Consider the following 72,089-nt stretch of genomic DNA (forward strand, 5'->3'; position numbering starts at 1 on the left):
ATGCATTAAGTAAAGATTTCAACAGTTTGCACCCCCATAGAAACACAAAGTGAAATATATTGTTAGAGTACTCGTTATAGCATTAAATCTAAATGCACAGCACATTAAGGACAGAGATCCTACATGAGGAAGGAGTAAGTGCACAGTGACTCCTGTTGTTGACTTAACAAATTGACACTCCTGTGTATGGCATCAGTAATCTCCCTATGCTCCAGTCATGAGTTTCCAAGGCTATGGAAGCCCTCTGAGTTCTCCGATTCTTATCTTGTTTAGAGAAGGTCATATTCAAAGTGGAGGTTCTCTCCTCCCTTCAGAGAAAGGTACCTCCTTCTTTGAAGACCTGTTCTTTCCACTGGGATCTCACTCACAGTGATCTTTTGCCAGAGTGTTTTCGCTTTCCATGCCTGAAATACTCTCATGGGCTTTTCAGCCAGATCCGAGTGCCTTTAGGGCTGATTCTGAGGCCAGAGTGCTATTTAGGACATCAGCCATTCTGAGTCTGCTGAGTATCTCACTTCCCATGTTGGATCACTCTCCCCTTTATTTATTCTATCGGTTAGTATTAGCAGGTACTAGACTTGTTTATGTGCTCCCTTTGACTCTTAGTCCTTTCATTATGATCAATTGTGAACTGAAATTGATCACTTGGAATAGTGAGATGGCATTGGTACATGCCACCTTGATGGGATTGAATTGGAATCCCCTGGTATGTTTTTAACTCTACCATTTGGGGCAAGTCAGCTTGAGCATGTCCCAAATTATACATCTCTTCCTTCTCTTATTCCAACTCTTATGTTTAACAGGGATCACATTTCAGTTAATTTTCAACACTTAAGAATAACTGTGTGATAATTACAGAATTAAACCAGTCATATTAAGTAGAACAGACAAAAAAAACTACTAAGAGGGATAATGTATTAAGTTGTCCATTAACAGTCAGGGCTATGCTGATCAAGTCACCGTTTCCCATAGTGTCCATTTCACTTCAGGAGGTTTCCTTTTTGGTGTTCAGTCAGTTGTCACCGAACAGGGAGAACATATGGTATTTGTCCCTTTGGGACTGGCTTATTTCGCTCAGCATGATGTGTTCCAGATTCCTCCATGTTGTTGCAAATCACTGAATTTCGTTGTTTCTTACTGCGGTATAGTATTTTAAAGAGTACATATCCCATAATTTCGTTATCCAGTCTACCGTTGATGGGCATTTAGGTTGGTTCCATGTCTTGGCTATTGTGAATTGAGCTGCAATAAACATTAGGGTGCAGACCGCTTTTTTGTTTGCCAATTTCAATTCCTTTGGGTAAATTCTAAGGAGTGGGATGGCTGGGTCGAATGGTAGGGTTATCTTCAGGTTTCTGAGGAATCTCCAGACTGACTTCCATAGTGGCTTGACCAGTTTGCATTCCCACCAACAGTGGGTTAGTGTCCCTTTTTCCCCACATCCTCGCCAGCATCTGTTGTTGGTAGATTTCTGCATGTGAGCCATTCTAACCGGGGTGAGGTGAAACCTCATTGTGGTTTTGATTTGCATTTGCCTGATTGCTAATGACCTTGAACATTTTTTCATGTGCCTGTTGGCCATTTGGATTTCCTCTTTTGAAAAATGTCTATTGAGGTCCTTGGCCCATCTCTTAAGTGGGTTGTTGGTTTTGTTTTGGTGGAGTTTCTTGATCTCTTTGTAGATTCTGGTTATTAATCCTTTATCTGTTGCATAGTTTGCAAATATTGTTTCCCATTCTGTCGGTTGTCTCTTCACTCTCCTGACTGATTCTTTTGCAGTACAGAAACTTCTCAATTTGATGCAATCCCAATAGTTGATTTTGGCTTTGACTGCCTGTGCCTCCTGGGTCTTTTCCAGAAACTCTTTGCCTGTGCCAATATCTTGAAAGGTTTCTCCAATGTTCTCTAAAAATTTGATGGTGTCAGGTCATAAATTTAGGTCTTTAATCCATGTTGAGTGTATTTTTGTGTAAGGTGTAAGGTAGTGGTCTTGCTTCATGCTTCTGCACGTGGAAATACAGTTTTCCCAGCACCATTTATTGAATAGACTGTCCTTGCTCCAGGAATTGGTTTTAGATCCTTGATCACATATAAGTTGGCTGTAGATGTTTGGGTTAATTTCTGGTGTTTCTATTCTGTTCCTTTGGTCTATCCATCTGTTTCTGTACCAGTACCATGCTGTTTTGATTACAACTGCCCTGTAGTATGTCCTGAAATCTGGTATTGTGATGCCTCCGGCTTTGTTTTGTTGTACAAGATTGCTTTAGCTATTCGAGGTCTCTTGTGCCTCCATATAAATTTAAGCATCATTTTTTTCCAGATCTGAGAAGAAGGTCTTCGGTATCTTGATTGGTATTGCATTGAATTTATAAATTGCTTTTGGGAGAATGGACATTTTGATGATATTGATTCTTCCAATCCATGAGCATGAAAGATTTTTCCAGTTCTTGGTATCCTCTTCTAATTCTTTCCTTAAGGTTTTGTAATTTTCATCATAGAGATCTTTAACGTCCTCGGTTAAGTTTATTCCAAGGTATTTGATTGTTTTTTTTAGCTATTGTGAATGGGATTGATCTTAGAAGTTCTTCCTCAGCCATGGCATTGCCTGTGTATACAAAGGCTGTTGATTTTTGTGCATTGATTTTATACCCTGCTACTTTGCCAAAATCTTCTATGAGTTCCAATAGTCTCTTAGTAGAGTTCTTTGGGTCCCCTAAATAAAGAATCATGTTATCTGCAAAGAGGGATAGTTTGAGTTCTTCCTTCCCAATTTGTATCCCTTTAATTTCTTTGTCTTGCCTAATAGCTCTGGCTAGAACCTCCAGAACAATATTGAATAGCAGTGGTGAGAGTGGACATCCCTGTCTGGTACCAGATCTCAGTGGAAATGCTTCCAACTTTTCCCCATTCAATAGGATGTTGGCTGTGGGTTTTTCATAGATTGCTTTGATTGTATTGAGGAATGTTCCTTCCAAACCCAGTTTGCTTAGAGTTTGCATCATGAACGGGTGTTGTATTTTATCAAATGCTTTCTCGGCATCTATTGAGATAATCATATGGTTTTTCTTCTGCAGTCTGTTAATGTGGTGTATCACATTGATTGTCTTGTGCACATTAAACCATCCCTGCATACCAGGGATAAATCCCACTTGGTCTGGGTGGATGATCTTTCTGATGTGTTGCTGCATTCTATTGGCGAGAATTTTATTGAGGATTTTTGCATCTATGTTCATCAGGGATAGTGGTCTGTAATTCTCGTTCAGTGCTGCATCTTTTTCCGGCTTAGGAATTAAGGTGATGCTGGCTTCATAGAAAGAATCTGGGAGGATTCCCTCTTCTTTGATTGTTCTGAATAGTTTGAGAAGAATTGGAGTTAGTTCTTCTTTAAATGTCTGGTAGAATTCAGCAGTGAATCCGTCTGGTCCTGGGCTTTTCTTTGTTGGGAGGGCCTTTATTACTGTTTCAATTTCTGTCTCAGTTATGGGTCTGTTTAGGTTTTCGATGTCTTCCTGGTTCAATTTAGGTAGGTTGCATGTGTCCAGGAATCTATCCATTTCTGATAGGTTTCCCTGTTTGCTGGCATACAAGTCCTTGTAGTAATTTCTGATGATTCTTTTTATTTCTGTGGTGTCTGCTGTTACATTTCCTTTTTCATCTCTGATTTTATTGATTTGGGTCTTTTCTCTTCTTTTTTTAGTTAGTTGGGCCAATGGGGTGTCAATTTTGTTTATTTTTTTCAAAAAACCAGCTCCTCTTTTGGCTGATTTTTTGGAATGTTTTTTTTTGATTCAATCCTGTTGATTTCTTCTCTAATTTTAATTATTTCTCTTCTCCTACTAGATTTGGGTCTGGTTTGCTGTAGGTTTTCTAGATCCTTGAGGTGAATTGAAAGCTCATCTATTTGGTGCCTTTCCAATTTCTTGATGTAGGCACCTATTGATATAAACTTTCCTCTTAACACTGCTTTTGCTGCGTCCCATAAGTTTTGGTATGTTGTGCTGTTATCCTCATTTACTTCCAGAAAGTTTTTGATTTCTCTTTTGATTTCTTCCATGACCCATTGCTCATTCAGGAGCATGTTGTTCAATCTCCATGTGTTTGCGTATGCTCTAGGGATTCCTGAGTTGCTAATTTCCAACTTCATTCCTTTATGGTCTGAGAAGCTGCATGGTATGATTCTAATTCTTCTGAATTTGCTGAGACTTGCTTTATGTCCTAGTATGTGGTCAATCCTAGAGAAGGTTCCATGTACTGCTGAGAAGAATGTAAAATCTTTAGCTGTAGGATTGAAAGTTCTGTATATATCAGTTAGATCCATTTGGGCTACAGTGTCATTTAAATCTACTGTCTCCTTGTTGATCTTCTGTCCTGTTGATCTATCTATCTCTGAGAGTGGAGTATTGAAGTCCCCCAGTACTAGTGTATTGGGGTCTAAGTCTCCCTTTAAGTCCGTTAACAAATCTTTTAGATAAACCAGTGCCCTGTAGTTAGGTGCATATACATTGATAATTGTTATATCTTCCTGTTGAATAAATCCCTTCATCATTATATTGTGCCCCTCTTTGTCTCTCTTAACAGTTTTTGTGGTAAAGTTTATGTTGTCCGATATTAAGATGGCTACACCCGCTCTTTTTTCATTTCTGTTGGCATGCTATATCTTTTTCCAGCCTTTCACTTTCAGTCTGTATGGATCTTTGTTGGAAAGATGTGTTTCTTGTAAGCAGCAAATAGATGGGTTTTGTTCCTTAACCCAATCAGCCAATCGGTGTCTTTTCACTGGACAGTTCAGGCCATTCACGTTCAATGTGACTAATGATAAGTGGTAACTTTGCCCTGCCATTTGCCAAAGATAAGTTCTAATATATGCTTTGAATTCCCTGTGATCTTTTGCTGTGAGCTTTCCTTCCTTGGTTTCCTTCCTTTACCTTCTTTCATATTGATGACCGTGTTTCTGTGTTTCTGTGTGTAACACAATTTTTAAGCATCTTTTGCAGGGCTGGACGAGTGGCAACAAATTCTTTCAATTTCTGTTTGCTATGAAAAGTCTTTATTTCACCTTCATTCACAAATGATAGCTTTGCAGGATATAATATTCTGGGCTGGCAGTTGTTCTCTCTTAGTACCTGGGCTATATCTCGCCATTCCCTCCTAGCTTGTAGGGTTCCTGATGAGAAGTCAGCTGTGAGTCTGATTGGAGACCCTCTGAGAGTAATCTGATGTTTCTCTCTTGCACATTTTAGGATCTTTTCTTTATGTTTCACTGTGGAGAGTTTAATTACAACGTGTTGTGGTGAGGATCTCTTTTGGTCGTGTTTATTAGGGGTTCTGTGAGCTTCCTATACTAGGATTTCTCTGTCCTTCTCCAAACTTGGGAACTTTTCTGCTAATATCTCACTAAAAAGGCCTTCTAATCCTTTCTCCCTCTCCATGCCTACAGGAACTCCTAGAACCCGAATGTTGGGTTTTTTAATAGTATCCTGAAGATTCCTGATAATATGTTTTAGATTTCTAATTTCCTCTTCTTTTCTTTGGTCTGACTGTATCCTTTCCTGTTCTCTGTCTTCTAAGTCCGTTATTCTCTCTTCTGCTTCACCCATTAAGTTTGTAAGGCTCTCTATTGTGTTTTTCATTTGATCTATTGAATTCTTCACTTCAGTCACTATCCCAGTTTCCTGTTGTACTAGTTGTTGCGTTTCATTTTGATTCCTCCTTAATATTTCATTTTCATGAGAGAGAGTTTCTATCTTGTCCATTAAGGATTTCTGTAGTTCCAGAATTTTTTTTTGAGAACTTCTTAATGTTCTTATCAATTTTTTGAGATCTGCTTCTGCATTTCTTCTATGTCATCATCTTCATAATCTTGAATTGGGGTGTCTTTTTCATTTGAGGGCGTCATGGTGACTTCCTTGTTTTCATTACCTCGGTTTTTGCGTTTGTTATTTGGCATATTGGAGATATTTGGTTTCTTCATGTGGTGCTTTTTCTTGTTATACTATGACTCTAGATTAAGTGGACTATCTGTTTTTGATGGAGCCTTAGGGCTTGAGATGTTTGTGGCCTGAGAGCTCTATTGGTTGCCAAAGGTGACACTCCCAGGTTAGGCGGGGTAAACCTCTCTCTCTCTCTTTCTTTTTTTTTGATTCAAAAGGGAAGTAATTCTGCACAGCTGAACGAAGTTGGAGGTAGTTAGCAGGCAAATGATATACCCACAGGAGCCAGAGATCAGAAGCTCTTTCCCAAGGACCACACAGGGAATCTGTTCAGCCCTCAGAGTGGGCTCAAATTCTCCTTCAGTCTCCCACTGGGTTGCCAGAGTTACGGAATTGTAGCATCTCTGGAGAGTGCTCACGTGAATTCCGTGAGTTCTCTCCCCCACCATCTCTTTTTTCACAGTCTCAGTTCAGTAGCACCACAAATTTACTATGTCCTAATCTCCTGTTAATTCGCCCTGTCCAGAGTCAGGTTTTTCTGCTAGGCTCAGGGCCGGTGCAGACCTGAGGTCGCTCTGCTTATGACGTATGTCCAAGATGGCGCCTGCTCTTTGTCTTGCTCGCCCTTGAGAGGTGAGCGGAGAGAGAACCCCTTGTCCGTACCAGTCACCTTTTTTTTTTCTCTCTCTGTCTTCCAGTTAGCCTGGTGAAATTTCCCTCCCCCGGGGGTCGTTCCCTCTAGTCTCCTGTCTCCGCTTGCCTGCCGGTTTCTCGGGCTATTGAGGTTCGGCTCACCTCGCGTTCCAGCGCTGGTGTGTTGAGTCTGCTGCTGGTGTCCCAAACTGTGGGCTCCCACGCTCTCCACGCACGTCTGCTGTGAATCACGCATTCTGGAAGAGTTTCTTCTGCTGTTTCTTCCCCTATTCTTCCTTGAACCTGCAGTATCTCCACTTTTATTAAACTATCTCTCCCCAGATTATCAGTGTGCTCCCTTCCTATTCCGCCATCTTGCCTCCTCCCCCCTGTTTCTCAATCGACATTTTTTAAAAGAGGAAATCCAAATGGCCAACAGGCACATGAAAACATGTTCAAGATCACTAGCAATCAGGGAAATGCAAATCAAAACCACAATGAGGTTTCACCTCACCCAGGTTAGAATGACTCACATTCAGAAATCTACCAACAATAGTTGTTGGCAAGGATATGTGGAGAAAGGCACACTAACCCACTGTTGGTTGGAAAGCAAACTGGTCAAGCCACTATGGAAGTCAGTCTGGAGATTCCTCAGAAACCTTAAAATAACACTGCCATTCAACCCAGCCATCCCACTCCTTGGAATTTACCCAAAGGAAATGAAATTGGAAAACAAACAAGCTGTCTGCACATTAATGTTTATTGCAGCTCAATTCACAATAGCTAAGACCTTTAACCAACCTAAATGCCCATCAACAGTAGACTGGATAAAGAAATTATGGGACATGTACTCTATCGAATACTATACAGCAGTCAAAAACAATGAAACCTGGTCATTTGTAACAAGATGGAGGAAATTGGAAAACATCATGCTGAGTGAATTAAGCCAGTCCCAAAGGGACAAATACCATATGTTCTCCCTGATGGGTGGCAACTAACTGAGCAACAAAGGGGAAACTTGTTGAAGTGAAATTGACACTATGAGAAACAGTGACCTGATCAGCTCTTGTCCTGACTGTTGATGTGCAATGTAATACTTTATCCATTTTAGTATTTTTTTGTTCTAGTACCATTGGTTGAACTCTGTAATTAACACACAATTATTCTTAGGTGTTTAAATTTTAAATGAAAATTGATCCCTGTTAGGAATCTGGAAAGCATTATGCTGAGTGAAATAAGCCAGTCCCAAAGGGACAAATACCATATGTTCTCCCTGATCGGTGACAACTGAGCACCAAAAAGGAAACCTGTTAAAGTGAGATGAACACTATGAAAAACGGTGACTTGATCAGCCCTTGCCCTGACTGTTGATGAACAACTTAATATGTTATCCCTCTTAGTATTTTTTTGTTTGTTCTACTTAATACTTTTGGTTGAATAATGTAATCAATACACAGCAGATGTCCTAAACAGCACTCTGGCCTCATAATCAGCCCTTAAGGCATGCGGATCTGACTGAAAAGCCCATGAGAGTATTTCAGGCATGGAAAGCCAAGGCACTCTGGCAAAAAAAAACAAAACAAAACAAAACAAACAAAAAAAAACCCTACATGAAAGATCTCCGCGAGTGAGATCCCAGTGAAAAGAACAGGTCATCAAAGAAGGAGGTACCTTTCTGTGAAGGGAGAACTTCCACTTTGACTACGACCTTGTCCAAATATGATCAGAGTTGGTGAACTCAAAAGGCTTCCATAGCCTTGGCAACTCATGACAAGAGCCTAGGGTCATTACTGATGCCATAAACAAGAGTGTCAATTTGTTAAGTCAACAATAGGAGTCACTGTGCACTTACTCCTCATGTAGGATCTCTGTCCTTAATGTGCTGTACATTGTGATTTAATGCTATAACTAGTACTCAAACAGTATTTTTCACTTTGTGTTTGTATGTGGGTGCAAACTGTTGAAATCTTTACTTAATATAAGCTACACTGATCTTCTGTATATAAAGAGAATCAAAAATGAATCTTGATGTTAATGGAAGGGGGGAGGGAGAGGGAAAGGTTGCGGGTTTGAGGGAAGTTATGGGGGGGAAGCCATTGTAATCCATAAGCAGTACTTTGGAAATTTATATTCATTAAATAAAAGTTAAAAAAAAGGAAATCCAAATGGCCAACAGACACATGAAAAAATTCTCAGGATCTCTAGCCATCAGGGAACTATAAATCTAAACTACAATGAGGTTTCACCTCACCCCAGTTAGAGTGGCCCTCATACATTAATCAACAAACAACAAATGCTGGTAGGATGTGGCGAAATGGGCACCATAACCCACTGCTGGTGGGAATGTAAACTGGTAAAGCCACTGTGGAAAACAGTATGGAGATACCTCAAAAATATGAATATATATCTACCATATGACCCAGCCATTTCACTAATGGTAGTTTACCCAAGGAAAATTAGATCTGTAAACAAAAGAACTATGTGCACCTCCATGTTTATCGCAGCTCAATTCACAGTAGCTAAGATGTAGAAGCAACCTAAATGTCCATCAACCGAAGACTGGAAAAAGAATTTGGGGGATATGTACACTATGGAATACTACACAGCAGTAAAAAAGGATGGAATCTGGTTCTTTGCAACAAAATGGAGCAAGCTGGAAAACCTTATTCTTAGTGAAATAACCCATCCCTAAGAGACAAACACCATTTGTTCTCACTGATATGGGAGAATTAACAGTACAGCTAAAATGAAAGCTATAGAAGCAAAATAGTCACTTTTACAGATAATGTTCTCAAGAACGCTTTACCTGGTTGTCGAGAGACAGTTAACTATTGTTACTTTTACTGTGTATATCCTTTTGGTTTCGTTTTGTCAGTTGTTTTTTTTTTTTCTTTCTTTTTTCTCTTTTTTTCTCTCTCTCATCTCTTTACCTCACACTATATGCTGAACTCTCCATGAAACATAGAGTTAATTATATGTACTTTAAAGCAATTGGAAAAAGATCCCAGTTAAAAACAAGGGAGGGAATAAGAGATGGAGAAGGTGTCTAAAACTGTAAAACAGTCTAGTTCTGCATACAAGCATATGGACTTAGCTCTCAGGGTACAGCCTAAGAACTAATCACAGGGATCCAAACCCATAAGAATCAGTGATATAAACACCATCTTCACTGTTACAATGATCATATTAAATATTAAAGGCAACAAATAGACTGGTCTAAGTTTCAAAGGGATGACATAAATAACATCAAGTATCCAGTAAAAATAATAGAATTAAAAAAAGGAAGCAAGGACCAACATGGGAAGCAGTCCACTCAGCAGACTCCTATAATGACTTTCACAGTAAATAGCACTCTGACCTCAGAATCTACCCATAAGGCTTCCTGGTCTGCCTGAAAGGCCTTCAGGAGCATCTAAGACATGGAAAGAAAAGACTCTGTGGGAAAAAAATCCTATATGTAGAATCTCTGTGAGACCTCAGAAGAAAGGAAGGGTAATTAAAGGAGACACTCTTATCTGCAGGGAGAGGAGAACATCCTCTTTACTTATGGCTGTGTCCAAATACCGACGAAGTCTATGGTCACAAAAGGCCTCCATAGCCCTGGAATCCCATGACAAGAACCTCGGATGAATGCATTAAATTAAAAAAGAAAATAATAAGAGTGTTAATTGTTAAATCATGAGTCATTGTATACATGCTCCACTTGCAGGACCTCAGTCCTTAATAGTTGTAGTATGAGAATTAACAATAAAACTAGTCTTCAAACAGTACTTTATACTTTGGGTGTCTGTATGGGTGCAAACTGTTGAAATCTTTACTTAGTATAGAGTTGATCTTCTTTATATAAAGATAATTAAAATGAATCTTTATGAAGAATGGGATGGGAGATGGAGCAGGAGGTGGGATGGGAGTGAGGGTGGGAGGGTTGGTATGGGGGAACTGCTATATTCTAAAAACTGTATCTATGAAATTTATATTTATTAAATAAAAGCTTTCAACAAAAAGAAACCTGAAAATAGATCTACCCTAAGACCAAGCCATACCACTCTTTGGAATCTTACCAAATGAAATGAAATCAGCATATGAAAGAATAATATGTAACCCCATGTTTATTGCATCCCAATTCAAAATAGCCAAGATACAGAATCAACCCAGGTGTCCATCAACTCATGACTTGATAAAGAAATTGTGATGCATATACACAATTGTATAGTACTCAGCCACAAAAAAAAATGAAATCCTGTCTTTTGCAGCAAAGTAGATACAAGTAGAAACCAGTATGCTTATTGAAATAAGCCAGTTCCAAAAGGACAAATATTATATATATATATAATCTGATGTGTGGTAATTAATAATGTATACAAAACAAAAAAAGAAAGAAAAACAAAAAATATAGTATACAAAAATGTACAGGAACAAAAGGGACATTTCCTGATTTAATTGTTGTTTCTAGCTCTTGCTTATAGTCCTGTAGAACTGTGGCTTTCTACTTCTCACTTATTGAATACCATGCTCAGTTTGCATTATACCAGTGATTATTGACTGGAATTGTGTATTTGAAAAAATTAAATAAAAGGAAAGGAAGAAAGAAAATAAAGGGATTCAAGCAGAGTGAAGGGAAGGGAGGGCATTATGGTTAGAGTCTCAGATTTGTACTGAGGAAATACATGAGGTCTGTTCTCTTTTTGTTAATATAATTTTTTTAAAAAAAGAAAAGATATTCCCTAAAAAGAAATTGAAGAAAGCAGAAGTAGTCATAACTCTATCAGATAAAATAGATTTTAAATCAAAACTTTTTCTCTCTATGATCTGAAGTTAAGGATATCAACTGTCACAATTTTTTTCAACATGTTATAGGAAGTCCTAGCTAGAGCAATTGTGCAAGAGAAAGAAACAAAGGATGTGGGAAAAGAGGAAGTCAAATTGTCATTTTTTACAGATGACAAGATCTTATACAGACAGAAAACAAATGGCTCTTGAGATTATTAAAATTATTAAAATTAATAAGCAATTTCAGTGAAGTTGGAAGTTACAAAGTCAACATGTAAAATCTGTTTTATTATAACACCAATAGTGACTCATCTGAAAAGGCATTCAGACACCATTTCCAGTGACTCCAAAGAAAACCTGGGAACAAATTTAACTAGAGAGTGAAATATTTCCACAATGGAATCTATACAGCATTGGTGAAATAAATTAAAGAGGACATAAAGAAATTCAAAGTGATCATGTGTCCATGCATTTAAAGAATCAGAAGTGTTAAAATATGCATATTGCCCAAAGCAATGCAATACTTCTCAAAACCCCAAAGACATTTTTACAAAGCTACATAAATATTTGTAAAACTTGTATGTTCTAAACAAATTCAGAGTTGGTGAACTCAAGGGGCTTCCATAGCCTAGACAGCTCATAGCAAGAGTCTCGGGTGATTGCTGACGTCATAAATAAGAGTGCCAATTGTTAAATCAACAATGGGAGTCACTGGGTTCATGCTCCCCATGCAGGATCTCTGTCCTTAATATGTTTATCTATGAAACTCAAAAACAACACTACTAGTCGAACAATACCCTTTACCTGGTTCGGTTGTGTGAGTGCAACCTGTTGAAATCCCTGCTTAGTACATACTAAATTGATCTTTGGTATATGAAGGTAACTGAAAATGAAACATGATGAAGGGCGGGATGGGAGAGGAAGTGGGTGAGGGGAGGGCCACGGGAGGGAGGGAGGTCGGGGGGAAGCCACAACAATACAAAAGATGCATTTTATATTCTACTTAAAACTATTGGTTGAGCTCTGTAATTAATACACAATTACTCTTAGGTGTTTAATCAATGCTATAACTAGTACTCAAATAGTATTTTACACTTTGTGTTTCTGTGTGGGAGCAAAATGTGGTAATCTTTACTTAACATACACTAAATTGATCTTCTGTATATAAAGATAATTGAAAATTAATCGTGATGTGAAGGGGAAGGGGAGAGGGAGCGGGAGAGGGGAGCGTTGTGGATGGGAGGGAAGACACGGTGGGGTGGGGGGAGGAGGCTATTGTGGTCCATAAGCTGTACTTTGGAAATTTATGCTCATTAAATAAATTAAAAAAAAAACTTGTATGTAATGAAAAAATACCTCAGAGCCAAAAAATTTTGATAAAATAAAACAAATCGGGAGGCATTATACACTCAAATTAAAATATTTTTAAAAGATACAGTAATTAAACAGTATTGTACTGGCAAGAAAATAGATCCCTAGATGAATATAACAGATTAGAGCTTTAATAAGTAAACCAAAGGTGCTATAGACAGCTGATGTTTGAAAAAGGTGCTAAGAACATACATTGAAAGGAGTCTTTAAGACCCCACAGGCACAGGCAGCTAAACACAAAATTAACAATTGGGATTACACCAAACTGAGAAGTCTCTGTACTACAAAAGAAACAGTCATGAAAGTGAAGAGGCATCCAACAAAATGGGAAAAAAATATTTGCAAGCTATGCAACAGATAAAGGATTAATAACCAGAATCTACAAAGAGATCAAGAAACTCCACAAAAACAAAACCAACAACCCACTTAAGAGATGGGCCAAGGACCTCAATAGACATTTTTCAAAAGAGGAAATCCAAATGGCCAACAGGCACATGAAAACATGTTTAGGATCACTAGCAATCAGGGAAATGCAAATCAAAACCACAATGAGATTTCATCTCACCCCAGTGAGAATGGCTCACATACAGAAATCTACCAACAACAGATGCTGGCGAGGATGTGGGGAGAAAGGCACACTAACCCACCGTTGGTGGGAATGCAAACTGGTAAAGACACTATGGAAGTCAGTCTGGAGATTCCTCAGAAACCTGAATATAACCCTACCATTCAACCCAGCCATCCCACTCCTTGGAATTTACCCAAAGGAAATGAAATTGGCAAACAAAAAAGTGGTCTGCACCTTAATGTTTATTGCAGCTCAATTCACAATAGCTAAGACCTGGAACCAACCTAAATGCCCATCAACGGTAGACTGGATAAATAAATTCTGGGACATGTACTCTATAGAATACTATGTAGCAGTAAAAAAACAATGAAATCTGGTCATTTGGAACAAAATGGAGGAATCTGGAAAACATCATGTTGAGTGAAATAAGCCAGTCGCAAAGGGACAAGTATCATATGTTCTGCCTTCACCTGAGTGTCGAGGAACAGCTTGCTTCTTTTAGTGTTTTTTTTTTGATCTACTTAATACTATTGGTTGAACTCTTTAATTAACACACAATTATTCTTTTTTTAACTTTTATTTAATGAATATAAATTTCCAAAGTACAGCTTATGGATTACAATGGATTCCCCCCATAACGTCCCTCCCACCTGCAACCTTCCCCTCTCCCACTCCCTCTCCCCTTCCATTCACATCAAGATTCATTTTCGATTCTCTTTATATACAGAAGATAAGTTTAGCATATATTAAGTAAAGATTTCAACAGTTTGCTCCCACACAGAAACATAAAGTGAAAAATGCTGTTTGAGTACTAGTTATAGCATTAAATCACAATGTACAGCACACTAAGGACAGAGATCCTACATGAGGAGTAAGTGCACAGTGACTCCTATTGTTGACTTAACAAATTGACACTCTTGTTTATGGCATCAGTAATGACCCTAGGCTCTTGTCATGAGTTGCCAAGGCTATGGAAGCCTTTGAGTTCACCGACTCTGATCATATTTAGACAAGGTCGTAGTCAAAGTGGAAGTTCTCTCCTCCCTTCAGAGAAAGGTACCTCCTTCTTTGATGACCTGTTCTTTCCACTGGGATCTCACTCGCGGAGATCTTTCATGTAGGTTTTTTTTTTCGCCAGAGTGTCTTGGCTTTCCGTGCCTGAAATATTCTCATGGGCTTTTCAGCCAGATCCGCATGCCTTAAGGGCTGATTCTGAGGCCAGAGTGCTGCTTAGGACATCTGCTGTGTATCTCACTTCCCCATGTTGGGATCTTTCTCTCCCTTTTTTATTCTATCCCCTAGTATTTGCAGACACTAGTCTTGTTTATGTGCTCCCTTTGGCTCTTAGTCCTATCATTATGATCAATTGTGATCAGAAATTGATCACTGGGACTAGTGAGATGGCATTAGTACATGCCACCCTGATGGGATTGAATTGGAATCCCCTGGTATGTTTCTAACTCTACCATTTGAGGTAAGTCAGCTTGTGCATGTCCCGAATTGCACATCTCTTCACTCTCTTATTCCAACTCTTATATTTAACAGTGATCACTTTTCAGTTAAGTTTCAGCACTTAAGAAGAATTGTGTATTGATTACAGTATTCAACCAAAAGTATTAAGTAGAACAAACAAAAAAATACTAAGAGGGATAACATATTAAGTTGTTCATCAACAGTCAGGGTGAGGGCTGATCAAGTCACCATTTCTCATAGTGTTCATTTCACTTTAACAGGTTTCCTTTTTGGTGCTCAGTTGTCACCTATCAGGTAGAACATGTGGTATTTGTTCCTTTGGGATTGGCTTATTTCACTCAGCATAATGTTTTCCAAATTCCTAACAGGGATCACTTTTCAGTTAAATTTAAACACCTAAGAATAATTGTGAATTAACACACAACTATTCTTAGTCATTTTTATTTAACTGAAAAGTGATGCATATTAAATATAAGAGTAAGAATAAGAGAGGGAGGAGATGTACAGTTCAGCACAGCTCAATGGGACTTACCCCTAATGGTAGAGTTAGAAATGTAACAGGGGATTCCAATTCAATCCCATCAAGGTGGCATGCACCAATGCCACCTTACTTGTTAAAGTGATGAGTTTAAGTTCATAATTGACCAAAAAGATAGGATTAAGTGTCAAATGGATTACATAAATAAGACCAGTGCCTGCAAAGAATTGATAGAATTAAAAGGAGAGAATGATCCTACATGGGAAGCAGTCTGTACAGCAGATTCATAGAATGACAATAGCTTTAAGTAGCACTCTGATCTCAGAATCAGCCCTTAAGGAATCCTGTGTGGCTGAAAAGCCCATGAGAGTATTTCATGCATGGAAAGCCAAGACACTCTGGGGAAAAAATTACCTAAATGAGATATCTCTGTGAGTGAGATCCCAGCAGAGAGAATGGGCCATCAAAGAAGTCAGTACCTTTCTCTGTAGGGATGAGAGAACTTTCACTTTGAATATGGCCTTATCTAAATAAGGTTGGAGTTGGTGAGTTCAAGAGGCTTCCATAGCCTTGGCAGCTCATGACAAGAGCCTTGGGTTATTACTGCCATCATAAATAAGAGTGTCAATTGTTAAATCAACAACGGGAGTCACTGTGCACCTGTTCCCCATGTAGGACCTCTGCCCTTAATGTGTTGTACTATGAGAATTATTGGTAAAACTACTACTCAAACAGTACTATATACTTTGTGTGTCTTTTTGGGTGCAGACTGTTGAAATCTTTACTTAATATATATTAAGTCGATCTTCTGTATATAAAGATAATTGAAAATTAATCATGATGAAGAATGGGATGGGAAAGGGAGTAGGAGAAGGGATGGTTGCGGGTGGGAGGAGGTTATGGAGGGAAAAGCCATTATAATTCAAAACTTGTACTTGGGAATTTATATTTATTAAATAAAAGTTGAAAAGAATAAAAAAAGAAAGGAGAGTCTTTTAAACAATGTGTTGAAAAAATTAGATATCCACATGTGGAAAAATGAATCTAGATTCCCCTTGAATCAAATTAACTCAAAATGGACTAAAAACCTAAATGTGAATCTAAAACTTTAAAAGATTCTGTGGCATTGAAACATGCAATAATTTTCTGAATAAAACAGCAAAATCACAATTAATAAAAGTAAACCAGGACAAATGGAACTTCATCAAACTAAAAAACCTTTGCATAGCAAAGAAGCAACAGAGTGAAGAGACAACCTATAGAAGAGGAAAAAAATATTTGCAAGCTTTATACCTTGTAAGTGGTTAATATCAAATAACTCAATAGCAAAAGTATGATAATAATCTTATTTAAAATGTGCATTATATAAACAGAAATTTTCAATGAAAGACGTGCAAATGACCAATAGATACATGAAAAAATATTCAATATCACTAAATATGAAAATCAAAATCATGTTGAAATATCACCTCACACCATTAAGACTGAATAGTATAAAAAGACAAAAAATAACAAATATTGACAAAGATGCACAGAATAGGAAACACTTATGCATTGTTTGTAGAATGTAAATTAGTAAATCCACCATGGAAAATGTTATGGAGTTTCCTCAAGAAGCTGGAAATGCAACTACTGTATATCCAGCAATCTCAATCTAGGCTATATCCAAGAGAAATGAAGTTCATCTGTATAATAGACATTTGCACTTCCATGTTTACTGCAGCACCATTAACAAAATGAAAACAATCTGTGTTCATCCATCAATGAATAGACTGTAGTACACAAATCTTAAAAGGGGATGAAATCATGTCATATATAACAACATGGATAGATTGGAGTTAATTATGGTAAGTAAAATAAGCAAAGCACTGAAAGACAAATACTACATGTTTTCAAATCTAAAGAACAACTGCTCTCATAGAAGAAAAAAATACAATGGTGGTTAACAATGGCTGAGGAGGCAAGTGGAGAGGGAAGGCTGTAAAAGTTTTATTGATAGATTCCAGGTTATTTCTAGATAACAGGAAGATGTTCTGGGATTATGTTGCAAAGTAAGATGATTGTAAGTAATGTTAATGTACTGTACATCTTTCTATTTAAAAAAACTTAGAAGGTAGGACTTAGAATATTTTTACTACAAAGAATTGCAAAATATTTGAAATAATATTTTATCCTGATGGACACTACACAATGTATACCTGTGATGAAACAACACAGCATACCATTGTGCACAATTTTTGTATGTCTACTAATTTTAAGTAGAAAATGTGTTATATGCATATAATGGAATATTACTAGGCCACAAAAATGAAATCCTGCCATTTGCCACAGGAGAAAGCAACTGGAGATATTTATGCTGAGTGAAACAAGGCAGACCCAAAAAGAAAAAAATATCATTGTTTCTCTTATTTGTGGTAGTTAATCTATACAGGGAGGATAAAAATTGTATGGATGTCAGATCATTTGACACATGATTATAAATTTTGCTTCACTGAATCATACCATGTAAATCACAATATACTCTTGTTTCACATGTTAAGAAAAAAGAAATGGTTTGTTAAGTCAACAACAGGAGTCACGGTGCGCTTAAGCCTCATGTAGGATCTTTGTCCTTAATGTGCTGTACATTGTGATTTGATGCTATAACTAGTACTCAAACAGTATTTTTCACTTTGTATTTGTATGTGGGTGCAAACTGTTGAAATCTTTATTTAATATATGCTAAACTGATCTTCTGTATATAAAGAGAATTGAAAATGAATCTTGATGTGAATGGAAGGGGGGAGAGAGAGGGAAAGGGGGGGTTTGCGGGTGGAATGGAAGTTATGGTGGGGGGGAAGCCATTGTAATCCATAAGCTGTACTTTGGAAATTTATATTCATTAAATAAAAGTAAAAAAAAGAAAAAAGAAATGGGAGGATAACGAGGGTACTTGAGGTAGCAGTAATGCTTTGTTCTTTGGTGTTGGTTAGGAGGGTGATCATATGACAAACTCATTGATCAAACATTTAATCACATTTCTTGATATGCATAAAAATTTTAATAAAGTATTGAAAATACATAGAAATTTCAAAATTTAAAAAAAGCAATGACAAAAAAACAAAATACAGACATCTCTGGAAATGATAATTATTACAAGATTCATTAGTTTAATGAAAGGAAATAAATAATCCTCTGGTGAAAAAATGTGAAACATAAAATTCACATCTGAGTCCTTCCTTCTTCAGCAACTTTCGTGTTCAATCTGTCTTTTTTATAAAAGTTGACTCTCAAGAAACGAGAATTGGCAGAGTGTAGTGGAACAGTGTAAATTTAGTGTAACAAAGCCAGATTCAGCTTCACTTCATATGTGACAGTGAATTTGGAAAAGTGAGTTAAACTCTTTGAGCCTCAGTTTCATGGTGAAGAAATAGTAAATACAAAAGAACTGATTATCATAATGTATTTATAAGGATTGATGAATATATGAAATAATATTTTCAAATATTAAATAAATACTAGTTATTATTACTGGATTACAATATGATTCATTCAACATGAATTCTTCCAAGACAGTAAAAGGTCATTAATAAAGACACCTGCACATTAAGGTGAAATTGTCATTTAAATTCATGGAATAAAATGACAGTGGTAGAATTTTAGATATTCATTGTCTTCACAATTTTGCTGAGTGCCTCTAGAGTCTCCCACCAATCTTGAACACTGGAATCCTTTTTGCTGTTTTTATAGCTGTTATTCTTTCTACTTCCCAACATACTTCATTTTATATTGATACTTGTCAGGTTTTTTTTCCTTTCGTATTCTCTTCTCTCTTGCATGAAAACTATATTGTTCATGACACCCAACAGCATGCCTGAAACAGTGCGGCTGATGAAACGTTGATGTATCCTTTTACTCAATGCCACCCTAATATTTTTTCCTTTTTCTTCAAGTGGTAAATTATATTCATATCTAAAACTCTGTCTGCTTCATAAAGTAACTTTGTTCATGATCTTATTTTCTCCAAGTATCATAGAATAATATTACATATGATACACCTGAGAAATGGACCCTTGATATGTGAGAGGACAGGGGATCATATCCTATACTCTGTTTTGGGTTCAGTGCCATCTACATGTTACTTTATTGGAAATCATTGACTGGCAAAGTAGTTGTCAGTTTGCATTAGGTCTTTTGTCACTTCCCCCCTTACTTAGGATCCATCTCCAGTCTCCACATGTTATAATAATACATTCATTACTCAAGTTCATTCCCAAGGAAATACTCTTTGCTGCACAATGTTCTTAGGTGCTGAAATAGAAGGGGCCCTGAGACATATCTGCATCCAAATCCCAATCATGGAAGACACTAAAACTCCAAAAACTACTGAAAGCTGTTAATGACTAACTCCTCCAAGGAACAGAATGAGCTAATACAGAAACTTTTACTGGCCCTGGTTTTCCCTCCTACCCTGAGTCTCTGCCTCTCATTACTATTTTCCATAGAGCTCCTTTCACATCCTTATTCCTTAAGGTATAAATCAGAGGATTGAGGATGGGAGTAATTATAGTATAGAAAAGAGCAACAAATTTTCCCTCACTTTCAGAATAACTGTGGATAGGTTGAAGATATGTGTAGATGGCTGAGCCATAAAAAAGGAAAACCACCAGCAGGTGAGACCCACAAGTTCCAAATGCCTTTCTACGTCCAGCCATTGATTTGACCCTCAGAACTGCCCTAACAATGTGTACATAGGACACTAGAATTAGAGCTGCAGGAACAACCAATATTATGACTCGGGCTACAAACATCTTTGCTTCTGTTCCTTCTGTGTCCTCACATGCCAACTTCAGGAATACAGGCATCTCACAAAAGAAGTGGTTCAGTCTATAGCCACAGAGAGGCATGGCCATCACCAGTCCTGTCTGAATCAGAGAGTTCACAAAGCCTCCCAACCAAGAAGCAATAGCCATTGTCTGGCACAGACAGGGGTGCATTATGGTTGTGTAATGGAGTGGATGACACACAGCTGCATAGCGGTCAATGGCCATTACCACCAGGAGCACACACTCAGTGGAACCCAGTGCAAGGTAGATAAACAGCTGTGCTACACACCCTCCATAGCCGATGGTCCTGTCAAGTCCACGAAGGTTGATCAGAAGCTGAGGCACAGTGCTGGTGGTAAAGCAGAGGTCCAGGAATGAGAGGTGGGACAGAAAGAAGTACATGGGTGTGTGCAACCGAAGGTCCAGTCGAGAGAGGATAATAATCGTGGTGTTGCCCAAGATCGTTAGGGAGTAGAAAATTAAAATGAACACGAAAAAGAAGAGTTCCAGTTGAGGCCAATCTGAAAAGCCCACCAATATGAACCCGTCACTGAAACTGGTGTTGAAACTTACCATAGCTTCTTACGTATACAAATAACAGACAACAACTTAATGCCTCCTATGGAGAATGTGGGTGAAAACATGGCTTCAAGTATACCTTACATAGCCTCTAATCATGCATTATATTTATATATTTTGCGATTCCATTCTATTATGTAATTTTACCATACTCTTACTATTCTCTGTTAGACTGGAAATCACTGAATTTGAAATGATACCATCCTCAATTGAATCTTCTATCCATTTATTTCATGACTTTATCCAGGCCACTCATACCCTCCAATCTGAGGTTTAATTGTCTGAAAGTATATCTGCTGTATTTCTTCTCTTACAGAATAGATAATGTGAAATCTGCTTTTTCAAACCTAATGTTAAAAAAGGTAACATTAGTACTCTATATTGTTCCATTTTCCTCCTTTTCTTGGCTTATTATGCAGCTATTTCAGTAGATGATTATGCAGACAAACAGGTTGAAATAATAAGTTTGACATCTGGGTGTGTATTCATCATCCTCCTTTTGTTCAATGAATATTGTTAGTGCACTAATCAATCAGATGACTAAAAAGAATGTAGATCCATCCATCCCTTTGAGGGAAAATAGCAACAAATAGTTTGTTATGAGAAGTCATTGTGCCCATAATACCCTCCATACATTTCTTCTACTGGTAAGTCCATACTCCAGCTCTAAAAGAAGAGTTGCTCCCTACAACCCAGCCCAACCATGCTCATAACACTTCATTTAAACTGAAACTCTTTATTTTTGCTTATTTATTTCATTTTAAAGGAAAATAGACAGATGGAAAGTGACAGAGTGACAGGGTGAGATCTCACATCTACTGATTCCCTCCCCAAGTTTCTGCAAAGCTAGGACTGAGTGAGAAAAAGTCAAGAGTCAGTAACTCAATCCAGGTCTCCTCTATGGGTGACAAAGACTCAGAGTATAAATTAGTAAGAAAATGAAACAGAGATCAGAGCCAGGATTCAAACCTACTTTCCAATATGCTACACAGGCATCTCAAGTAATGACTTAACTATAGTATCAAATGCCTGCCACCACCTCAGCTGTGAATTCTTAGCAATAGAAAATACAGTGAAAGTAAAATAAATACTAGTGCTACACAAATGGTGCCAAATGAATATCAATTTTATTAAAGATCCATAGGTCCTTAACATCCCACATGGGATGTTAAATATTTTTGTTGAAGAAAATTTCATATAAAAGTATTACTTGCAAGAAAACTGCACTATGCAAATTAACGGTAAAACTACTACTCAAACAGTACTCTATACTCTGTGTGCCTTTGTGGGTGCAGTCTATTGAAATCCTTACTTAGTGTATAATAAGCTGATTTTCTTTTTTTTAACTTTTATTTAATGAATATAAATTTCCAAAGTACAGCTTATGGATTACAATGGCTTCCGCCCCATGATGGCCCTCCCACCCGCAACCCTCCCCTTTCCCACTCACTCTCCCCTTCCATTCACATCAAGATTCATTTCGATTCTCTTTATATACAGAAGATCAGTTTAGCATATATTAAGTAAAGATTTCAACAGTTTGCACCCACATACAAACACAAAGTGAAAAATACTGTTTGAGTACTAGTTATAGCATTAAATCACAATGTACAGTACAATAAGGACAGAGATCCTACATGAGGAGTAAGTGCACAGTGACTCCTGTTGTTGACTTAACAAATTGACACTCTTGTTTATGGCATCAGTAATCACCCTAGGCTCTTGTCATGAGTTGCCAAGGCTATGGAAGCCTTTTGAGTTCACCAACTCTGATCATATTTAGACAAGGTCGTAGTCAAAGTGGAAGTTCTCTCCTCCCTTCAGAGAAAGGTACCTCCTTCTTTGATGACCTGTTCTTTTCACTGGGATCTTACTCGCGGAGATCTTTCCTTTAGGTTTTATTTTTTTTTTCGCCAGAGTGTCTTGGCTTTCCGTGCCTGTAATACTCTCATGGGCTTTTCAGCCAGATCCACATGCCTTAAGGGCTGATTCTGAGGCCAGAGTTCTGTTTAGGACATCTGCCATTCTATGGGTCTGTTGTGTATCTCACTTCCCATGTTGGATCATTCTCTCCCTTTTTTATTCTATCAGCTAGTATTTGCAGACACTAGTCTTGTTTATGTGCTCCCTTTGGCTCTTTGTCCTATCATTATGATCAATTGTGAACAGAAATTGATCACTGGGACTAGTGAGATGGCATTGGTACATGCCACCCTGATGGGATTGATTTGTAATCCCCTGGTATGTTTCTAACTCTACCATTTGAGGTAAGTCATAATAAGCTGATTTTCTGTATGTAAAGATAATTAAAAATGAATCATGATGAAGAATGAGATGGGAGAGGGAGTGGGAGAAGGGATGGTTGCAAGTGGGAGGGAAGTTATGTGGGGAAAAGCTGTTATAATTCAAAATTTATACTTTCGAAATTTATATTTATTAAATAAAAGTTGAAAAGAATTTAAAAAACTGCAAAATAACTAATACCACATTTCTTTGATAAATTGTGTTGATGGACTAAGCATAATAACTCATTTCTCTTTAAGGATGATATTTGCTTCAGTTAAAATCTAAGCAGTATTAAGAGAAATAGAAATTTTTTTAAGATCTAATAATCAGTAGAAGGCTGGACTCAAGATAAACTTTTTTGTCAAAATTAATTAAAAATGATTGTATTCAGGTCTCTGTGCATTTTTGTCTGTGCTGATGTATCTATTGTTTATGCAGGGTCTTTAAAAATAATGGATTGCTTCATATCAGAAATCATGTTTACAGAATTTTTCACCATAATGAATTAAATCCTTCACACCAGTTCACTAACTTAATGGTATCATCTGAAAATAATAGTTAAATTCATACCAGAAAATTAATCACCTGCCTGAATAAGGAAGATATTCCACAGGCTCCTTAATTACCCTCATTGTTAGAATATCCAACAATGAATTTGAATCTAATTTCACTTTCTCCTAGTATAATCACATGTGTATCTCTCAGAGTAGCTTTAGTAGATTTAAATATCAACCCTTACCAGGAAACAAATCCTCTTCCTACCTATTATGCATCTTGGTCTTATTTTCTGCAGTCTCCATCATTCTCTCAATCCTATCCTACCAATATGACATTGACAATCATACAACATTCCATCCTTTTCTATACATCAATAGGGTGATCTTCTCAAATTTTTTGTAAAGTATCTCTTATAGCTTAATGCTATGAGAATAATCGATGTCCCAAAGATGAATTAATAAATTTGTTTTAACTTGAAGTGCTCCCAAAGAACGTCATCTCCAAAGATTTCTCTGCCTATTGTCTACTCTTTCAAAAAAAGTTCCTTGATTTAGCTTCAAAAACTTTAACCATGCTTTCATTATCTCCTGGCTATAATGTGTACCACTTGCTTTATATGTTAGTGCCTTGGCATCATAGGATTTGAGCTTTGTAGGGGACATCAAAATGATCTTAAACCAACTCTCACACTTTACATTGGAAATTGAAAGTTCTTCAATTATTTAATATTGTCCCTAAGTTATGAAATTGGAGAAAAAGAAATGGAGGTTAGAATTATTTTTAACATGCTGTACATAGTTACATAGGTCTATGGGTAGGTAAGTAGCAGAAAAAGAAAGATTACCAGTGATAAAATATATTCTTGCATGAGCTTACTTTTCTACATCATCAATACAGGTTCTTTACATAATGCAACCCATTTTTAACCGCCTAATGGAATATTACTAGCTTTGGATTTTAACTATGAAGTCAGAGTAACACCCCCAGTCAGTTCTCACCAAGAGCTTCAGGAAAGAAAACTATTGCATTTACCTCTCTCGATTCTATGGGTTCCAAAAGTGATGTGAGACCCATTGAAGTTTGGTTGCATGCAGAGAATGCTGCACGTTTCACTTTAGCCACATTTCTCTTTAGTTTTCACTTCATCTGTAGAGCAAAATATCGTTATCAGAGCTCTTGTCCTGCATAAATCACAATTACATCTGGTTCTTTCCCTCAGCAGAAGAGACTATTGCTTATAACCTAGGAGGTGGAAACTCCTTCACCCACTGCACTCCTTTCACTCACCCTAACCAGTTCAGATCAGGAAGGAGCAAGTACATTATCAAACCATCACTGACCCTAAAGTTGGACTCACCAACTCTGCTCTGGGGACATTGCCAAGGCAGCCTTAAAAACAGTGGAGGGAGAATTGTTTACCATGAGATGCCCTAGAGACTTCTGGGCCCCAACGTGGCAATTATAATCAACTGATCGGCATTCAAGTCTCCCTTGGAGTCCCCAGTTCTCTCTATTCCCCATACTCTATACAAACCAAACTGACCTCTTCATTGTCCCCAGAATATAACTTGGTTTATGCAACTCAGAAACCTGGAAGTACTCACAGTTCCCCTACTTTGACCCAAATCCTAATAGCTCTTCACAATAAGACCAGATTCCATTTTTCTCAAGTCACCATATCTCCAATATCTTCCTTTTTGTGGGACACTTCATATAATGTCTATATATTATTACTATTATATGTTTCACTGATCTGACTAAATATTAATTTTCTTGATGAATTGACATTTTATATTTCTCATACACACAATATTAATATACTAATATTTCTTATTTCTTTGTGCCTGTTTTTATTCATAAAAAATTAAAAGAAAATACATTATTTTATCAATTCATTCAAGAATTTCTTACTGGGGCCCATATTTTGAAGCAACACAGTAATTTATGCCTATGAAGACAGTATCCCCTATTGGAGAGCTGGTTCTAGTCTTGTTTGTAGTGCTTCTGGTACAGTTTCCTGCAAATTTTCCTGGGAAATCAAGTATTTGTATCCTTACCACCTGCATAGGAGACAGGGATTGAGTTCCTAACTCCTGGCTTCAACCTGGCCCAGATCTGGCTATTGTAGCTATTTGAGGAATGAGCCAGCTAGAGGAAGATTCCCTCTCTCTCTCTCTCTCTCTCCCTCTCTCTCTCTCTCTCTCTCTCTCTCTCTCACCAATTCTTGCTCTGTTTTTCACATAAACAAATAAATCATTTTAAAACTTATTTGTTGACTGATAAACACTGTTTGAAGAATAATCAGAAATTTTAAAAGTATCTTCACATTTATATGACCCACTTAAGGCTTCATTATATGATGTAGAGAAAGTTGCTCTGACATTACTATCTTTGTAACTTTGAAGAGTTTTCTTGACATGCTTAAACCTGATGTCACTTTGACCTATTCTGTGCCATTGTTTTGTGGAATAATGACAGTGTATGTAAAGTGCCTACCATATGGCAGATATTCCCTTCAACAGTATTTGGTAGTACAATAATACAAACAATCATTCATGTCTTCTCTTTGATGAAACAAATGAAAGACAGATGATTTTTGGTCTCCAAGGAAGTTCACAGTCTGCAGAAATGTGCAGAGTATATAAAATAATTATAATCAAAGTAATAAGTGTATGCAACTAATAAAATGCCACAAAAATGCTATGTAACATTGTTAAAGAGACTGTCACTTTTAAATTGGTTATGAAAAATCTTAGATGAACCTAAGCATAAAAGAGCAATAATAGGGCCAGCACCGCGGCTCAACAGGCTAATCCTCCACCTTGCGGCACCGGCACACCAGGTTCTAGTCCTGGTCGGGGCACCGGATTCTGTCCCGGTTGCCCCTCTTCCAGGCCAGCCCTCTGCTATGGCCCGGGAGTGCAGTGGAGGATGGCCCAAGTGCATGGGCCCTGCACCCCATGGCTCCTGCCTTCAGATCAGCGCGGTGCACTGGCTGCAGCACACCGGCCGCAGTGGCCATTGGAGGGTGAACCAACGGCAAAAGGAAGACCTTTCTCTCTGTCTCTCTCACTGTCCACTCTGCCTGTCAAAAAAATAAAAAATAAAAAAGAGCAATAATAGCAAAAGCTTACATGATGTTTAGTATGTCCCAGAAAGGCTCCCAACAAACCCTGCATTTTAACCCAATTAATCCTCTCTATAACTTTACATGTCAGTTACCCTTGTAATTATATATAGTACAGAAAAGGCAAGAGTCACAAAGGATTTGTAAATTTTCCGCAGTTACACAGCTATCCAATACCAGTATATGCAAGAGCAAAGCATGTTTCAGTGATGCAAAGCTATTTTATTTCTTTAAAGAAAATAGAGACAGGGCAGCATTGTGGCAGAGTGGATTAAGCCACCACATGTTACAGTGGCAGCCCATGTTAGAGTACTAGATTGAATTGCAGCTACAATGCTTGCAATACAGTTTCCTGTTAATGTGCCTGATAAAGCAGCATAATATGTCCCAAGTGTTTGGGCCTTTGCCATATACATACAAGATAAAGATTGAGTGGGAGCGGAGCCAAGATGGCGGAATAGTGAGGGCGCGCACCAATAGTCCGGGAAAATTTAGTTTAATAAAAGGGGAGTTACGGTAGCCTCAGAAAAAAGAACCAGGAAAATATTGCAGAGGAAAACCTTTTGGATTGAGTGGTCATGAATCGGAGGACCTACTGGGAGAACAAGGTCGCCCACCACGCGGAAGCCGAGCCGTGGGACCGAGCTGCGCAAGCCGAGCCGCGGGACCGAGCCACTGGAACGCGAGGTGAGCCGAAACTCAATAGCCCGAGACACCAGCAGGCAAGTGGAGAGAGGAGACTAGAGGGAACGACCCCCGGGGGGGGGACTTCACCAGGCTAACTGGAAGAGAGAGAGAGGAAAAAAAAAAAAGGTGACTGGTACGGACACTGGTTTCTCTCTCTCCGCTCACCTCTCAAGGGTGAGCAAGACAAAGAGCAGGTGCCATCTTGGACATACGTCATAAGCAGAGCGACCTCAGGTCTGCACCGGCCCTGAGCCTAGCAGAAAAACCTGACTCTGGACAGGGCGAATTAACAGATTAGGACATAGTAAATTTGTGGTGCTACTGAACTGAGACTGTGAAAAAAGAGATGGTGGGGGAGAGAACTCACGGAATTCACGTGATTACTCTCCAGAGATGCTACAATTCTGTAACTCTGGCAACCCAGTGGGAGACTGAAGGAGAATTTCAGCCCACTCCGAGGGCCGAACAGATTCCCTGTGTGGTCCTTGGGAAAGAGCTTCTGATCTCTGGCTCCTGTGGGTGTATCATTTGCCTGCTAACTACCTCCAACTTCGTTCAGCTGTGCAGAATAACTTCCCTTTTGAATCAAAAAAAAAGAAAGAGAGAGAGAGAGAGAAGTTTACCCCGCCTAACCTGGGAGTGTCACCTTTGACACACCAAACAGAGCTCTCAACCCACAACCATCTCAAGCCCTAAGGCTCCATCAAAAACAGATAGTCCACTTAATCTAGAGTCATAGTATAACAAGAAAAAGCACCACAGTGAAGAAACCATGTATCTCCAATATGCCAAATAACAAACGCAAAAACCGAGGTAATGAAAACAAGGAAGTCACCATGAAGACCTCAAATGAAAAAGACACCCCAATTCAAGATTATGAGGATGATGACATAGAAGAAATGCAAGAAGCAGATCTCAAAAAATTGATAAGAACATTAAGAAGTTCTCAAAAACAAATTCTTGAACTACAGAAATCCTTAATGGACAAGATAGAAAATCTCTCTCGTGAAAATGAAATGTGAAGGAGGAATCAAAATGAAACGAAACAACTAGTACAACAGGAAACTGGGATAGTGACTGAAGAGAAGAATTCAATAGATCAAAGGAAAAACACAATAGAGAGCCTTACAAACAGAATGGGTGAAGCAGAAGAGAGAATAACGGACTTAGAAGACAGAGAACAGGAAAGGATACAGTCAGACCAAAGAAAAGAAGAGGAAATTAGGAATCTAAAACATATTGTCGGGAATCTTCAGGATACTATTAAAAAACCCAACATTCGGGTTCTAGGAGTTCCTGAAGGCATGGAGAGGGAGAAAGGATTAGAAGGCCCTTTTAGTGAGATATGAGCAGAAAATTTCCCAGGTTTGGAGAAGGACAGAGAAATCCTAGTACAGGAAGCTCATAGAACCCCTAATAAACACGACCAAAAGAGATCCTCACCACAACACGTTGTAATTAAACTCTCCACAGTGAAACATAAAGAAAAGATCCTAAAATGTGCAAGAGAGAAACATCAGATTACTCTCAGAGGATCTCCAATCAGACTCACAGCTGACTTCTCATCAGAAACTCTACAAGCTAGGAGAGAATGGCGAGATATAGCCCAGGTACTAAGAGAGAACAACTGCCAGCCCAGAATATTATATCCTGCAAAGCTATCATTTGTGAATGAAGGTGAAATAAAGACTTTTCATAGCAAACAGAAATTGAAAGAATTTGTTGCCACTTGTCCAGCCCTGCAAAAGATGCTTAAAGATGTGTTACACACAGAAACACAGAAACACGGTCATCAATATGAAAGAAGGTAAAGGAAGGAAACCAAGGAAGGAAACCTCACAGCAAAAGATCACAGGGAATTCAAAGCATATACTAGAACTTATCTTTGGCAAATGGCAGGGCAAAGTTACCACTTATCATTAGTCACATTGAACGTGAATGGCCTGAACTGTCCAGTTAAAAGACACAGATTGGCTGATTGGGTTAAGGAACAAAACCCATCTATTTGCTGCTTACAAGAAACTCATCTTTCCAACTAAGATCCATACAGACTAAAAGTGAAAGGCTGGAAAAAGATATACCACGCCAACAGAAATGAAAAAAAAGAGCAGGCGTAGCCATCTTAATTTCAGACAACATAAACTTTACCACAAAAACCGTTAAGAGAGACAAAGAGGGACACTACATAATGATTAAGGGATCAATTCAACAGGAAGAAATAACAATTATCAATGTATATGCACCTAACTACAGGACACCGGTTTATCTAAAAGATTTGTTAACGGACTTAAAGGGAGACTTAGACCCCAATACAATAGTACTGGGGGACTTCAATACTCCACTCTCAGAAATAGACAGATCAACAGGACAGAAGATCAACAAGGAGACAGTAGATTTAAACGACACTATAGCCCAAATGGATCTAACAGATATATACAGAACTTTCAATCCTACAGCTAAAGATTTTACATTCTTCTCAGCAGTACATGGAACCTTCTCTAGGATTGACCACATACTAGGACATAAAGCAAGTCTCAGCAAATTCAGAAGAATTAGAATCATACCATGCAGCTTCTCAGACCATAAAGGAATGAAGTTGGAAATTAGCAACTCAGGAATCCCTAGAGCATGTGCAAACACATGGAGATTGAACAACATGCTCCTGAATGAGCGATGGGTCATGGAAGAAATTAAAAGAGAAATCAAAAACTTTCTGGAAGTAAATGAGGATAACAGCACAACATACCAAAACTTATGGGATGCAGCAAAAGCAGTGTTAAGAGGAAAGTTTATATCAATAGGTGCCTACATCAAGAAATTGGAAAGGCACCAAATAGATGAGCTTTCAATTCACCTCAAGGATCTAGAAAACCTACAGCAAACCAGACCCAAATCTAGTAGGAGAAGAGAAATAATTAAAATCAGAGAAGAAATCAACAGGATTGAATCAAGAAAAACATTACAAAAAATCAGCCAAACGAGGAGCTGGGTTTTTGACAAAATAAACAAAATTGACACCCCATTGGCCCAACTAACTAAAAAAAAAGAGAAAAGACGCAAATCAATACAATCAGAGATGAAAAAGGAAATGTAACAACAGACACCACAGAAATAAAAAGAATCATCAGAAATTACTACAAGGACTTGTATGCCAGCAAACAGGGAAACCTATCAGAAATGGATAGATTCCTGGACACATGCAACCTACCTAAATTGAACCAGGAAGACATCGAAAACCTCAACAGACCCATAACTGAGACAGAAATTGAAACAGTAATAAAGGCCCTCCCAACAAAGAAAAGCCCAGGAACAGATGGATTCACAGCTCAATTCTACCAGACGTTTAAAGAAGAACTAACTCCAATTCTTCTCAAACTATTCAGAACAATCGAAAAAGAGGGAATCCTCCCAAATTCTTTCTATGAAGCCAGCATCACCTTAATTCCTAAGCCGGAAAAAGATGCAGCACTGAAAGAGAATTACAGACCACTATCCCTGATGAACATAGATGCAAAAATCCTCAATAAAATTCTCGCCAATAGAATGCAGCAACACATCAGAAAGATCATCCACCCAGACCAAGTGGGATTTATCCCTGGTATGCAGGGATGGTTTAATGTGCACAAGACAATCAATGTGATACACCACATTAACAGACTGCAGAAGAAAAACCATATGATTATCTCAATAGATGCCGAGAAAGCATTTGATAAAATACAACACCCTTTCATGATGAAAACTCTAAGCAAACTGGGTTTGGAAGGAACATTCCTCAATACAATCAAAGCAATCTATGAAAAACCCACAGCCAACATCCTATTGAATGGGGAAAAGTTGGAAGCATTTCCACTGAGATCTGGTACCAGACAGGGATGCCCATTCTCACCACTGCTATTCAATATAGTTCTGGAGGTTCTAGCCAGAGCTATTAGGCAAGACAAAGAAATTAAAGGGATACAAATTGGGAAGGAAGAAGTCAAACTATCCCTCTTTGCAGATGACGTGATTCTTTATTTAGGGGACCCAAAGAGCTCTACTAAGAGACTATTGGAACTCATAGAAGAGTTTGGCAAAGTAGCAGGGTATAAAATCAATGCACAAAAATCAACAGCCTTTGTATACACAGGCAATGCCATGGCTGAGGAAGAACTTCTAAGATCAATCCCATTCACAATAGCTACAAAACAATCAAATACCTTGGAATAATCTTAACCAAGGATGTTAAAGTTCTCTACGATGAAATTTACAAAACCTTAAAGAAAGAAATAGAAGAGGATACCAAGAAATGGAAAAATCTTCCATGCTCATGGATTGGAAGAATCAATATCATCAAAATGTCCATTCTCCCAAAAGCAATTTATAAATTCAATGCAATACCAATCAAGATACCGAAGACCTTCTTCTCAGATCTGGAAAAATTGGTGCTGAAATTTATATGGAGGCACAAGAGACCTCTAATAGCTAAAGCAATCTTGTACAACAAAAACAAAGCTGGAGGCATCACAATACCAGATTTCAGGACATACTACAGGGCAGTTGTAATCAAAATAGCATGGTACTGGTACAGAAACAGATGGATAGACCAATGGAACAGAATAGAAACACCAGAAATCAACCCAAACATCTACAGCCAACTTATATGTGATCAAGGATCTAAAACTAATTCCTGGAGCAAGGACAGTCTATTCAATAAATGGTGCTGGGAAAACTGGATTTCCACGTGCAGAAGCATGAAGCAAGACCCCTACCTTACACCTTACACAAAAATCCACTCAACATGGATTAAAGACCTAAATCTACGACCTGACACCATCAAGTTACTAGAGAACATTGGAGAAACCCTTCAAGATATTGGCACAGGCAAAGAGTTTCTGGAAAAGACCCAGGAGGCACAGGCAGTCAAAGCCAAAATCAACTATTGGGATTGCATCAAATTGAGAAGTTTCTGTACTGCAAAAGAAACAGTCAGGAGAGTGAAGAGACAACCGACAGAATGGGAAAAAATATTTGCAAACTATGCAACAGATAAAGGGTTAATAACCAGAATCTACAAAGAGATCAAGAAACTCCACAAAAACAAAACCAACAACCCACTTAAGAGATGGGTCAAGGACCTCAATAGACATTTTTCAAAAGAGGAAATCCAAATGGCCAACAGGCACATGAAAAAATGTTCAAGGTCATTAGTAATCTGGGAAATGCAAATCAAAACCACAATGAGGTTTCACCTCACCCCGGTTAGAATGCTCACATGCAGAAATCTACCAACAACAGATGCTGGCGAGGATGTGGGGAAAAAGGGACACTAACCCACTGTTGGTGGGAATGCAAACTGGTCAAGCCACTATGGAAGTCAGTCTGGAGATTCCTCAGAAACCTGAAGATAACCCTACCATTCGACCCAGCCATCCCACTCCTTGGAATTTACCCAAAGGAATTGAAATTGGCAAACAAAAAAGCGGGCTGCACCCTAATGTTTATTGCAGCTCAATTCACAATAGCTAAGACCTGGAACCAACCTAAATGCCCATCAACGGTAGAATGGATAAAGAAATTATGGGATATGTACTCTTTAGAATACTATACCGCAGTAAGAAACAACGAAATCCAGTCATTTGCAACAAAATGGAGGAATCTGGAACACATCATGCTGAGTGAAATAAGCCAGTCCCAAAGGGACAAATAACATATGTTCTCCCTGATCGGTGACAACTGACTGAACACCAAAAAGGAAACCTCCTGAAGTGAAACGGACACTATGGGAAACGGTGACTTGATCAGCATAGCCCTGACTGCTAATGAACAACTTAATACATTATCCCTCTTAGTATTTTTTTGTCTATTCTACTTAATATGACTGGTTTAATTCTGTAATTAATACACAGTTATTCTTAAGTGTTGAAATTTAACTGAAATGTGATCCCTGTTAAACATAAGAGTGGGAATAAGAGAGGGAAGAGATGTATAATGTGGGACATGCTCAAGCTGACTTGCCCCAAATGGTAGAGTTAAAAACATACCAGGGGATTCCAATTCAATCCCATCAAGGTGGCATGTACCAATGCCATCTCACTATTCCAAGTGATCAATTTCAGTTCACAATTGATCATAATGAAAGGACGAAGAGTCAAAGGGAGCACATAAACAAGTCTAGTACCTGCTAACACTAACCGATGGAATAAATAAAGGGGAGAGTGATCCAACATGGGAAGTGAGATACTCAGCAGACTCATAGAACGGCAGATGTCCTAAATAGCACTCTGGCCTCAGAATCAGCCCTAAAGGCACTCGGATCTGGCTGAAAAGCCCATGAGAGTATTTCAGGCATGGAAAGCCAAGACACTCTGGCAAAAGATCTCTGTGAGTGAGATCCCAGTGGAAAGAACAGGCCTTCAAAGAAGGAGGTACCTTTCTCTGAAGGGAGGAGAGAACCTCCACTTTGACTATGACCTTGTCTAAACAAGAGAAGAATCGGAGTACTCAGAGGGCTTCCATAGCCTTGGAAACTCATGACCGGAGCATAGGGAGATTACTGATGCCATAGACAGGAGTGTCAATTGGTAAAGTCAACAACAGGAGTCACTGTGCACTTACTCCTCATGTAGGATCTCTGTCCTTAATGTGCTGTACATTAAGACTTAATGCTCTAACGAGTACTCAAACAGTATATTTCACTTTGTGTTTCTATGGGGGTGCAAACTGTTGAAATCTTTACTTAATGTATACTAAACTGATCCTCTGTAAAAAAAAAAAAAGAAATTATCAACTCCCAACTTGACTCTCACTGGGATTAAACATGACAATAGGTCTGATCTGATTTCATCATCATTTAAAAAATATCATCTATTATTTTTCACTTTATGTTTCTGTGTGAGAGCAAACTGTTGAAATCCTTGCTTAATGTATACTAAGCTGATCTTCTGTATATTAAGATAATCGAAAATGAATCTTGATGTGAATGGAAGGGGAGAGGGAGTGGGAAAGGGGAGGGTAGTGGGTGGGAGGGGCGGTATGTGGGGGAAGCCATTGTAATCCATAAATCGTACTTTGGAAATTTATATTCATTAAATAAAAGTTAAAATAAAAAGATAAAGATCGAGTTCCTGGATCTGGCTATTGCAAGTGTTTGTGAAGAGAATCAGTAAATAGAAGATCTGTCTTCTCTATCCATCTTGATCTCTATCTCCCTCCCTCCATTCCTCTCCTCTCTGTGTTGTTCTTCCTTTACATAAGTAAATATATTTTTACTAACCAGAGTGTCCTGCTTTCCAGATAAAAGCTCATGGATGATAGAAGAAAAGGAAAAAGCAGAAGAGAGAAGCTCCATTCTTACCCCTTCCCAGCCTCCAGCCCAAGACTACCTCTTATTTTTTCACTCATATACAATACGTTTTTAAATTTTGTTAAAATTTACTTTGCACATATAAGGGAGAACACACAGGCCTTTCTGTGTCTGGTGTACTTCACTCAACATGATGTCCCCCAGTTGCATCTGTTTTGGCACAAATGGTACAATTTCATTCTTTATTATAATTGCATAATTATAAGGTACACCATATTTTTCTTTATCCACTCATCTGATAATAGGTACTTTCCTTGATTTCATATTTTGGCCATTGTGAAGAGAGTTTCTATAAACATAGAGATACAGATATATCTTTGATGCCACATGCTCATGACTTACATAAGTATATACCCGGTAGTGGAATTTCTGGATCATATGGCAGATGTATATATAGATTTTTTAATTAATATAAACAGAACAGGTTTCATATGAAAGAGCTACCTGTACCCCCATGTTTAGAGCAGTGTAATTCTTAATAACTAACATATAGAATAAAAAAGATATGGAATAAATCCATATGTCCATAAACTAACTATGTGTGGGGAGCAACTCGGACTAGACTAAGTTACTGGAATTAAGACTTATTCTATGCATCTGCTCTCCCACAATATGGCGCTGAGAAGGGAGCAAACAGCTTCTACACAGCTGCCTCTCGCCAATTTGATTGACTGAGCTGCAGGAGCTGATCCTGCTCCTGATTGGAGGAGAGCAGCGTACTCGGCATGTGGGTAGCAGAGTTGGGATTGGTGGAAGAGGACTATAAAGGAGGAGAGAGACAACATGCACCTGGAACATCTATCTGAAGGAACACCTGAGCAGCCCCCGAGAGAGCCAGCCGGCGGTGTGCCACTCCCCCGCGGAAGTGGGGAAAGTGGCAGGGGGAACCGCCCTTCCACGGAGGTGGAAGGGACGGTAGCCAACCCGGGAAGAACCAGCAGCAAACCCGGGGAGGGCTGAGCAGACAAAAGAACAGCGCAGGGTCCTGTGTCGTTCCTCTACGAAGACGGGGAGCGACACTATGGACATGATGAAATGCTACTCATCCATAAAAAATAAAATCCTATGTTTTACAAGAAAATGAATGCAACTGGATACCATTATGCTTAATGAAATATTTCTAGTTTTCTAGAAATCTCCATCATTTTCCACAGTGGCTGCATTAATTTACATTCCCACCAACAATATGAAATAGTTTACTTTCCTCCACATCCTTGCAAGCATTTGTGACTCTCTGTCTTTTGGATAATAGCAGTTCTGACAGGAGTGAAGTGATATCTCATTGTGGTTTTCATTGCATTTCCCCAATAGTTAGTAATGCTGAGAATTTTTTATGGTGACACAGATGAGTGTTGAAATCACTAGGGGCTAACTCCTGAGCATTGTTCAACTTGGTAAAGAGGAGGTGAGGGGAAGATCACATCAACAGAGGTGACCATTTCTCCATTCTGTTAACAAGAGGAGATCCACCACATCCAACTTGGGCATTGCCCTGGACACTTGCCAAACCCTGGAGAACTGGCCAGAGCTCTCCCATCACACCTACCATATACTGCTTGGTATTCACTGAAAGGGCAGATATTCCACTAAGCCACAGAGGCATAGCTCACATAAAAGCCATCAGAGGAAACAACCAACACGTAATTCCAAAAATGCCTAAAAATAAATACAGAAATTAAAGAAAAGTAATAAAATAGATACCGTGAGCCCATAAAGGAACACAACATTTAGATATTAGGATGTGAAAATTAAGAGATTGAGGAAAACCTGAAAATGGATTTTAAAAGATTAACCATAGGATTACTCAAAAGTAATCAGAGGCAAAACCAAAAACTAAGGAAATCAATGTCATTCCATGAATGAAAATTTTTCCAAGGAAATTGACATTTTAATGAGAAATAAAAATATTAAAAATGAAGAATTAAATAGACAAAATAAAAACTGTGGTGGAAAACATTAACAAGAGACTTGATGAGGCAGAAAAAAAGAATATCAGAGCTGGAAGATAAATGTTTGGAAGTCTTTTAGCCAGACCCATAGAAACAAGAAAAATTTAGAAAATTTAAAAACATTGTTGGAGATTTATAGGACACTATCAATTGATAAACATATAAGTATTAGGAGTTTCTGAAGGTGTGCAAAGACACGATAGATTAGAAGGCCTATTTTGTGAAATAATTACTTCCCAATTTGAAGAAGTAAAGGGACATCCAAATGCAGGAATCACATAGAAATCTTAATGGAAATGACCAGGAAACATCCTCACCATGACACATTATAATCAAACTTCCAACAGTAAAATAAACAAGCAAATTCTAAAATTTACAAAAAAGAAATGCCAAATTATTGCCAGAGGATCTCAAATTAGAATCATAGCTGACTTTTCATAAGAAGCCTTACAGACTAGGAGAGAATAGAAAGACATAGCCCAAGTCCTAAGAGAAAGAAACTGTTGACCCAGAACACCATAATATACAAAGCTCTCATTTATGAATGAAGGTGAAACAAAGACCTTCCATAACAAATAGAAATTTTAAAAAATTGTCAACTCTCATCCAGCTTTACAAAAGATGTTTAAGGATGTTCTACACGCAGAAGCACAGAAACATAGCCATCATTATGAAACAATAAGAAGGCAGAAACCACCCCAGGAGAAGTACAAAGGAAATCCAAAGTAAAAAATAGGAATATGTATGGAAAAATGGCAGGGCCAAGTCATTAATTATCAATAGTAACCTTGAATGCAAATGGGCTCAACAAACCAGTTAAGAGACACAAACTTACTGAATGGATTAAAAAATAAGACCCATCTATTTGCTGTCTACAAGAAGCATATCTCACTAACAAAGATGCATGCAGACTGAAAGTGCAAAGATGGAAAATGATATTTCATATCAATGGAAAACAAAAATGGGCAGGTGTAGCCTTCCTAATATCACACAAAATAGACTTTAAAACAAAAACTGCTAAAAGAGACAAAGAAGGGCACTACATAATGATTAAGGGATCAATTCAACAGGAAGATGTGACTATAATAAATATAAAGGCACCAAATTAAAGGACATCTGGCTACTTAAATAAATGTTACCATTAACAAAAAGGAGACATAGACTACAATAGAATAGTTGGGGAGATTTCAATACAATAGATGAGGGAATGCAACAACCACATTCATTAATGGACAGATCACCTGGACAGAAAATCAACAAAGCTAATTGGCACTAAGAACAAAATGAACCTAACATGTCTAATAGACTTTTCACCCCACAGTTGCAGAATATACATTATTCTCATCAGTGCATGGAAAGTTCCCTACGATAGATCATATGCTTGGCCATAAAGCAAGTCTCAGCAAATTCAAAAAGATCAAAATCATATTGTGAGTCACAATGGAATGAAACTGGAAATCAATGGTTCAAGAATTCTAGATCATATACAAACACATGGAGACTGAACAACGTGGACCTGAATGAACAGAAGGTCATACAAAAAAAAATCAAAAGAGAAATAAAAAACTCTGAAAACAAATGAAGATGATAATACAGCATATCAAAACTTATGGAATATAGCAAAAGCTATGTTAAGAGGGAGGTTTAAGCGATCATTGACTATATGAAGTAATTCTAAAGTTACCAAATTGTGACCTATCAATGCATCTGAAGGACATACAAAAACAATAGCAAAGCAAACCCAATATTAGAAGGAAAAAGAAATTATTTAAATTAGAGAAGAAATAAACAAAATTTAAAGCAAAGAAAATACAAAATATTAGTAAAATTAAGAGCTGTTTAAAAAAAGAACAAAATTGGGGGTCCTTCAAGATGGCAGAATAGGGAGGGAATGCACTAATAGTACAGGAAAAGACAGTTTAATAAAAGTGGAGATACTGTAGTTTCAGGGAAGAGTTAGGGAAAAAGCTGCAGAGGAAACTCTTCCAGAATTAGTGGGACATGGTGGACCTACGTGGAGGGCACGGGTGCCCATGGCTAGGGACCCTAGCTGCCGAGTCTATGCACCAGCGCTGGAAAGGGAGGTGAGGCAAAACCTCAGTAGCCTGAGACACTGATGAAAAAGTGCACCAGGCTAACTAGAGGAGAGAAAATAAATAAATAAAGGGACCGGTACAGACATGACTCTCTCTCTCCACTCACCTTACAAAGGTGAGCAAGACAAAGAGCACGCACCATTGTGGACATACATAACAGCTGCGTCACCTCAGTGCTGTGCCCACCCTCAGCCAAGCAGAAAAACCTGACTCTGGGGGGAGAAATAACAGGAGGTTAAGACCTAGTAAATGTGTTGAGCTTATGAACTGAGACTGAAAAAAATGAGGGTTTGTGAGAGAATTCATGGAGTGTCTGAGACATGAGTACTCGGTGGGAAGCGCCACAAACTCGGTAACCTTGGCAACACTGTGGGAGATTGCAGGCCAATCTGAGCTTACACTGAGGACTGAACAGATCCTTTGTGTGGTCCTTGGGACAGAGATGAAGAATATTATACACACAGGGGTCAGTGCTCAACACTGATTGCCTTCAAGGAGAATAGCTCAGCTAGGTGGAATTACTTCCCTTCTAATTAAAAAGAGAGAGACAGAGAGAGAAGATTTACCAAGACAAACCTAGATGCGTAACCTTTGTCACACCGTTAACCCTGAGAACTGCATAGAGCTCTCTGCCCACACCCATCACAAGCCTCTAAAGATCCACCAAAATCAGTCCACTTAATCTAGAGTCATAGTATAATGAGAAAAGCCACCACAGCAAGGGGAAAAAAAGAAGAAACCAAAGAATATCTACACAATGCCAAACAACAAACACAGAAACCAAGGAAACAAGAACAAGGAAGACATTATGATGCCCCCAAATGAACATGACACTCCAATTCAAGATTGTGAAGATGATGAGATAGAAGAAATGCAAGATACGGATTTCAAAAAATTTATGATAAGAACATCTAGAAGTTCTCAAAAACAAATACTTGAGCTAAAGAAATCCTTACTGGACAGGATAGAAAATCTCTCATGAAAATGAAATCTTAAGGAGGAATCAAAATGAAATGAAGAATCTAGTAGAACATGAAATTGTGATAATGAAGAGAAATCAAAATGAAATGAAGAATTTAATAGATCAAATGACAAACTCATTAGAGAGCCTTAAAAACAGAATAAGTGAGGCATAAGAGAGAACAACTTAGAAGACAGAGCACAGGAAAGTATACAATCAAACCAAAGAAAAGAAGAAATTAGAAATCTAAAAAATATTTTTGTGAATCTACAGGATACTATTAAAAAAAACAACAACATTTGGGTTCTAGGAGTTCCTGAAGACATGGAGAGAAAGGATTAGAAGGCATTTTTAGTGAGATACTAAAGAAAACTTCCTGGGTTTGGAGAAGGAAAGAGACATCCAAGTACAGGAATCTCAAAGAACCCCCAATAAACATGACCGAAAGAAATCCTCACCACGACATGTTGTAATCAAACTCACCGCAATGAAACGTAAAGAAAGGATTCTAAAATGTGCAAGAGAGAAACGTCAGATTACTCTCAGAGGATCTCCAATTAGACTTACAGCAGACTTCTCATAAGAAACCCTACAGGATCTAAAAAACTGCAGCAAACCAGACCCAAAAGTAATGGAATGAGAAATAATTAAATTAAAGAAGAAATCAACAGAATTGAATCCAAAAAAATTACAAAAGATCAGCCAAAGAGTTGGTTTTTTAAAAAAATAAAGAGAAACGACACACCAATGGCCCAACTAATTAAAAAAGAAAAGAAAAGACCCAAATCAATAAAATCAGAGATGAAAAAGGGAATGTAACAACAGACACCACAGAAATAAAAAGAATCATCAGAAATTACTACAGTATTGTATCCCTCAAATAGGAAAATCTATCAGAAATGGATGGATTCCCGGACATATGCAACATACCAAAATTGAACCCTGAAGGCATAGAAAACCTAAATAGATCCATAACTGAGACAGAAATTGAAACAGTAATAAAGGCCCTCCCAACAAAGAAAAGCCCAGGAACAGATGGATTCACTGCTGAATTCTCCCAGACATTTAAAGAAGAACTAACTCCAATTCTTCTAAAACTATTCAGAAAATCGAAAAGGAGGGAATCCTCCCAAATTCTTTCTATTAAGACAGCATCACCTTAATCCTTAAGCCTGAAAAAGATGCAGCATTGAAAGAAAATTACAGACCAATATTCTTGATGAACATAGATGGAAAAATCCTCAATAAAATTCTGGCCAATAGAATACAACAACACATCAGTAAAATCATCCACACAGACCAAGTGGGATTTATCCCTGGTATGCAGGGATGGTTCAATGTGCACAAATCAATCAATGTGATACACCACATTGCCAAACTACAAAAGAAAAACCATATGATTATCTCTATAGATACAGAGAAAGTAGTCGATAAAATACAACATGCTTTCATCATGAAAACTCTAAGCAAACTGGGTTTGGAAGGAACATTCCTCAATACAATCAAAGCAATCTATGAAAAACCCACAGCCAACATCCTATTGAATGGGGAAAAGTTGGAAGCATTGCCACTGAGATCTGGTACCAGACAGGGATGCCCATTCTCACCACTGCTATTCAATATAATTCTGGAAGTTCTAGCCAGAGCTGTTAGGCAAGAAAAAGAAATAGAACGGATACAAATTGGGAAGGAAGAAGTCAAGCTACCCCTCTTTGCAGATGATATGAGAGTTTATTTAGGGGACCCAAAGAACTCTACTAAGAGACTATTGGAACTCATAGAAGAGTTTGGCAAAGTAGCAGAATATAAAATCAATGCACAAAAATAAATGGCCTTTGTATACACAGGAAACTCCTCAGCTGAGAAAGAACTGCTGACATCAATCCCATTCGAAATAGCTACAAAATCAATCAAATACCTTGGAATAAACTTAACCAAGGACGTCAAAGATCTCTACAATGAGAATTACAAAATCTTACAGAAAGAAATAGAAGAGGACACCAAATGGAAAACTCTTCCATGCACATGGATTGGAAGAATGAACATCATCAAAATGTCCATTCTCCCAAAAGCAATTTATAGATTCAATGCAATCCCAATCAAAATACCAAAGACATTCTCTCACTTCTGGAAAAAATGATGCTGACATTCATATGGAGGCAGAAGTGACCTAGAATGGCTAAAGCAATCTTGTACAATAAAAACAAAGTTGGAGTCATTACAATACCAGATTTCAGGACATACTCCAGGGCAGATGTAATTGAACAGCATGGTGCTGATACATAAACAGATGGATAGACCAATGGAACAGAATAGAAATACCAGAAATCAACCCAAACATCCACAGCCAACTTATATTTGATCAAGGATCTAAAACCAATTCCGGGAGTAAGGATAGCCTCTTCAACAAGTTTTGCTGGGAAAACTGTATTTCCACATGCAGAAGCATGAAGCAAGACCCCTACCTTACACCTTACACAAAAATCCACTCAACGTGGATTAAAGATTAAAGCACAGGTAAAGACTTCTTGGAAAAGACCCTGGAGGCACAGGCACTCAAAGCCAAAATTAATGAATGGGATTGCATCTCTGTACCACAAAAGAAATAGGAAAGGTAAGAGGCATCCAACAAATGGGAAAAAATATTTGCAAGCTATGCAACAGATAAATGATTAATAAGCAGAATCTACAAAGAGATTAAGAAACTCCACAACAACAAAATAAACAACCCACTAAAGAGATGGGCCAAGGACCCCAATAGACATTTTTCAGAAAAGGAAATCCAAATGGCCAACAGACACATGAAAAAATGTTCAGGATCACTAGCAATCAGGGAAATTCACATCAAAACCACAGTGAGGTTTCATCTCACCCTGGTGAGAATGGCTCATATACAGAAATCAACAACAACAGATGCTGGCGAGGATGTGGGGAGAAAGCGACACTAACCCACTGTTGGTGGGAATGCAAACTGGTTAAGCCACTATGGAAGTTAGTCTGGAGATTCCTCAGAAACCTGAATGCAGCCCTATAATACAACCCAGCCATCCCACTCCTTGGAATTTACCCAAAGGAAATGAAATTGGCAAACAAAAAAGCGGTCTGCACCTTAATGTTTATTGCAACTCAATTCACAATAGCTATGACGTGGAATCAACCCAAATGCTCATCAGCAGTAGACTGGAAAAAGAAATTATGGGACATGTACTCTATAGAATACTACACAGCAGTTAAAAACAATGAAATCTGGTCATTTGCAACAAAATGGAGGAATCTGGAACACATCATGCTGAGTGAAATAAGCCAGTCCCAAAGGGACAAATACCATATGTTCTCCCTGATCGGTGACAACTGATGGAGCACCAAAAAAGAAACCTGTTGAAGTGAAATGGACACTATGAGAAACAGTAACTTGATCAGCATTTGTCCTGACTCTGGATGAACAACTTAATTCTTTATCCCTTTTAGTATTTTTTGTTCTACTTAATACTATTGGTTGAACTCTGTAATTAACACACAATTATTCTTATTGTTTAAATTTAACTGAAAAGTCATCGTGGTTAAATATAAGAGTTGTAATAGAGAGGGAGGAGATGTACAGTTTGGCACATGCTCAGTCGGACTTGCCCCAAACAGTAGAGTTAGTAACATGCAAGGGGATTCCAATTCAATCCCATTAAGGTGGCATATACCAATGCCATCTCACTAGTCCAACTGATCAGTTTCAGTTCACAATTGATCATAATGAAAGGATTAAGAGGCAAAGTGATCACACAAACAAGACTAGTGTCTGCTAATACTAACTGTAAGAATTAAAAAAGGAGTGAATTATCCAACATGGGTAGCAGGATACACAGCAGACTCATAGAATGGCAGATGTCCTAAACAGCACTCTGGCCTCAAATCCATCCTTAAAGCATTCGCATCTGGCTGAAGAGCCCATGAGAGTTTCTCAGGCATGGAAAGACAAGACACTCTGGCAAAAAAAAAAAATTAATGAAAGATCTCTGCCAGTGAGGTCCCAATGGAAAGAACGGGCCTTCAAAGAAGGAGGTACCTTTCTCTGAAGGGAGGAGAGAACTTCCACTTTGACTACGGCCTTGTCTAAATATGATCAGAGTTGGCAAACTGAAAAGGCTTCCATAGCCTTGGCAACCCATGACAAGAGCTTCAAGTGATTACTGACACCATAGACAAGAATTAAGTCAACAACTGGAGTCACTGTGCACTTACTCCCCATGTAGGTTCTCTGTCCTTAATGTGCTATACATTGTAAATTAATGCTATAACTAGTATTCTTTTTTTTATACATGCAGAGTGGACAGTGAGAGAGAGACAGAGAGAAAGGTCTTCCTTTGCCGTTGGTTCACCCTCCAATGGCCGCCGTGGCCAGCGTGCTGCGGCCAGCGTACTGCGCTTATCTGATGGCAGGAGCCAGGTACTTATCCTGGTCTCCCATGGGGTGCAGGGCCCAAGCACTTGGGCCATCCTCCACTGTACTCCCTGCCCACAGCAGAGAGCAGGCCTGGAAGAGAGGCAACTGGGACAGAATCCGGTGCCCCGACCGGGACTAGAACCCGGTGTGCCGGCGCCGCAAGGTGGAGGATTAGCCTAGTGAGCCACGGCACCAGCCTATAACTAGTATTCAAACAGTACTTTACACTTTGTGCTTCTGTGTGGCAGCAAACTGTTGAAATATTTACTTAGTATATACTAAATTGATCTTCTGTATATAAAGAGAATTGAAAATAAATCTTGATGTGAATGGAATGGGCAAGGGTGCAAGAGATGAGAGGGTTTCTGGTGGGAAGGAAATTATGGGGGGAAAAGCCATTGGAATTCATATGCTGTACTTTGGAAATTTATTAACTAAAAGTTAAAAAAAGAATAAAATTGATACACCATTCACCAAATATTCCAAATAAAGGAAGAAGTCCCAAAATAAGAAAATCAGAGATTAAAAAGGAAATGTAACAACAGATACACAACAACAAAAATAGAAACATCAGTTACTATACAAAGATTGTATGCCAACATATTGGGAAATTTAGAATGAAATGGTAGTTTCTTGGACACATACAATCTACCAAAAATGTGTCACGAAGACAGAGAAAACCTAAAAAGACCAATACACGATATGGAAATGTAATGAATAATAAAGACCCGCCCAACAAAAAAAAAATAGCCCAGGACCAGACATTTTGACTGTTTAATTCTGCCAGACATTTAACAAACTAACTTCAATTCTTCTCAAGCTAATTAAAACAAAGGGATGGAATCCTCCCAAGCTCCTTCTATGAATCCTGCATTAACTTAAACCAATAAAAGATGCAACAGAGAAAAAGAGCTATAGGCCAACATCCCTGATGAATATAGATGCTACTACTATTAGCCAGTGGAATCCAACACACACCAGAAAGGTCATTCACCTAGACTAAAGGATATTTATCCCTGGTATGAAGGGTTGGTTCAACACTCACAAGGGAATAAATGTGATATATTACATTAACATATTGAAGAATAAAAACCATGTGATTATCTCAATAGATGCAGAGAAAGCATTTCATGAAATATAAATCTTTTCATGATGAAAATCTTTTTTTAACTTTTATTTAATGAATATAAATTTCCAAAGTACGGCTTATGGATTACAATGGCTTCCCCCTCATAACGTCCCTCCCACCTGCAACCCTCCCCTTTCCAACGCCCTCTCCCCTTCCATTCACATGAGGATTCATTTTCGATTCTCTTTATATACAGAAGATCAGTTTAGCATACATTAAGTAAAGAATTCAACAGTTTTCTCCCACACAGAAACATAAAGTGAAAAATAATAGATGATTTTTTAAATGATGATGAAATAAGATCAGACCTATTGTCATGTTTAATCCCAGTGAGAGTCAAGTTGGGAATTGATAATTTCTTCTTTTTTTTTTTTACAGATCAGTTTAGTATACATTAAGTAAAGATTTCAACAGTTTGCACCCACATACAAACACAAAGTGAAATCCACTGTTTGAGTACTCGTTAGAGCATTAAGTCTTAATGTACAGCACATTAAGGACAGAGATCCTACATGAGGAGTAAGTGCACAGTGACTCCTGTTGTTGACTTTACAAATTGACACTCTTGTTTATGGCATCAGTAATCTCCCTATGCTCCAGTCATGAGTTTCCAAGGCTATGGAAGCCTCTTGAGTTATCCAATTCTTATCTTGTTTAGACAAGGTCATATTCAAAGTGGAGGTTCTCTCCTCCCTTCAGAGAAAGGTACCTCCTTCTTTGAAGACCTGTTCTTTCCACTGGGATCTCACTCACAGAGATCTTTCATTTAGGTCTTTTTTTTGCCAGAGTGTCTTGGCTTTCCATGCCTGAAATACTCTCTTGGGCTTTTCAGCCAGATCGGAATGCCTCTAGGGCTGATTCTGAGGCCAGAGTGCTGTTTAGGACATCTGCCATTCTATGAGTCTGCTGAGTATCTCGCTTCCCATGTTGGATCACTCTCCCCTTTCTTCTGTAATTAATACACAGTTATTCTTATGTGTTGAAAGTTAACTGAAATGTGATCCCTGTTAAACATAAGAGTGGGAATAAGAGAGGGAAGACATGTACAATTTGGGACATGCTCAAGCTGACTTGCCCCAAATGGTAGAGTTAGAAACATACCAGGGGACTCCAATTCAATCCCATCAAGGTGGCATGTACCAATGCCATCTCACTAGTCCAAGTGATCAATTTCAGTTCACAATTGATTATAATGAAAGGACTAAGAGTCAAAGGGAGCACATAAACAAGAATAGTACCTGCTAATACTAACCGATAGAGTAAATAAAGGGGAGAGTGATCCAACATGGGAAGCGAGATACTCAGGAGACTCATAGAATGGCAGATGTCCTAAACAGCAGTCTGATGAAAATCTTAAGCAAATTGGGTATAGAAGTTACATTCCTTGTGGCTGGCTCTGTGACTCTGGGTTCAGGCCCTGGGATTGCAGGCATCCTACGTGGGCACCAGTTCTAGTCCCAGTTTCTACACTTCCAATCCAGCTCTCTACTATGGCCTGAGAAAGAAGTGGAAGATGGCCCAGGTCCTCAGGCCTCTGCACCCACCTTGTAGTCCTGGAGGAAGTTCCTGGCTCCTGGGTTTAGATAGGTGTAGTTCCAGCCATTGTGGCCATCTGGGGAGTGAACCAGTAGATGGAAGACCTCTCTCTCTGACTCTACCTTTCTCTGTAACTCTGTCTTTCAAACAAATAAATGAATCTTTAAAAAAATAAGTTATGGTCTGAGGAGGCAGGATGGCGGAATAGGAAGGGAGCACACTGATAGTCCGGGGAGAGACAGTTTAATAAAAGTGGAGATACTGCAGGTTCAAGAAAGAGTAGGGGAGGAAACAGCAGAAGAAACTCTTCCGGAATGCGAGATTCACAGTGGACCTGCGTGGAGAGCGTGGGAGCCCACAGTTCGGGACACCAGCGGTAGACTCAACACACCAGCGCTGGAACTCGACGTGAGCCGAACCTCAATAGCCCGAGACACCAGCAGGCAAGCGGAGAGAGGAGACTAGAGGGAACGACCCCCGGGGAGGAAAAGTTCACCAGGCTAACTGGAAGACAGAGAGAGAAAAAAAAAAGGTGACTGGTATGGACACGGGTTTCTCTCTCTCCGCTCACCTCTCAAGGGCGAGCAAGACAAAGAGCAGGCGCCATCTTGGACATACGTCATAAGCAGAGCGACCTCAGGTCTGCACCGGCCCTGAGCCTAGCAGAAAAACCTGACTCTGGGCAGGGCGAATTAACAGGAGATTAGGACTTAGTAAATTTGTGGTGCTACTGAACTGAGACTGAGAAAAAAGAGACGGTGGGGGAGAGAACTCACGGAATTCACATGAGTACTCTCCAGAGACACTACAATTCCGTAACTTTGGCAACCTTGTGGGAGACTGAAGGAGAATTTGAGCCCACTCTGAGGGCCGAACAGATTCCCTGTGTGGTCCTTGGGAAAGAGCTTCTGATCTCTGGCTCCTGTGGGTATATTATTTGCCTGCTAACTACCTCCAACTTCGTTCAGCTGTGTGGAATTACTTCCCTTTTGAATCAAAAAAAGAAAGAAAGAGAGAGAGGTTTACCATGCCTAACCTGGGAGTGTCACCTTTGGCACACCAAACAGAGCTCTCAGGCCACACCCATCTCAAGCCTCAAAGGCTCCATCAAAAGCAGACAGTCCACTTAATACAATCATAGCATAACAAGTAAAAGCACCACATGAAGAAACCAAATATCTCCAATATGCCAAATAACAAATGCAAAACCGAGGTAATAAAAACAAGGAAGTCACCATGAAGCCCTCAAATGAAAAAGACACCCCAATTCAAGATTATGAGGATGATGATATAGAAGAAATGCAAGAAGCAGATCTCAAAAAATTGATAAGAACATTAAGAAGTTCTTAAAAACAAATTCTTGAACTACAGAAATCCTTAATGGACAAGATAGAAAATCTCTCTCGTGAAAATGAAATATTAAGGAGGAATCAAAATGAAATGAAACAACTAGTACAACAGGAAACTATGATAGTGACGAGAAATCATAATGAACTGAAGAATTCAATAGATCAAATCAAAAACACAACAGAGAGCTTTACAAACAGAATGGGTGAAGCAGAAGAGAGAATATCGGACTTAGAAGACAGAGAACAGGAAAGGATACAGTCAGACCAAAGAAAAGAAGAGGAAATTAGAAATCTAAAACATATTGTCAGGAATCTGCAGGATACTATTAAAAAACCCAACATTCGGGTTCTAGGAGTTCCGGAAGGCATGGAGAGGGAGAAATGATTAGAAGGCCTTTTTAGTGAGATATTAGCAGAAAAGTTCCCAAGTTTGGAGAAGGACAGAGACATCCTAGTACAGGAAGTTCACAGAACCCCTAATAAACACAACCAAAAGAGATCCTCACCACAACACGTTGTAATTAAACTCTCCACAGTGAAACATAAAGAAAAGATCCTAAAATGTGCAAGAGAGAAACATCAGATTACTCTCAGAGGATCTCGAATCAGACTCATAGCTGACTTCTCATCAGAAACCCTACAAGCTAGGAGGGAATGGCGAGATATAGCCCAGGTAATAAGAGAGAAAAACTGCCAGCCCAGAATATTATATCCTGCCAAGCTCTCATTTGTGAATGAAGGTGAAATAAAGACTTTTCATAGCAAACAGAAATTGAAAGAATTTGTTGCCACTCATCCAGCCCTGCAAAAGATGCTTAAAGATGTGTTGCACACAGTAACACAGAAACACAGTCATCGATATGAAAGAAGGTAAAGGAAGGAAACCTCACAGCAAAAGATCACAGGGAATTCAAAGCATATATTAGAACTTATCTTTGGCAAATGGCAGGGCAAAGTTACCACTTATCATTAGTCACATTGAACGTGAATGGCCTGTACTGTCCAGTTAAAAGACACCGGTTGGCTGATTGGGTTAAGGAACAAACCCATCTATTTGCTGCTTTCAAGAAACACATCTTTCCAAATAAGATGCATACAGACTGAAAGTGAAAGGCTGGAAAAAGATATACCATGCCAACAGAAATGAAAAAAGAGCGGACGTTCCCATCTTAATATCGGAAAACATAAACTTTACGACAAAAACTGTTAAGAGAGACAAAGAGGGACATTATGTAATGATTAAGGGATCAATACAACAAGAAGATATAACAATTATCAATGTATATGCACCTAATTACAGCACACCGGTTTATCTAAAAGATTTGCTAATGGACTTTAAGGGAGACTTAGACCCCAATACAATAGTACTGGGGGACTTCAATACTCCACTCTCAGAAATAGACAGATCAACAGGACAGAAGATCAACAAGGAGACAGTAGATTTAAACGACACTATAGCCCAAATGGATCTAACAGATATATACAGAACTTTCAATCCTACAGCTAAAGATTTTACATTCTTCTCAGCAGTACATGGAACCTTCTCTAGGATTCACCACATACTAGGACATAAAGCAAGTCTCAGCAAATTCAGAAGAATTAGAATCATACCATGCAGCTTCTCAGACCATAAAGGAATGAAGTTGGAAATTAGCAACTCAGGAATCCCTAGAGCATATGCAAACACATGGAGATTGAACAACATGCTCCTGAATGAACAATGGGTCATAGAAGAAATTAAAAGAGAAATCAAAAACTTTCTGGAAGTAAATGAGGATAACAGCACAACGTACCAAAACTTATGGGATGCAGCAAAAGCAGTGTTAAGAGGCAAGTTTATATCAATAGGTGCCTACATCAAGAAATTGGAAAGGCACCAAATAGATGAGCTTTCAATTCACCTCAAGGATCTAGAAAACCTACAGCAAACCAGACCCAAATCTAGTAGGAGAAGAGAAATAATTAAAATCAGAGAAGAAATCAACAGGATTGAATCAAGAAAACATTACAAAAAATCAGCCAAACGAGGAGCTGGGTTTTTGACAAAATAAACAAAATTGACACCCCATTGGCCCAACTAACTAAAAAAAGAAGAGAAAAGACCCAAATCAATATAATCAGAGTTAGATGAATAAGGAAACTTAACAACAGACACCACAGAAATCAAATGAATCATCAGAAATTACTACAAGGACTTGTATGCCAGCAAACAGGCAAACCTAACAGAAATGGATAGATTCCTGGACACATGCAACCTACCTAAATTGAACCAGGAAGACATCAAAAACCTCAACAGACCCATAACTGAGACAGAAATTGAAACAGTAATAAAGGCCCTCCCAACAAAGAAAAGCCCAGGAACAGATGGATTCACTGCTGAATTCTACCAGACATTTAAAGAAGAACTAACTCCAATTCTTCTCAAACTATTCAGAACAATCGAAAAAGAGGGAGTCCTCCCAAATTCATTCTATGAAGCCAGCATCACCTTCATTCCTAAGCCGGAAAAAGATGCAGCATTGAAAGAGAATTACAGACCAATATCCCTGATGAACATAGATGCAAAAATCCTCAATAAAATTCTCGCCAATAGAATGCAACAACACATCAGAAAGATCATCCACCCAGACCAAGTGGAATTTATCCCTGGTATGCAGGGAGGGTTTAATGTGCGCAAGACAATCAATGTGATACACCACATTAACAGACTGCAGAAGAAAAACCATATGATTATCTCAATAGACGCCAAGAAAGCATTTGATAAAATACAACACCCTTTCATGATGAAAACTCTAAGCAAACTGGGTTTGGAAGGAACATTCCTCAATATAATCAAAGCAATCTATGAAAAACCCACAGCCAACATCCTGTTGAATGGGGAAAAGTTGGAAGCATTTCCACTGAGATCTGGTACCAGACAGGGATGTCCACTCTCACCACTGCTATTCAATATAGTTCTGGAGGTTCTAGCCAGAGCTATTAGGCAAGACAAAGAAATTAAAGGGATACAAATTGGGAAGGAAGAAGTCAAACTATCCCTCTTTGCAGATGACATGATTCTTTATTTAGGGGACCCAAAGAACTCTACTAAGAGACTATTGGAACTCATAGAAGAGTTTGGCAAAGTAGCAGGGTATAAAATCAATGCACAAAAATCAACAGCCTTTGTTTACACAGACAATGCCATGGCTGAGGAAGAACTTCTAAGATCAATCCCATTCACAATAGCTACAAAACAAATAAAATACCTTGGAATAAACTTAACCAAGGACGTTAAGGATCTCTATGATGAAAGTTACAAAACCTTAAAGAAAGAAATAGAAGAGGATACCAAGAAATGGAAAAATCTTCCATGCTCATGGATTGGAAGAATCAATATCATCAAAATGTCCATTCTCCCAAAAGCAATTTATAGATTCAATGCAATACCAATCAAGATACCGAAGACCTTCTTCTCAGATCTGGTAAAAAATGATGCTGAAATTCCTATGGAGGCACAGGAGTCCTCAAATAGCTAAAGCAATCTTGTACAACAAAAACAAAGCCGGAGGCATCACAATACCAGATTTCAGGACATACTACAGGGCAGTTGTAATCAAAACAGCATGGTACTGGTACAGAAACAGATGGATAGACCAATGGAACAGAATAGAAACACCAGAAATCAATCAAAACATCTACATCCAACCCGTATTTGATCTTGGATCTTAAACCAATTCCTGGAGCAAGGACATTCTATTCAATAAATGGTGCTGGGAAAACTGGATTTCCCTACCTTACACATTACACAAAAATCCACTCAACATGGATTAAAGACCTAAATCTATGACCTGACACCATCAAATTATTAGAGAACATTGGAGAAACCCTTCAAGATATTGGCACAGGCAAAGAATTTCTGGAAAAGACCCGGGAGGCACAGGCAGTCAAAGCCAAAATCAACTATTGGGATTGCATCAATTTGAGAAGTTTCTGTACTGCAAAAGAAACAGTCAGGAGAGTGAAGAGACAACCGACAGAATGGGAAAAAATATTTGCGAACTATGCAACAGATAAAGGGTTAATAACCAGAATCTACAAAGAGATCAAGAATCTCCACAAAAACAAAACCAACAACCCAATTAAGAGATGGGCCAAGGACCTCAATAGACATTTTTCAAAAGAGGAAATCCAAATGGCCAACAGGCACATGAAAAAATGTTCATGGTCACTAGCAATCAGGGAAATGCAAATCAAAACCACAATGAGGTTTCACCTCACCCAGGTTAGAATGACTCACATTCAGAAATCTACCAACAACAGATGCCTGTGAGGATGTAGGGAAAAAGGGACACTAACCCACTGTTGGTGGGAATGCAAACTGGTCAAGCCACTATGGAAGCAGTCTGGAGATTCCTCAGAAACCTGAAGATAACCCTACCATTCGACCCAGCCATCCCACTCCTTGGAATTTACCCAAAGGAATTGAAATTGGCAAACAAAAAAGCGGTCTGCACCCTAATGTTTATTGCAGCACAATTCACAATAGCCAAGACATGGAACCAACCTAAATGCCCATCAACGGTAGACTGGATAAAGAAATTATGGGATATGTACTCTTTAGAATACTATACCGCAGTAAGAAACAACGAAATCCAGTCATTTGCAACAAAATGGAGGAATCTGGAACACATCATGCTGAGTGAAATAAGCCAGTCCCAAAGGGACAAATAACATATGTTCTCCCTGATCGGTGACAACTGACTGAACACCAAAAAGGAAACCTGTTGAAGTGAAATGGACACTATGAGAAACGGTGACTTGATTAGCATAGCCCTGACTGTTAATGAACAACTTAATACATTATCCCTCTTAGTAATTTTTTTTGTCTGTTCTACTTAATATGACTGGTTTAATTCTGTAATTAATACACAGTTATTCTTAAGTGTTGAAATTTAACTGAAATGTGATCCCTGTTAAACATAAGAGTGGGAATAAGAGAGGGAAGAGATGTATAATTTGGGACATGCTCAAGCTGACTTGCCCCAAATGGTAGAGTTAGAAACATACCAGGGGACTCCAATTTAATCCCATCAAGGTGGCATGTACCAATGCCATCTCACCAGTCCAAGTGATCAATTTCAGTTCACAATTGATCATAATGAAAGGACTAAGAGTCAAAGGGAGCACATAAACAAGAATAGTACCTGCTAATACTAACCAATAGAATAAATAAAGGGGACAGTGATCCAACATGGGAAGCGAGATACTCAGCAGACTCATAGAATGGCAGATGTCCTAAACAGCACTCTGGCCTCAGAATCAGCCCTAAAGGCATTCAGATCTGGCTGAAAAGCCCATGAGAGTATTTCAGGCATGGAAAGCCAAGACACTCTGGCAAAAAAAAAAAAAAAATTAAATGAAAGATCTCTGTGAGTGAGATCCCAGTGGAAAGAACAGGTCTTCTAAGAAGGAGGTACCTTTCTCTGAAGGGAGGAGAGAACCTCCACTTTGAATATGACCTTCTCTAAACAAGATAAGAGTCGGTGAACTTAGAGGGCTTCCATAGCCTTGGAAACTCATGACTGGTGCACAGGGAGATTACTGATGCCATAAACAGGAGTGTCAATTTGTAAAGTCAACAACAGGAGTCACTGTGCACTTACTCCTCATGTAGTATCTCTGTCCTTAATACTGTACATTAAGACTTAATGCTCTAACGAGTACTCAAACAGTATATTTCACTTTGTGTTTCTATGGGGGTGCAAACTGTTGAAATCTTTACTTAATGTATACTAAACTGATCTTCTGTAAAAAAAAAAAAGAAATTATCAATTCCCAACTTGACTCTCACTGGGATTAAACATGACAATAGGTCTGATCTTATTTCATCATCATTTAAAAAATCATCTATTATTTTTCACTTTATGTTTCTGTGTGGGAGAAAACTTTTGATATCTTTACTTAATGTATGCTATACTGATCTTCTGTATATAAAGAGAATTGAAAATGAATCCTCACGTGAATGGAAGGGGAGAGGGAGTGGGAAAGGGGAGGGATGCGGGTGGGAGGGACGTTATGGGGGGGAAGCCATTGTAATCCATAAGCCGTACTTTGGAAATTTATATTCATTAAATAAAAGTTAAAAAAAGTTCCATTCCTCAACACAATCAATCCAATTTATGATAAATTTAGGCAAGCATCTTATTGAATGGGGAAAACCTGGAAGCAGTCCCCATAAGACCCAAAACCAGACAAATATGCCTACTCTAATCATTACTATTCAATATAGTTCTGGAAGATTTAGCCAGAACTATTAGGCAAGAAAAAGATATCAAAGGGGTACAAATTGGAAAGGAGGAAGTCAAATTATCACTATTTATAGTGATATTTATAGATGACAAGAGTCTATATATAAGGAAATCAAAACACTCCACTGAGAGACTATAAGAACTCAGAAAAATGTTTGAGAAAATGGCAGAATATAAAATCAACACAAAAATCAATTGCCTTTGTATACACAGAAAATGTCATTGCTAAGAGAGATTTCTAAGATCAATCCCATTCACAAAGGCTGCAAAAAGAATTGAACACCTTGGAATAAATATAAACAAGAATGACAAGGATCTCTATTATGGTGTGAACTCATGCAGGCTGTTGGCTGTTCAACTGACTGACTGGAGTTAGTGGGGTATAAAGCAGTAGTGGATATGGCTGTGGGCAGTTCCTCAGGGCATGATGAGAGGGCAGCAGCTTGACAATCATTAGAATCTTCATCCACTAACAAGGCAGTCTTTCAGTCTTGTTCAGCTGATTCTGGTTGACTGCCAGTTGCAGGCTTGATGCTTCTGTCTGGTACCCAAATGGACTGTCTAGCATTCTTTGGAAAGACACAAGCATATCCTTGGCCCTTGGTTAGCAGAATAAGGTCATTTAGGGTGTTGAAATCCAGGGCCTGAATTATTCATCTGCTCCAACATTAATTGGAATCATGCAGGTGGGATGGGGTCTATCAGCTGCCCTGAGAGCCTGAGGTACCTGGGGACTGACACAAATGTGGGGATCCTCACTGGGTGTGGATGGGATGACCTCACATGGGTTATCACCTTGAGGTCATCTAAGTTTATCCCATGGATATTTGGGGGGTGGCTGACTAGCACTGCTGCATTGTCTGCTGTCATGGCATTTTCACTGTCGGAGCTCTCTCCCTAAGTCATCATCTGTTTCCTGTGAGGCAGCAGCCTGGAGTGACAGGCTCTTATCACTCACAGATTCACTATGTTTGGTAATCTGTGAGGCTTCTGAGAGGAGGGTATGTTTCCCATGTTTGAGTGCTTAAGAGCAGCATGCCAAGTCAACTCTGGCCAAAAGAAAGACACCCACAGCACTGCTGCCATAACAAAACAAATTCCTAGCACCTCAGCAGATGATGGCATTATGCAGGGGTTCCCTATGTTAGATGAACAGACAGTGGTATATCAGATCATAAGTATGCCCAATGCTTAGTGGGGGACTTCCTTGATTTGTTAGGTCAAAGCCATATCATGTCTCCAGAGCGTCACCTCTCTTGAGTGAAGGAAGATAACTTGGTTCCAAATTCTGGGATGATCAGTCCCTTATGTGAATTTGTCGGGTGAACCAAAAGTAAATGGAGGGGCTGAGAAGCAGCGTTATGCTTCTGGGCGGTGTGTGCCTAACATTGGGTCACTTCAACTGAGGACAAAGACCAGGAAAGGGGAGTAAGAGGGGGTTCTGTGCTCACCCTCACAGAACCGAACAGCACACAAAACACTGAAGGGCCTACTATCCAAAATTGGGGAGGGAGAGTCCTCACCAAGTGCATCACATTGTCTTTTTCTCAGTCATGTTGGGTGCCAGATGTTACTGTGGATTCATTCTGAGAGGAGCATGATGGGGGCAAGAGATGCAAAGTCATCACACAGACACTGGGAGTTGGGTGAAAGTGGGCTAGAGGCAAGTAGCTCACAGACTTGTTTATTTCAGTTGGTGCAGCAGCTTATATAGCTGAGGCAGCCAATCTGGTCAAAGGGTGGTTTATGCCATAACCAGTAACTGCCTGTAGCTAGGCAGGCTCCTTTGCCAAGTGAGTTCTGCCACCATTTCCTGAGTAACTGATGCTCACTTGCTAGTGGCAGCTTGGCATAGCCTTCTCATTCCACCACAGATATTGAGATACCTCAGAAATCTGAATATAGACCTACCATATGACTCAACCATTCTACTCCTGGGAATTTACCCAAGGGAAATGAAATCAGCATATGAAAAAGTTCTCAGAGCCCCCATGTTCATTGCAGCTCAAATCACAATAGTTCACATATGGAATCAACCTGAATGCCCATCAATTGAAGACTGGATAAAGAAATTATGTAATGTGCACACTATGGTATACTACATAGTTAAAAAAAAACCATGAAATCCATGAGATTCTTGAGTTGTTAGTTTCCAACTCAGCTTCATTCCATTTTGGTAACAGAAAATGCAAGTATGATTAAGTCTTTTTTTAATCCACCCAGTCTGTATCTTTTAACTGGAGATTTTAGGCCACTGACATTCAAGGTTTATATTGTTAAGTAATGACTTGGCTCTGCCATTTTTTTCCGTAAATATTCCTATTGTTTGCTTTGAATTTCTTTCATTTGCCTTCACATTCTTTCGTAATGATGACTATCTTTCTGTTTCAGTGTGTAGCACATCCATAAGGGTCTTTTGTAAGGCTGGACAAATGGTGACAAATTCTTTAAATTTTTGTTTGTTATGGGAGATTTTTATTTCATCTTTATTCATAAATGAGAGCTTTGCAGGATACAGTATTCTGGGCTGACAGTTTTTTCTCCTAAGACCTGGACTATGTCTCTCCATTGTCTCCTAGCCTAGAGAGTTTCTGATGAGAAATCAACTGAGATTCTAATTGGAGATCCTCTTAAAGTGATCTGGCATTTCTTTCATGCCATGTACATTTTAGAATCTTTTCTTTCTGTTTTACTTTTGAAAGTTTCACTACAATGTATCAGGGTGAAGATCTTTTCTGGTCATGCCTAATGTTCTATGTGCTTCCTGTACTCGGACATTCCATTCTTTCTCCAAATTGGGAAAGGTTATGTAATCATTAGAAAGATAAATAAGTCTTCTAATCTGTTCTAATCTGTCCTAAACTGTTCCCTGTTTCATGCCTTCAGGAACTCCTAAGACTCATATATTTGTTCATTTGATAGTATCCCATAAACTCCAACACTGTTTTTAATTGTTCTGATTTCTTTTTTTTTTTTTTTTGTCCTGCCTGAAAAATTTCCAAAATTTGTCTTCCAGCTTGGATATTTTTCTTTAGCCTCACCAAGACTGTTGTTAAGGCTTTCCATGGTGTTTTTATTCTATCTAAATTCCTGGTTTCTAAAATTTTATTTTGATTTCTTTTGAAAATCTCAATTTCAAGGGAAAAATATTCATTCATATTGTGTATGAATTTTTTATTCATATATTTGCTTGTCATTGCTTCTGAATAATCTTACAATTAATCCTTTGAATTTCTTTTCAAGCATTTCATCAATCTCTTTTTCATCACATTCTAGTATTTAAATATTTTTGCATCATGTTTTCTACCTGATTCTTGTTTCTTGAATTTCTGCATTTATTTCTAGGCATTTATGGAGATACTTATTGGTTTTTCCTCTGATGGCTTTTGTATTTGAACTATTCCTCTGTGACTTAGTGGAGTGTCCACTCTTTCAGTGAATACCCAGATGAGTGTACTGGGTGTGGCCTGAGCGCTAGTCCATGCTCCAGGGTGTGGTGAATATCCAGGGTAATACCCAAAATGCATGTGGTATATCTATCTATTTATGCGAAGGGAGTGGTTGATCTCTGTTGGCATAATCACACCCACATGTCCCCTCTTCAACCCAAGGGGTTATCTCTCATTGGGTGCAATACTAATCCACTCTCCAAAAGGACAACACAAACGTTCTGTGCAGTCCTCAGTTTGAGTACAATTCTGTGGCAATGACTCACCTCAGATAATCAGAGAGCTCTAAGACTGTGGAGCTGCTCACAGTGATTATCTAGAGACTCAGCTACACCTTGACTGCTCTCATGCAGTCAGAATTCCCACAGTCTTAGCACACAAAGCTTCTATAGTGAAGGGGTGCAGAGGGCAGGCTCTATTCCATCAGACTGTCCTATCCACAGAGTGGCAGAGATGATCCCAGATCCAGCTGCCTGTGGGTTTTCTGCCTAGCTGGTTTGATCCCCAGAGCTTCTGATATGTTGAGAGGCTGGTGTCAAGTCACAGTCATATGTGGGTTCCCATCTCCCTGTCAATCCTTCCAGCCAAATTTAAAGTCAATGGGGAACACTGATTTATTTCCTTCTGGTAAAATTCTTGGATCACACACATAGACAAGAGCTGTGGGTCAGGTGCCATTTTTGACATATGTAACAGCTGTGCCAGCTCATGTGCATGCACCTAGCAAATCACACAGCAGAGAAGGATGCCATCTTTCCAGTAGCTATGGCAGTAGCTTGGGTCCAGGCACCTGGCAACTGGTGGTGAGAAAGCACCACTGTGAGATGAGAATACACAATCTTCTCAAAAGTACATGGAGCCTACTCTAGGATTAACCACGTACTAGGCAATAAAATGATTCTCTGCAATTCAAAAGAATTGAAATCATACCATGCATCTTATCAGTACACAATGGAATGAAGCTGGAAATTAGCAACTCAGGAATCTCTTGAGCATATGTAAACACATGGAGACTGAATGATATGCTCCTGAATGAACACTGGGTCACAGAAGAAATCAAAAGAGAAATCAAAAACTTTCTGGAAGTAAATGAGGATAACAACACAACATATCAAAACTTATGGGATACAGCAAAAGCAGTGTTAAGAGGAAAGGTTATAGCAATAAATGCCTACATCAAAAAATTGGAAGTACACCAAACAAATGAGCTATCAATGTATCTCAAGGATTTATAAAAACTGCAGCAAACCACACCCAAAACTAGTAGGAGAAGAGAAATAATTAAAATCAGAGAAGAAATCAACAGAATTGAATCCAAAAAACATTAAAAAGATAAGCAAAAAGAAGGGCTGGTTTTCTGAAACAATAAAAAATGGACACACCATTGGCCCAACCAACTAAAAAAAAGAAAAGACCAAAATCAATAAAATCAGAGAAGAAAAAGGATTGTAACAACAGACACCACAGAAATAAAGAGTCACCACAATTTACTACCAAGAGTTCTATGACAGCAAACAGGACAATCTATCAGAAATGGATAGATTCCTGGACACATGCAACCTATCTAAATTGAATCATGAAGGCATAGAAAAATTAAACAGACCAATAACCGAGTCAGAAATTGAATCAGTCATAAAGGCCCTCACAACAAAGAAAAGCCCAGGACCAGATGGATTCACTGCTGAATACTACCAGACATTTAATGAGGAACTAACTCCAATGCTTCTCAAACTATTCAGAATAATTAAAAAAGAGGGAAGGCTCCCAAATTCTTTCTAGGAAGCCAAGAGAACATTAATTCTTAAACCTAAAAAAGATGTAGCATTGAAAGAGAATTACATAACAACCTCTATGATGAACATAGACACAAAAATACTCAATAAAATTCTGGCCAATAAAATGCAACAACACATCAGAAAGAAAATCCATCCAAACCAAGTGTGATATATCCCTGGTATGCAGGGATGGTTCAATGTTCACAAATCAATCAATGTGATACACCAAATTAACAGACTCCAGAAGAAAAACCATATGATTTTCTCAATAGATACAGAGAAAGCATTCAAAAAAATACAACAACATTTCATGATGAAAACTCTACGCAAACTAGGTATAGAAGGAACATTCCTCAATACAATCAAAGCAATTTATAAAAAACCCACAGCCAACATTCCTATTATTATTATTGAATGGGGAAAAGTTGGAAGCATTCCCACTGAGGTCTGGTACCAAACAAGAATGCCCACTATCACCAATGCTATTCAATATAGTACTGGAAGTTTGAGCAAGAGCTGTTAGGCAAGAAAAAGAAATTAAACAGATACAAATTGGGAAAGAAGGAGTGAAACTATCCCTCTTTGCAGATGACATGATTCTTTATTTAGGGGACCCAAAGAACTCTACTAAGAGACTATTGGAACTCATAGAAGAGTTTGGCAAAGTAGCAGGATAGAAAATCAATGCACAAAAATCAAAAATCAACAGCCTTTTATACACAGGCAATAATATGGCTGAGAAAGAACTGCTAACATCAATCCATTCACAATAGCTACAAAAACAATCAAATATATTGGAATAAACTTAACCAAGGACTTTAAAGATCTCTACAATGAAAATTACAAAACCTTAGAGAAAGAAATAGAAGAGGATACCAAAAAATACCTTGCATGCTCATGGATTGGAAGAATGAACATCATCAAAATGTCCATTCTCCCAAAAGCAATTTATAGACTCAATGTGATACCAATCAAATACCAAAGAAATTCTTCTCAGATCTGGAAAAAATGATGCTGAAATTCACATGGAGGCATAGGAGACCTCGAATAGCTAAAGCAATCTTATACAACACAAACAAAGCCAGAGACATCAAAAACCAGATTACAAGAAATACTACAAGGCAGTTATAATCGAAACAGCATGGTACTAGTACAGAAACACATGGATAGACCAAGGAAAAGAATAGACACACCAGAAATCAATCCAAACATCTACAGCCAACTTATATTTGAACAGGATCTAAAACCAATTCCTGGAGCAAGGAAAATATATTCAAGAAATGGTGCGGGGAAAACTGGATTTCTACATGCAGAAGCATGAAGCAAGACCCCTACCTTACACTTTACATAAAAATCCACTCAACATGGATTAAAGATCTAAATCTATGACCTGACAGCATCATATTATCAGGAACATCAGAGAAACTCTGCAAGATATAGACACAGGCAAAGACTTCTTGGAAAAGACCCTGGAGGCACAGGCAGTCAAAGCCAATATTAACAATTGGGATTACATCAAACTGAGAAGTTTCTGTACTACAAAAGAAATAGTCAGGAAAGTTAAGAGGCATTCAACAGAATGGGAAAAAATATTTGCAAGCTATGCAACAGATAAATGATTAATAATGAGAATCTACAAAGAGATCAAGAAACTCCACAACATCAAAACAAACAACCCACTTAAGAGATGGGGCCAAGGACATCAATAGATATTTTTTAAAAGAGGAAATCCAAATGGCCAACAGGCACATGAAAAAATGTTCAGGATAACTAGTCATCAGGGATATTCACATCAAAACCACAGTGAGGTTTCATCTCACCCTGGTGAGAATGGCTCACATACAGAAATCAACAACAACAGATGCTGGCGAGGATGTGGGGAGGAAGGCACACTAACCCACTGTTGGTGGGAATGCAAACTGGTAAAGCCACTATGGAAGTCAGTCTGGAGATTCCTAAGAAACCTGAATGTAGCCCTATAATACAACCCAGCCTGCACACTCCTTAGAATTTACACAAGGAAATTAAATTTGTAAATAAAAGAGCTATCTGCACCTCAATGTTTATTGCAGCCCAATTCAAAACAGCTAGACCTGGAATCAACCTAAATTCCCAACACAGAAGACTGGATAAAGAATATATGGGATATGTACTCTTTAGAATACTACAGAGCAGTAAAAAAAATGGAATCCAGTCATTTGCAACAAAATGGAGGAATTTAGTTGAGTGAATTAAGCTGAATTAAGTTGAATCAGGTTGAGGGAATTAAGCCAGTCCCAAAGGGACAAATACCATATGTTCTCCCGATTGGTGACAACTAACTGAGCACCAAAAATGAAAACTGTTGAAGTGAAATGGACAATATGAGAAACAATGTCTTGATCAGCTCTTGTCCTGACTTTCGAGGAACAACTTACTACTTCATTCCTTTTAGTATTTTTTGTTCTACTTAATACCATTGGTTTAACTCTTTAATTAAGACACAATTATTCTTAGTCATTTTAATTTAACTGAAAAGTGATCCCTGTTAAATCTAAGAGAGGGAATAAGAGGGATGTGATGTACACTTCAGCATATGCTCAGACTTACCCCTAATGTTAGAGCTAGAGTGTCTTGGCTTTCCATGCCTGAAATACTCTCATGGGCTTTTCAGCCAGATCCACATGCCTTAAGGGCTGATTCTGAGGCCAGAGTGCTGTTTAGGACATCTGCCATTCTATGAGTCTGCTGTGTATCTCACTTCCCATGTTGGATCATTCTCTCCCTTTTTTATTCTATCAGCTAGTATTTGCAGACACTATTCTTGTTTATGTGATCCCTTTGGCTCTTAGTCCTATCATTATGATCAATTGTGAACAGAAATTGATCACTGGGACTATTGAGATGGCATTGGTATATGCCACCCTGATGGGATTGAATTGGAATCCCCTGGTATGTTTCTAACTCTACCGTTTGAGGTAATTCAGCTTGAGCATGTCCCGAATTGCACATCTCTTCCCTCTCTTACTCCCACTCTTACATTTAACAGCGATCACTTTTCAGTTAAGTTTCAGCACTTAAGAAGAATTGTGTATTGATTACAGTATTCAACCAAAAGTATTAAGTAGAACAAACAAAAAAAATACTAAGAGGGATAACATATTAAGTTGTTCATCAACAGTCAGTGTGAGGGCTGATCAAGTCACCATTTCTCATAGTGTTCATTTCACTTTAACAGGTTTCCTTTTTGGTGCTCAGTTGTCACCTATCAGGTAGGACATGTGGTATTTGTCCCTTTGGGACTGGCTTATTTCACTCAGCATAATGTTTTCCAAATTCCTAACAGGGATCACTTTTCAGTTAAATTTAAACACCTAAGAATAATTGTGAATTAACACACAACTATTCTTAGTCATTTTTATTTAACTGAAAAGTGAGGCATATTAAATATAAGAGTAAGAATAAGAGAGGGAGGACATGTACAGTTCAGCACAGCTCAATGGGACTTACCCCTAATGGTAGAGCTGGAATGTAACAGGGGATTCCAATTTAATCTCATCAAGGTGGCATGTACCAATGCCATCTTGCTTTTTAAAGTGATCAGTTTAACTGGGAAAACTGGATTTCCACGTGCAGAATCATGAAGCAAGACCCCTACCTTACACCTTACACAAAAATCCACTCAACATGGATTAAAGACCTAAATCTACGACCTGACACCATCAAGTTACTAGAGAACATTGGAGAAACCCTTCAAGATATTGGCACAGGCAAAGAATTTCTGGAAAAGACCCGGGAGGCACAGACAGTCAAAGCCAAAATCAACTATTGGGATTGCATCAATTTGAGAAGTTTCTGTACTGCAAAAGAAACAGTCAGGAGAGTGAAGAGACAACCGACAGAATGGGAAAAAATATTTGCAAACTATGCAACAGATAAAGGATTAATAACCAGAATCTACAAAGAGATCAAGAAACTCCACAACAACAAAACCAACAACCCACTTAAGAGATGGGCCAAGGACTTCAATAGACATTTTTCAAAAGAGGAAATCCAAATGGCCAACAGGCACATGAAAAAATGTTCAAGGTCTCTAGCAATCAGGGAAATGCAAATCAAAACCACAATGAGGTTTCACCTCACCCCGGTTAGAATGGCTCACATGCCGAAATCTACCAACAACAGATGCTGGCGAGGATGTGGGGAAAAAGGGACACTAACCCACTGTTGGTGGGAATGCAAACTGGTCAAGCCACTATGGAAATCAGTCTGGAGATTCCTCAGAAACCTGAAGATAACCCTACCATTCGACCCAGCCATCCCACTCCTTGGAATTTACCCAAAGGAGTTTAAATTGATACACAAAAAAGCGGTCTGCACCCTAATGTTTATTGCAGCACAATTCACAATAGCCAAGACCTGGAACCAACCTAAATGCCCATCAACGGTAGACTGGATAAAGAAATTATGGGATATGTATTCTTCAGAGTACTATACCACAGTAAGAAACAACGAAATCCAGTCATTTGCAACAAAATGGAGGAATCTGGAACACATCATGCTGAGTGAAATAAGCCAGTCCCAAAGGGACAAATACCTGATCACTGTCACTGATCAGTGACAACTGACTCAACACCAAAATGGAAACCTCCTGAAGTGAAATGGACACTATGAGAAACGGTGACTTGATCAGCATAGCCCTGACTGCTAATGGACAACTTAATACATTATCCCTCATAGTATTTTTTTTGTCTGTTCTACTAAATATGACTGGTTTAATTCTGTAATTATCACACAGTTATTCTTAAGTGTTGAAAATTAACTGAAATGTGATCCCTGTTAAACATAAGAGTTGGAATAAGAGAGGGAAGAGATGTATAATTTGGGGCATGCTCGGGCTGACTTGCTCCAATTGGTAGAGTTGGAAACATACCAGGGTATTCCAACTCAATCCCATCAAGGTGGCATGTGCCAATGCCATCTCACTACTCCAAGTGATCAATTTCAGTTCACAATTGATCATAATGAAAGGACTAAGAGTCAAAGGGAGCACATAAACAAGTCTAGTATCTGCTGACACCAACCGATAGAATAAATAAAGGGGAGAGTGATCCAACATGGGAAGTGAGATACTCAGCAGACTCATAGAACGGCGGATGTCCTAAATAGCACTCTGGCCTCAGAATCAGCCCTAAAGGCACTCGGATCTGGCTGAAAAGCCCATGAGAGTATTTCAGGCATGGAAAGCCAAGACACTCTGGCAAAAAGATCTCTGTGAGTGAGATCCCAGTGGAAAGAACAGGTCTTCAAAGAGGGAGGTGCCTTTCTCTGAAGGGAGGAGAGAACCTCCACTTTGACTATGACCATGTCTAAACAAGATAAGAGTCGGAGAACTCAAGGGGCTTCCATAGCCTTGGAAACTCATAACTGGTGCATAGGGAGATTACTGATGCCATAAACAGGAGTGTCAATTGGTAAAGTCAACAACAGGAGTCACTGTGCACTTACTCCTCATGTAGGATCTCTGTCCTTAATGTGCTGTACACTGAGGCTTAATGCTATAACGAGTACTCAAACAGTATATTTCACTTTGTGTTTCTATGGGGGTGCAAACTGTTGAAAGCTTTACTTAATGTACACTAAACTGATCTTCTGTAAAAAAAAAAAAAGAAAGAAAGAAATTATCAATTCCCAACTTGACTCTCACTGGGATTAAACATGACAATAGGTCAGATCTGATTTCATCATCATTTAAAAAAAATCATCTATTATTTTTCACTTTATGTTTCTGTGTGGGAGCAAACTGTTGAAATACTTACTTAAGGTATACTAAGCTGATCTTCTGTATATTAAGATAATCAAAAATGAATCTTGATGTGAATGGAAGGGGAGAGGGAGTGAGAAAGGGGAGGGTTGTGGGTGGGAGGGACGGTATGGGGGGGGAAGCCATTGTAACACATGAGTCGTACTTTGGAAATTTATATTCATTAAATAAAAGATAAAAAAAAGTGATCAGTTTAAGTTCATAATTGATCATAATGATAGGATTAAGTGTCAAAGGGATTACATAAATAAGACCAGTGTCTGCAAGTAATAATTGATAGAACTGAAGAAGAGAGAACGATCCAACATGGGAAGCAGGATACACAGCAGACTCATAGAATGGCAAATGCCCTAAACAGCACTCTGGCCTCAGAATCAGCCCTTAATGCATTTGGATCTGGCTAAAAAGCCCATGTGAGATTCTCAGGCATTGAAAGGCAAGACACTGGAAAAAATGAGCTAAATGAGATATCTCTGTGAGTCAGATCCCAGCAGAGAGAATGGGCCATTAAAGAAGTCAGTACCTTTCTCTGAATGGAGGAGAGAACTTCCACTTTGAATATGGCCTAGTCTAAATAGGATTGGTGTAGGTGAACTCAAGAGGCTTCCATAGCCTTGGCAGCTCATGACAAGAGCCTTGGGTTATTACTGCCATCATAAATAAGAGTGTCAATTGTTAAATCAACAATGAGAGTCATTGTGCACCTGCTCCCCATGTGGGACATCTGTCCTTAATGTGTTGTACTATGTGAATAAAGGTGAACTACTACCCAAAGAGTACTCTTTATTTTGTTTGTCTTTTTTGGTGCAGTCTGTTGAAATCTTCCCTTAGTATATACTGAGTTGATCTTCTGTATACAAAGATAATTGAAAATGATGAAGAATGGGATGGGAGAGGGAGTGGGAGAAGGGATGGTTGCAGGTGGGAGGGAGGTTATGGGGGAAAAGCTGCTATAATTCAGAAGTTGTACTTTGGAAATTTATATTTATTAAATAACAGTTGAAAAATATATATATAACCTCCAGACATTAAAGCATCAAAGTACATAGAAAAAAGATTAATAGATCAAATGGAGACTAAACTACAATGTGACAATAGCATGAGACTTCAACACATCACTTCCTGAAATGGACAAATTATCCAGACAGAAATCCAACATAGAAAAACTGGATTTAAACTGCATGTCATACAAAACAAACCTAAGAAACATTATAGAGAAGTCCATTGAACAGCTGCAGAATATTTTTTCAAGTGTATCTGGAGTCTTCCAGGTAACTCATGTGTTAGGCCACAAAACAAAACTTAGAAAATTCAAAAAACTATATTTTCTATACTTCTATGATAACAACAAAACTTAGAAAATTCAAAAAACTATATTTTCTATACTTCTATGATAACAATGGAGTTAAACTAGTATACAATAATAGGAGTAACTTCAGAAAGCCCACAAACACATGGAAACTAAATAATTGGTATTCAACCAGTACGTCTATCATTATTTTAAAATGTGATCTTTAAAATATCTTAAGTTAAGTGAAAATGGAAGCACAATAATAAATGGGTATACTTGTACAGCAGTAAAAGCAGTTCTAAGAGAAATGTTTATAGTAATTTGCCTGTATTTAAGAAAAAGAAATATCTCAGCTAAACAACCTAATATTGCATCTCAAGATTGTAGTACAATAACAACAAATTAAACTCAGCATTAACAAAAGAGAATGAATATTATAATTTTTTGGAACATAAAATAAATAGAAAGAGCCTCAAAAACAGAAAAGAAAGACAGATTGAAGTTCTCAGGTTTTGAAAAGATAAACAAAATTTGATTAAACATTATCCAGCATAAGAGGAAAAGAGAGAATCTCCAAATAAAATTAGAGATGAAAATGGAGACAAATTAACTGATACCACAGAAAACAAAAGATCAAAGTTGTCACCTATCAAGGAGAACAAGTGGTATTTGTCCCTTTGGGATTGGCTTATTTCACTCAGCATAATGTTTTCCAAATTCCTAACAGGGATCACTTTTCAGTTAAAATTTAAACACCTAAGAATAATTGTGTGTTAATTACAGAGTTCAACCAATGGTACTAGAACAAAAAAAAATACTAAAATGGATAAAGTATTACATTGTACATCAACAGTCAGGACAAGGGCTGATCAGGTCACTGTTTCTCATAGTGTCCCTTTCACTTCAACAAGTTTCCCCTTTGGTGCTCAGTTAGTTGCCACCAATCAGGGAGAACATATGATATTTGTCCGTTTGGGACTGGCTTAATTCACTCAGCATGATGTTTTCCAAATTCCTCCATCTTGTTGCAAATGACTGGATTTCGTTGTTTTTGACTGCTGTATAGTATTCGATAGAGTACATGTCCCATAATTTCTTTATCCAGTCTACTGTTGATGGGCATTTGGGTTGGTTCCAGGTCTTAGCTATTGTGAATTGAGCTGCAATAAACATTAAGGTGCAGACAGCTTTTTTGTTTGCCAATTTCGTTTCCTTTGGGTAAATTCCAAGGAGTGGGATGGCTGGGTTGAATGGTAGGGTTATCTTCAGGTTTCTGAGGAATCTCCAGACTGACTTCCATAGTGGATTAACCAATTTGCATTCCCACCAACAGTGGGTTAGTGTCCCTTTTTCCCCACATCCTCTCCAGCATCTACTGTTGGTAGATTTCTGAATGTGAGCCATTCTAACTGGGGTGAGGTGAAACCTCATTGTGGTTTTGATTTGCATTTCCCTGATTGCTAGTGATCTTGAACATTTTTTCATGTGTCTGTTGGCCATTTGGATTTCCTCTTTTGTAAAATGTCTATTTTTTTGTTTGTTCTACTTAATACTTTTGGTTAAATACTGTAATCAATACACAATTCTTCTTAAGTGCTGAAACTTAACTGAAAAGTGATCGCTGTTAAATATAAGAGTAGGAGTAAGAGAGGGAAGAGATGTGCAATTCGGGACATGTTCAAGCTGACTTACCTCAAACGGTAGAGTTAGAAACATACCAGGGGATTCCAATTCAATCCTATCAAGGTGGCATGTACCAATGCCATCTCACTAGTCCCAGTGATCAATTTCTGTTCACAATTGATCATAATGATAGGACTAAGAGCCAAAGGGATCACATAAACAAGAATAGTGTCTGCAAATACTAGCTGATAGAATAAAAAAGGGAGAGAATGATCCAACATGGGAAGTGAGATACACAGCAGACCCATAGAATGGCAGATGTCCTAAACAGCACTCTGGCCTCAGAATCAGCCCTTAAGGCATGTGGATCTGGCTGAAAAGCCCATGAGAGTATTTCAGGCATGGAAAGCCAAGACACTCTGGGGAAAAAAAAAAAAACCTAAATGAAAGATCTCCGCGAGTGAGATCCCAGTGGAAAGAATGGGTCATCAAAGAAGGAGGTACCTTTCTCTGAAGGGAGGAGAGAACTTCCACTTTGACCATGGCCTTGTCTAAAAATTATCATAGTCGGTGAACCCAGGGGGCTTCCATAGCTTTGGCAGCTCATGACAAAAGCCTAGGGTCATTACTGATGCCATAAACAAGAGTGTCAAATTGTTAAGTCAACAACAGGAGTCACTGTGCACTTACTCCTCATGTAGGATCTTTGTCCTTAGTTGCTGTACATTGAGATTTAATGCTATAACTAGTTCTCAAACAGTATTTTTCACTTTATGTTCTGTGTTGGAGCAAACTGTTGAAATCTTTACTTAATGTATGCTAAACTGATCCTCTGTATATAAAGAGAATCGAAAATGAATCTTGATGTGAATGAAAGGGGAGAGGGAGTGGATAAGAGGAGGGTTGCGGGTTGGAGGGACTTTATGGGGGGGAAGCCATTGTAATCCATTAGCTGTACTTTGGAAATTTATATTCTTTAAATTAAAGTTAAAAAAATTAGATCAGGAAGAAATAGAAAACATAAACAGATCAGAAGAAATGAAGGAGTAGAGTGGCAAGATGGCGGAATAGGAAAGGAGCACACTGATAGTCGGGAAAGATAGCTTAATAAAAGTGGAGATACTGCAGTTCAAGGAAGAGTAGGGGAAGAAACAGCAGAGGAAACTCTTCCAGAACTAGTGATTCGCAGTGGACCTGTGTGGAGAGCATGGGAGACCATGGTTCGGGACACCAGCGGCAGATCAACATGCCAGCACTGGAACGTGAGGTGAGCCGAACCTCAATAACCCAAGACACTGGTGGGAATCTGGAAAGAGGAGACTAGAAGGAACGAGGCTTGAAACCACATGGGGAAAAGTTCACCAGGCTAACTAGAAGAGAGAGGAAAAAAAAGTGACCGATATGGACACGAGTTTGTCTCTCTCCGCTCACCTCTCAAAGGCAATCAAGACAAAGAGCAGATGCCATTTTGGACATAAGTCATAAGGGGGGTGACCTCAGGTCTGCACCCGCCCTCAGCCAAGCAGAAAAACCTGACTCTGGGGGGGGGTGAAATAACAGGAGATTAGGACCTAGTGAATGTGTGGTGCTACTGAACTGAGACTGTGAAAAAAGAGACGGTGGGGGAGAGAACTCACAGAATATACATGAGTACTCTCCAGAGACGCTACAATTTGGTAACCTTGGCAACCCAGTGGGAGACTGCAGGAGATTTTGAGCTCACACTGAGGGCAGTACAGATTCCCTGTGATCCTGTGATCCTTGGGATAGAGCTTCTGATCTCTGCTTCCTGTGGGTATATCATTCACCTGCTAACTACCTTCAATTCTGGTCAGCTGTGTGGAATTACTTCATTTCTGCTTCAAAAAAAAAAAAGAAAGAGAGAGAGAGAGATTTACCATGCCTAACCTGGGAGTGTGACCTTTGGCACACCCTTAACCCTGAGGAACCATACAGAGCTCTCAGGCCACACCCATCTCAAGCCTCTAAGGCTCCATCAAAAGCAGACAGTCCACTTAATACAGTCATAGTATAACAAGAAAAAACACCACAGCGAGGGAAGAAGAATCCAAAGAATATCTCCACAAGGCCAAGCAACAAATGCAGAAACCAAGGAAACAAGAACAAGAAAGACATTATGACACCCCCAAATGAACAAGACGCCCCAAGCCAAGAATATGAATATGATGAAATGGAAGAAATACAAGATACGGATTTCAAAAAATTTATCATAAGAACATTTAGAAGTCTTCAAAAACAAATGCTTGAGCTACAGAAATCCTTACTGGACAGGATAGAAAAACTCTCTCATGAAAATGAAATATTAAGTAAAATCAAAATGAAATGCAGAAACTAGTAGAACAGGAAAGTGTGATAGTGAAGAGAAATCAAAATGAAATGAAGAGCTCAATAGATCAAATGACAAACACATTAGAGAGCCTTAAAAACAGAGTCAGTAAAACAGAAGAGAGAATATCGGACTTAGAAGACAGAGCACAAGAAAGTATACAGTCAAACCAAAGAAAAGAAGAGGAAATTAGAAATATAAAAAATATTGTTGGGAATCTACAGGATACTAAACAACCATCCCACTCCTTGGAATTTATCCAAAGGAAACGAAATTGGCAAACAAAAAAGCTGTCTGCACATTAATGTTTATTGTGGCTCAATTCACAATAGCTAAGACCTGGAACCAACCCAAAGGCCCATCAACAGTAGACTGGACAAAGAAATTATGGGATATGTACTCTAAGAATACTATACAGCAGTCAAAAACAACGAAATCCAGTCATTTGCAACAAAATGGAGGAATCTGGAAAACATGCTGAGTGAAATAAGCCAGCCCCAAAGGGACAAATATCATATGTTCTCCCTGATCGGTGACAACTAACAGAGCACCAAAGGGGAAACTTGTTGAAGTGAAAGGGACACTATGAGAAACAGTGACCTGATCAGCCCTTGTCCTGACTGTTGGTGTACACCTTAATACTTTATCCCTTTTAGTATTTTTTTTGTTCTAGTACCATTGGTTGAACTCTGTAATTAACACACAATTATTCTTAGGTGTTTAAATTTTAACTGAAAAGTGATCCCTGTTAAATTTAAGTGTGGGAAAAAGAGAGGGAGGAGATGTACAACTTGGGACATGTTCAAGCTGACTTGCCCCAAATGGTGGAGTTAGAATCATGCCAGGGGATTCCAATACAATGCCATCAAGGTGGCATGTACCAATGCCATCCCACTAGTCCAACTGATCAATTTCAGTTCACAATTGATCACACTGATAGGTCTAAGAGTCAAAGGGATCACACAAACAAGACTAGTGTCTGAAAATACTAACTGATAGAATCAAAAAGGGAGAGAACTATCCATCATGGGAAGCGGGATACACAGCAGACTCATAGAATGGCAGATGTCCTAAACAGCACTCTGACCTCAGAATCAGCCCTTAAGGTTTTCGGATCCGGCTGAAGAGCCCATGAAAGTATTTTAGGCATGGAAAGCCAAGACACTCTGGCAAAAAAAAAAAAAAGAAGAAGACCTAAATCAAAGATCTCTGAGAGTGAGATCCCAATGGAAAGAATGGGGCCATCCAAGAAGGAGGTACCTTTCTCTGAAGGGAGGAGAGAACTTCCACTTTGACTATGACCCTGTCAGAATAAGATCGAAGTTGGCAAACCCAAAAGGCTTCCATAGTCTTGGCAACTCATGACTAGAGCCTAGGGAGATTACTGACACCATAAACAAGAGTGTCAAATTGTTAAGTCAACAACAGGTATCACTGTGTACTTACTCTGTCCTTAATGTGTTGTCCAATGTGAAGTAACGCTATAACTAGTTCTGAAACAGTATTTTA

At 38.6% G+C, this 72,089-nt stretch overlaps 1 protein-coding gene across 1 annotated transcript; it reads right to left on the minus strand.

Annotated features, from left to right (window-relative positions):
- Positions 1-19,668: 19,668 nt before the first annotated feature.
- Positions 19,669-20,687, minus strand: LOC127492847 (olfactory receptor 2Y1). The gene has a single exon (XM_051853903.2). It carries the CDS (start codon positions 20,602-20,604, stop codon positions 19,669-19,671), a length of 936 nt encoding a protein of 311 aa, XP_051709863.2. The 5' UTR covers positions 20,605-20,687.
- Between the last annotated feature and the right edge of the window lie 51,402 nt (positions 20,688-72,089).

Source organism: Oryctolagus cuniculus, chromosome 14 (genome assembly GCF_051225735.1).
Source record: "Oryctolagus cuniculus isolate XC-2025 breed Fujian yellow rabbit chromosome 14, ASM5122573v1, whole genome shotgun sequence".
Classification (NCBI taxonomy): domain Eukaryota; kingdom Metazoa; phylum Chordata; class Mammalia; order Lagomorpha; family Leporidae; genus Oryctolagus; species Oryctolagus cuniculus.

What these genes read in the sequence shown, in the direction of transcription:
- LOC127492847 (XM_051853903.2), bottom strand. Translation starts at nt 20,604, where the DNA reads ATGGTAAGTTTCAACACCAGTTTCAGTGACGGGTTCATATTGGTGGGC.